The 72089-nt window shown below is 37.5% G+C and overlaps 2 protein-coding genes across 4 annotated transcripts; one reads left to right on the top strand and one right to left on the bottom strand.

Moving 5' to 3' along the window:
- Positions 1-32377: 32377 nt before the first annotated feature.
- LOC104592255 (putative sulfate transporter 3.4) lies at positions 32378-38039 on the top strand. 2 transcript variants are annotated; one of them, XM_088893508.1, is made up of 14 exons: positions 32378-32998; positions 33246-33583; positions 34067-34115; positions 34228-34435; positions 34748-34919; positions 35034-35099; positions 35248-35361; positions 35515-35631; positions 35870-35996; positions 36128-36414; positions 36517-36707; positions 36939-37024; positions 37117-37193; positions 37276-38039. In XM_088893508.1, the coding sequence occupies exons 2-14, from the start codon at positions 33254-33256 to the stop codon at positions 37417-37419; spliced, it is 1968 nt and encodes a 655-aa protein (XP_088749634.1). In that variant the 5' UTR covers positions 32378-32998; positions 33246-33253; the 3' UTR covers positions 37420-38039. The 2 variants fall into 2 exon arrangements, with proteins under 2 accessions (XP_088749634.1, XP_019052454.2); XM_019196909.2 differs by lacking the exon at positions 32378-32998 and having other exon boundaries at positions 33068-33583.
- Positions 38040-40355: 2316 nt separating this feature from the next.
- On the bottom strand, positions 40356-54896 carry LOC104592253 (uncharacterized). 2 transcript variants are annotated; one of them, XM_010251510.3, is made up of 3 exons: positions 53963-54896; positions 47361-47590; positions 40356-40829 (listed from the first exon to the last, which is right to left on the bottom strand). In XM_010251510.3, the coding sequence occupies exons 1-3, from the start codon at positions 54184-54186 to the stop codon at positions 40822-40824; spliced, it is 462 nt and encodes a 153-aa protein (XP_010249812.1). In that variant the 5' UTR covers positions 54187-54896; the 3' UTR covers positions 40356-40821. The 2 variants fall into 2 exon arrangements, with proteins under 2 accessions (XP_010249812.1, XP_010249811.1); XM_010251509.3 differs by having other exon boundaries at positions 40356-40800; positions 53963-54892.
- Positions 54897-72089: the final 17193 nt, after the last annotated feature.

Genomic DNA, 72089 nt, shown 5'->3' with positions numbered 1-72089 from the left:
GATCGATTCCTACTTTTATGATGTTGATTGATTGGCTATAAAATTTCAGTATAATGTCTTTCCACAGCATCATAGTCGAACTCGTAAAATATCTTAGTGTAGTAATGAACCGAATTTTGTTTCAGCTATGGCATATATCATCATTAATAACTTGTTATATAGAGGTCCCTTGAGATCCTTGACATGCTTGGTAAATTGGAAAGTCGATTGGTCTCTAGCGGCAGTTTTAGTCGAATGCCGCTAGAGATCAATATTTCTAGTGGCAGTTGCTAAATAGCCAATTCAAAAATTGCCACCACGTAAGTCTCGTGGCTTCGGTTGATAGAGACCACGACAGCCTCTGGTAGCACTCAAACCTCGACATTCCTCAGGACCCCGGTATTTATTGCCATTTCATCCGTTTCCTTGTACAAAGATGAACGAGTTGGGTTCACAAAGAATCCCTGAAACTCACTGTTTTCATCATCCACCTCATTTTCTTCTTCGTCTTCGTTCTCGTTTGCTTCCGGTATTGGAACAAACCTCGCACCGGCCGTTGGAGAGAGCAGTGGCTTGTCATCGTCATAAACCCTTGAATCAGACGATTTGGATTGTTGATTGTACTTGGTTTGCACATCACGACGAGTAGTGGATTCTTGCCGGTGTCCGATTATCAGTGACGCTTTCTTGATTGTCGGAGACATGCCGGAGGTGTGTCGGAGGCGGCGATGGAAGGCTCTAAGAAAAAGATGAATAGTAACTTTGCCCTTTTTTGATATTATTTTTAAAAAGTTAATTTATTTTTGAAATTTTATTAAATATATTATTTTTATTGATATTAGGGCCCAAAAATTGCCCTTAACCCCAATGATAATTACAAGGTGACAACTGGCTAATTGATATGGTTTCTAATTAGCTGTAATCAAGACTTGAGATCAAATCTTACGTACACCACAGTTGGGGGGTTTGAGGTTTGGGGGATGATAGAAATAGAGATAGAATAGAAAACAAACATTGATGCATGGGTAAGGTTCTTGTGGGTAGGGAGATCATAACTCTCATATAAATAGCCGATCATTGGATCACTAAAAGCAATACTTATCTCATCCTCATGATATAATATTTAATAAAATGAGCTATGAATAACAAAAAAAAGAAAAGAAAAAGCTTGTTTAATATGTACATTTAAACAAATTAAGCCAACTTAACTACGTACATCTCCTATATATTTCCCCTTCCTCTCATTCAATCATTCAGACCTATGCTCTGTAATCTGTGTATAGGAAAAAATCTGGCTGTCCAACTTTGACGATAGACAGCCAAAGTTTTCTCCCTTTTTCATTCCAATTTTCAATACATCGAAAAAAACTTTGGCCGTTGAGAACATTTTTTGGAATGCCATGTTATCATAGAGTGGGATAAAATAGTAATTGCTTCATATCTCTTCTTTTAATCATAAACGTAGACATGGGTGTGAATTGGTGAATATGTCTAACCTGAAAACGCTTTCAACAGCATAGGCTGTTGGCCCCCATCAGCCAAAGTTAATTCTCCCTTTGCAGAAAGAAAAAAGAAAAGAAAATCCCCTTCTGCCACGCATAGGAGGTCCTTTTTGAAAACATGGCATGACTCATGAAAAGAAAAGGCGTAACGTGAAGATAAACCCTCAACCCAACGGGTTAATTTTGGTTGTTGGGGCCCAACAACATAGGCTGTTGAGGCAGTTTTTGGGCTAGACACATTCTGGATAGTTCACCTATTCACACCCATGCTTTTGTATTTAGTAAAAATAAATTAACATGTAATTACTAATTTATCCATTCTAGAATAATGTGGTATTCCCAAAAATTCTCTCAACAGCAGAGGTTGTTGGGCCCCAACAACTAAAGTTTTTCCCAACCCAACACGCTAGTGTTTGCAATAAATTCATGGCATTACATCAAATGTTGGTGTGTTTGCATTTCATCGGAGGTTGTAAGTGACATGATGGCAGGAAATGTTTTCTCTCAAGTGTATACATTAACAAAATAACAACCCAATAAGATTTTTGATAGTCTATAGTTGTTGGGCCCCAACAGCTAAAGTTTTTCCCAACCCAAAACGCTAGTGTTTGCAATAAACTCAAGACATTACATCAAATGTTGGTATGTTCGCATTTCATCGAGGTTGTAAGTGACATGATGGCAGGAAATGTTTTCTTTCAAGTGTATATGTTAACCAAATAACAACCCAATAAGATTTTTGATATGTATAAATTTGGGGTTGAAATCCTTTTTCTTTCTTTCTTTCTTTCTTTTTCTTTAAGGTTGCATTTGGAAATAATACAAATAAGTGTGAAATGCATATATGTAGAGTATAAAATGGTCCATATAAATTATAAAGTTGGATTAGTTTTGCACTAACAAATTTACCTTCTTACCAAACAGACTTTTAACTGTAATGGATGCAACACGAATTCCAATAAAGCATATGCCTTTTTTTTGGAGAAGTGTGGATACACCCGATGCAGAATTCTGAATTCCAGCCCCCCCCCTCCCCCTATAAACCACACCCTGCCCGTGAATTTGACATCAATTCACAGTCAGGATGCATTCCCCCTTACTATGGGGCTATAAAATTCTGATATGGGCTGATTGGTCATTCTCCTTTTTTTTTTATCAAAAGCCCACTTGAATGCAAATTTAATTCTTTTTTATTGATGTACTTTCACATCTTATTATCAATGTAAATATATATTAAAAAATGTGTTTTCTGTCATTTGTCAATGCATATTTATAATGTTGCCAAAGACTGGCAAAAGTGAACCAGAGTGCAAATATACCCTGAATCGAAATTTACACTCCATTTGCATCGTTAATGCAGCTTAAGAACAAATAGGCTATCAGTCATCTCAGTTTTCAATATAATTAGAAGATACAATGGCAGTCAAAGAGTGAAGGCAAACTGGCCAAGTCATTACAGTATTATATACAAGTGCAGTCCTAGCAACTTCTATGATAAGCCATATTAAATTGCTTGCCATTTAACATGACAAATTGAGCACGAAGATAGGCGATTAAGGAGACTACTCCTGCAATCAACAATACATTATACACCACAGTGGAGTAAGAGAGTCAACCAACACAAGTTTGAATGATTTAATTATTTTGTGTGGCCTTGGAAAGCTACATGATTCAATTGAAGGTCATTTGCAAACTTCACTCGATGGGAAAAAAAAAACTTAGGTTTCTTTCTTTCTTTTCTTTTTGAGATATATAAGGAAGAGAAACCTAATGCGGAACGGCTCTACCTCAGTAGTCTATGGTACAGATAAATTTTAGGGTCCATTTGGTTCATACAGTTGGAACCAGAATTGAAATCGAAATTGAAATCCTTTAGAATTGGAATGGTTTATTTCCATAGTCTATTTGGTTCATACAAGAATCAGTAGGGGAATTGGATTCAGCTGGAATGAGATTTCATTCCTAAGGGAGGGGAAGGAAATGGCCATTCGCCCATTCCCTCAAATGGGGGAATGCTATTCCACCAGGGATGGGAATGGGATTCTGATTCCGCCCAACCAAACAGTTGGAATCCCAGATTCAAACTCATAAAAACTTGTGAGGACCACATTTGTCAGTCAGTCCGTTGCTTGATTTCCTCTTCTCCCTGTGTGTGAGTAGGCAACGTGCAGATCCAAAGATCCCTTATGTTTTTACATTTCTGAAGAAGAGAGGAATATCTCCACCACGGAGGGGAGCTTCTTGTTCATAAGCATGACATGGTACCCGATGACTGGGCTCAGGAAACTCCATACCCATGGTGGAAAAAACTTTGGCTGTTGGGGTTCTAATAGCTTATGCTGTTGAGAACATTCTTAAGAATGCCACATTACTATGAGAGTGGGGTAAAATAGTAATTGCCCATATTTCCTTTTGACCAAAAACATAGACATGGGCCTGAATTGGTAAACATATCCAGTCCAAAGGTCAACAGCCAAAGTTAATTCACCCATGGTAATGTTTTATGCACAGGAAATTCCTAAGACTGCATTTGGAAGCAATGCAAATAAGTGTGAATGCAAGCATGTAGAGTGTAAAACGGTTCATATTGTAAAGTTGGGTTAGTTTTGCACTGAAAAATTTACCTTCTTACCAAACAGACTTTTAGCTGTAATGGATGTAAACATGAATTTCAATAAAGCATATGTTTTTTTTTTTCTTTTCTTTTTATCAAAACTCACTTGAATGCAAATTTATTTATTTTTTTTATTGATGTACTTTTACATCTTATTATCAATGTAAATATGCATTAATCTGTCATTTGTCAATACATAAATGTAATGTTGCCAAACACAGGCAAAAGTGAACCAGAGTGCAAATTTACCCTAAACCGGGATTTACACTCCATTTGCATCATTTCCAAACACAGCCTAAACAACTCAGACTGGTTTTCCTAAATAATCAGAGTTTTCCTGAGCTATTGAGCCCCTAACCCTAATCCTAAACCAACCTTTGAGGTCTGAAAACAGATTTTGAATCTAAGAAACTCACATTCAATCCAATATTCAATGAATATGTAAAACACAGATTTGAATTCAATTCATTGAAGCCCGATTTGAATAAGACTTAATTAAAATATTAGTAAATTCATATAAAAGTAATATAAATGTACAAAATTAAATATAAAATAAAAATTTATACTATAGGCAGAAAAAATAAACTTATCTATACTCTAATTCATACTTATATCAAATAATTTTAATACTAAAAAATGATAATTTACATATGCATATATATTAGGGGGTCCAACTTGGTAGGTTCGGATTGGGCTTTTGTCAAAATTTGAATGGGCCCAAAACCATTAAGCCAACCGAGTTACATACTTGCACACCTGATGCATATAGTCAAATTGGATCAAGCAATATCCAATTTTTTCCGCTACCAAGAAATATCCAAATTTAATTGGGTTTATACTTTTATATTTGATTCCATCTGCTTATGACTAAATGGAATCTTAATTCAGTTTAAACAAATTGAATACAAATTCAAATTGATTAAATCTGAGCAATTTGCAGCCCTAACCTTCAATGGATTGGAGGGGCTGTTGGGCATTTAATCTAACAAACGAGTGATCAGGGGCAACCAAATCACCAAATATCTAAAAAGGCACTCCCATTCTCTGCTTCCCCAAACGTAGAGATGCAAATGGACTGGACTAAGATCCATTTGAATTCGAATCCATTCAATTTTACTAGATTCGGATGGCTCCATATAAAATGATCCGAATCGAATTCGAATTTAGATCATATATATAACCCGATTTGAATCCCCCAATCCGTTTGCATTCCTACCAATTTTTTTTTTCCACTTCTGAAACCAAACTTAGGGCATTATTAGATGGGTCGGGTCAGTAGTGGTTCTAGTAAGATCAAGTCGAGATCCGAACGTTAACAGTACTCCTTGCCAGATCTAGGCCCCACACTGGTTTGAACCTCTCCTAGAAATCTCTTATATGGTAATCAAATCCAGGTTCAGCCCAATCTAATTCGGATCCTTGCCAGCATATCCATATCCCGTTTGAATGAACCAATCAAGGCATGGAGTGGGAAAGATTTCAAATTGCACCCGCCCCATTTTATTCTCCTAGTCAAAAATTGCCATCCATCTAGTCATCTACCAATCCTGTTCAAATATCATTCAAGAGTGGCTTGCTCAGAGAGACGAAACCTATAGAAAGCGCAATCCAAAACCATAGCAATGACTTGCAAAGAGAAATCTTGATGAGTGGATCTACATGGTCTCCACCCTCCATTACCGTTTACTTCTCATAGTCATAGACGTGGAAATATGCTGGCTGACATAATTAATAAGATCTTTCGACCCATCAACCAAGTAGTACGGAACAAGAGATTGTTCATAAATGAATCAGAAACCCTTTGGGAGATTGACAGGTTTGAATTCATAGGCATAAGGTACAATTGGGGTAGGTGCCAGATGGGAATTGATGCCAATTTATGAGCGGGCATTGATGGATAGAATGGGGGATAATTGACATTTCCAAATGTTATAGATCTACAGTGGAAATCAGAATTCTACAATAAACCTATCCGTACTTCCCCGAAACCCTTTTAGGATCACTCATTAACTCTTTTGGGATAAGTGAGCTAGTGAGTGAAACCTGAAAGAGGGTTTCTGACTCGGTTTGAATTATTAGGATTGAACTTCATGAGTGACTGCTCATTTCCGAGTCCTTGTATGGCTGTAAGCTTGTTTTGAGGGGAAGGTCTCATATCCGAGTCTGAATCTGCTCCTTACAGATTGTTCCTCACAACGACCTTACAACATGTATTAGTCTCACATTGGAAACATCTCCCATACTTATATTATTATTATTCATAGGAGATGTTTCCAATATATGGTGGTATATGGCTGTGAAATTGTTGTGAGGAGTGCTCTTTGTGGGATAGATTTTAATTTCTTTAAAAAAGTATAATTACATACATACATATACACACACATATATATATATATATTACGTTTTTCAGGTTCCATGGTCTGTTTAATTTGATAGAAAAATAAGGGAGAAAGTGAGAAACAGAATCATTAAAAAAGAGAAACAGACCATGGAAGTGTCGGGCATAGATGCACATGCATCATAAAACCCTAAAATAAGAAAGAAACAAAAAGTTAAGGCAATAGGGGTGTGAAATGTGTTAAGAAAATTTCCTCAACTGTTACTCTCTTATTTTCTATCAAACCTAATATAGCAATGAGTACCTTGTATTTATGACTTAAAGAGACATCAGGGTAATGGATGTTTGTTCCCGATTTTGGTTTATTTAAGGCTCAGTTTGGGAAGAGTACAAATGCAACAGGCTTAAAAATATAAAATACAAAGCTTTTCATTGTTCAGTCCTTTCATTAGGCCTTCATGTGACTGAGAATCGGCTCAATCATATTTTGGGGTGGGTTCTCCTAACCAAGGTTTAAAATATTGATGAACGTATTGACCTGTATTGAAGTTCTCTCACCCCCGCCCCCCTTTTTCTCTTTAAAACTGGTTCAGGGGAATCTATTTAAGGCTGATATACCCTCTGAACCAGGTCATACCCGTAAGGGTGTATCGTTAAGCCACTGATATAATATGATATGCCCGATACAGGATGTATTGTATCAAAATTTTGAACATTGTTCCCTAACCTAAGTATGTCTGAATTGAGGCTTTGGCTAAACCTAATCGCCTTTAAATTATGAATGAGACTAGAAGAGACCTATGTGATAATACATAGGCTTTGGCTAAACCTATGTGGGCTAGCATTAGGAGACACCCATGTTCTATAGGTGGGTGATTACATTCCAAGGAAATTATATCGGTTGTGGATGAATTTAAATAGCCTATGTTGGATTTAAAAAATAAACTAAAAAGGAATCTAAAATTCTATAGGAATTGGGAAGCAATACAGAAGGGAGAGGGCAATTGCATTTTAAGTATACAAAATAGATATATGTTAACTAGAAGAGACCAATACGATGCATGGGCTGGTGTTAAAAGATGCTCTTATTTCATAGGTTAGTGATTAAATAGCTTTGTGTTTTTTTAGTAAAATGTGCTCCGGTGGAATGGCATTCCCCCAAATTCCCTCCCCCTCTTGAAAATGAGAATCTATTCCACTTGATTCTTATTTTAATTTTAATTCCTATCTGAACTAAATTGGTGGGAGAAACAGAGCATTTCAATTCTAATATCAACGGATTTTAATTCCAATTCCGACTGTAAACCAAACAAATTCCTAAATTCAGGTGAGATCAAGGCCCTGTATCACGCTGGGTTTGGACTCAGCTCTTAGGGCCACACATTCACACTTGGCCTAACCTGGTTCTTTTAAGCTATATTTGGTTTGAAGAAAAAAAGCAGGAAAAGAAAGGAAAAGGCACAAAAACCTTTACAAACTTTGTAAAGGTCACGCATGATATTGAGGTAATTCATCTATGCATGCTCTAAATTCTTGTGAGTTTTCAATTTTGATTTCTTGGGTATTCGGAGCTCCAAGGAAATTCCCATGGGCCATGGCAAACTGAATAACAGTCGAGCCAAGGAAGGCCTATGTTTTTTGTTATGCCTAATGCACGTGCTTCGCCAGAAGCTTGATTTGGACACATATTATAATATATTAATCATATTTACTATATAGGGTAAATAATTATTGAAACATTCCGAAGTTTGATAATTGCAATCATCTTTCCTTAACTTTCTGACATAATTGTAAGTAGACGTTTTGGTAGAATCTTCTAAAAAGAAACATGGAAATATTCAAAATACTCATACGATTAGTCTTGACAAAAAATTTTATGTTCCAAATTTTCCAATTTCTTTTTTAATTTCTTTATAACTTTAAATACTCTTTGCTTTTATTGTTCATGAAATTTGTATTTTTTTTTTTTTTTAGAAACCAACCTCAATAGTAACTTTTGAGTATTCTGAACATTTTTATGCCTTTTTTAAAAGATTATATCAGAGGGGGTTTACTTGCAATTGTATTGAAAAGTTTAAGGGAGGTGATTTCAATTACTAAATTTTAAAAGAAATTTCAGTAACGATCAAAAACTTCAGGGGAATCAGCAATTTACCCTATTGAAATTATTTAATTAAAATCAAACACGAGCCTGCCGGCCTAAAACTTTATCCAACTCGATAGAAAACAGGACAGGCCAGGCCAACCCAAGGTTACCCGGGTCCATGAACATGTCGAATTCAGACCAAGACTAGTGTTGGCATATCCAAACCAGATCAGACCTGGTGACCTTTCAGATTTCAGTTAATTGACAGTTTTCACAGTCAAAACAACCTAATCAGCCAGTTTAACCATGATCCAGTAAGAATTCCGATTTTCTATCAAGGTCAACCAGTATCGCATTATTTTTCTTTCCTTCAATCTCACTGTCCATACAATGACCAGCCTCCCTAGGTTTGGTGCTGGCTGACCATCCCAACTGTTGGCACAGGATTTATTTGGAATACAAGTGTACAAGAGTTGAAATCAGCCTCCCACAAGATAGTTTTTCATAATGTCCCACAGCACATCTCCACTGTGTATTGGAAATATCTCATGATGATGTTTCATCATTTCTAGTATTATCATTGGGAGATGTTTTCAATACAGGATGGGAATGTACTATGGGAAACTATCTTATTGGGGGCTGATTTGAACTCCCCAACACAGGTGTTTACAGATGAACACACCAGTGTTATATACATGTAGACTCCACATAGTGTAACTTTTTTATTTGGAGGGGGATTGGGATTTGTTCCTCACACCTCATACCGATTTCACAGTCATATCACAGGAATATCTCCCCACAAATAATAAATATAAATACGAAAAATGTTCCCAATGTGCAGTCAGGGCATTCTGCAAGTTCAGTGTGAGGAATGCTCCAGGAGGAAAAGATATGGACTGCAGGGTGGGGGGCTGGATCCTTATGTGGGAGCCACATCTGTGCCCCACAACGTCCCACAGCACATCCCAGCCATCGGGAGATGTTCCCAATGCACGGCGGGGATGTGCTGTGAGAAGTTGTGGGGCACAGATCTGAATTCCCTTATGTGGAGCACTGGCCTTTTGAAACTTTTCACTCATGATTGGTTATGGTCATGTAGCCAACTTCCCACTGAAAAAATTTCTTAATGCATGGCTGAGATGTGCTGTGATTCCTTTCCACTTATGTTGTGCTATATCCGGACTTCCCCATTACTAGATCATCGGCTTCTTTTTAAAACAACCAATATTGGATCCGAGTTTTGTTTTGGGCTTGATACAATTTTGAGCAAAATCCTACAAACAACGTTTCATGTATTTAACAAAATACGCATATCGGGGTCGTCGTTCATTTGAGTTGGGTTGGGAATTTGTCAAAATTTCAATAGGCCTAAATCATAACCCAAGTCCAATGTAGTTGAAATTCTTCAGTTGGGCAATCTAATTTGTAGCCTTACACAATAAACTTCAATTCTTTTTTAAGGGTAATACCATCATTTTTGGACACTTGATAGATGCTTTGGCTGGAGTACAAATACAAATAGCGAAGAACCTTGTATTTTATATTATTTTGTATGTATTTATACTGTACATATTTATATTTGTATTCTTTCCAAACTAAGCCTTTGGGATTTACCGACTTGCTAGGCCATCACCCATCACCGCAAAACATGTCTTGGATTCAATGTTATGAGACTTGCATCGGATGGAAAGGGGAAAATTTGTCGCACAGACTAGTTCTGGATGCATTGCTGGATGAAATTATGTTCCATGCAGAGAGAACCTTGTTAACAGCTCAGGATGTCAAATGTGGACAGCCAATGTTTTTTCATGGATTTTTTCCTAGTTGAAAAATGGTGGGAGTGGGACTCCTGCTAGCATTATTACACTTTTAGGGCTCGTTTGGGAGGACTTTAGCTTTGCTTGAATTGCTTTGAAGAAGCTATTAAACTAACTTTACTGAAAAGTTGATTTATTAGATGAATTAACATATATTCTGGCTTTTCAGTTTTTTCACCAAGGGGGTGTTCTTTTTTTCTTTTGAGAGGGGGAAAAATTGGTCAATTTTGGTTCCAATTGACCAAGAATCCCATGCTCATTTTTCAGATTTATGTGGAGACCAGGGAAAGTTTATTTTCTTGGGTATCATTTATACCCATCTCCTAGGTGGGTAAATAACTTTCCCACCTTGGGGGAAGTTGCTAACACTTGAATGAGACAAAAATGCACCTTTTAATAATGGATTTTTTATGGCTAAAATGACTATTATCTTATTTACGTAGGAAATAAAAGAACATAAGTAAATACATTTACCCGAGTAAGTGTTTCCCAGGAAAAAATTATCTAAGTAATTGCATTTAACCTGATAAGTGGCTTACCGAAAAGCGAACGGGGCCCAAATGTAGTTTGGTTTTTCTATAAGACCCACCTTATAAAACCAAAAACCACTGCATGAAAACCCTCCCAAGCAAGCATTTATTTTGTGATGCCACCAATCCAACGAATTGAGATCTGCTCCTCACAGACCGTGCCTCACACCAACCTCACAGGCACATACTGCCCCTGAATTGGGAACATCTCCCCATAAATAATAAATACAAGTACGGGAGATGTTCTCGATGTGTGACCAGGACATGCTTTGAAGTTGGTGTGAGGAGCAGATCTGGCCTCTAATCCAACATAACTTAGCTCGGTGGATTAGGCATTGCCCCAAGCTAGGTCTAAGCCCAAGCCCGCCCCATCCTTATAGTGCCAACGAACATGTGGGTATTGTCCAGTCCATCTTTAAAAGTTACCTCTGAGCAGTTAGGAATTGGTCGGTCTATTACTGTCATTTCCATTTCCTACCAAGGAACTTATTTGATCTGACTTGAATGCATCTCTAAAACCTGGTTTGTTTGCAACACAATTTCATTCCCACTGATACAAATAGGGGTGCAACTTGGGAGGGCTTGGGTCTTTTTGTCAAATTTGAATGGGCCTAGTATGAAGCCTGGCCCTAGAATAGCGTAAAATGTCAACTCGGCCAACCTGAGACTGAGTTGCACGCACAAAAGTATGAGAGTGCAAATTCTGATTTATTTTTTGTTTTTAACTTTTCCCTCATTTTGTTTGTTTGCATTGCAGACAAAGTAAAATAAAACCTGAAGCAAGGTAGAACCCAAGACAAAAGTGAACCAGAATTTGCATTCTTTTCATCTACATTCTCATGCATTTGTATTAGTGCAAATGAAATAGCACTGCAAACAAATGGAACAAAAAAAAGCTAATATTTGCAACTGCATTTTCCATTACCTCTTGCAGTGTGGAGGAATAAGGAAGTCCCAGGATTGGCATTGCCAATACTTGGGTGCATTGATTTCAAAACCTTTTAACTACTTTCTTTCCTCCTTGAGTAGGTTGCTACAGAGAACTAAACAAGTTGAGAAGAATATCCAAGGAATCACCACAACTAACTTCACACAGAAGCACTCTTCTAAAGTGAAGAAGGAATTAAAACCCTCAAAAGCTCCATGGAAACAAAAAGGAAGCAACGGAAGTCAGCAAAAGGGGTCAATTGTAATCATAGTGGAAAGCTCATGTGTGGTTCATACAGACTTAATGTGGCTTTACGTTATTGGCCAAATCACTTCTCAATTTGTGTGAGCGATTATAATTTTTTACTACTTAGAGTAGTAAGCACTCATCGTGTTGAAAGAATATACAAGGAATCAATGTATTCACAAACAATTTAAATCACACTATCACCATTCCTTAAAGGGTGAAGATAAAAGAGAAAGCCTTCAGGTCTTGAGAGGGAAGAAGATCAAAGAGGAACATGGTTGTCATCATAATAAAGAGCCCATTAGTGGATGTCATCAACTTGAAGAAAAAATCCCCTCCCCAAACTAGAAAACTGAATAAATAATCAAGCCTCACATGTTTAGCACTCACCACATATTAGCACTGATGACCAAATATTGCTCCCCTCCTAGATAGGTCATTGATCATTAACCGATTGAATTGAGTGATCAAAAAGTAGTAAAAAATCGACCCATTGTTCGATCAATGAATAAATTAATCAATCCAAGCAGCAGGTTTATTAAATGCAACTTGGGAATTTTGGTTCATTTGGCTTTGCAATGGAATATCATTAGTTATGTTGTATTTGGTACCATTGCTATTTCACACTTTACACGTTTCGGGTTTATAAATACAAATTTTTGAGAAATTGTTTTGTCGCATCATATAAGATAACCATTTCTGAAACGGGATGGGTTCCCCCCGAGCACACCCTCCATCCCCCTGCGAATTGGGAACGTCTCCCCATGACAAGCACTGGAGATGTTTTCAATTCATAGGGGCGATGAGCTGTGGGGATCAGGCTCTGTGGGGAGCCAGCCCATCTGAATTCAAAAAATAAATGCATTAGATTGGTTGTTGACATTTATAGTGGAAAAGTCATATTTGATACTTCATGAAGAAGCACCAACCAATATTATATTGATTGATTCAAAGCACTTATGCCAGAAAAAAGTATCCTCTCACAACCCTCAAACGTTACCAGGCAGAAGTGACAACAGTACCAAACACAACCTTGTATCCTCAAGGTGTAAAATGGGCTGAATTACTAGTGGGCCATGCTTGGTAGGGCCTATGTTCTACAGTTGCAGGCTGGGCTGGGCCTAGGGGCTCAGGCCCACAGGCTAGAATGGCCCGTGTTTTAGTTTAAAACATTTGCACTAGTTCATATTAACTTTTGTTTTATTTTTTTTTATTAACTTTAGTTAGCTAACTAATTTATTATTTTATTAATTAATTAAGTTATTATGTTTAAATAATTAATTTGTTAGTTAATACTCTATTTATGAACAAAAAAAAAATTGTGTTTGAAGCTCGTGCCCGGCCCCCCTCCCCACACTTTCGTTCCATGCCGGCACGGCCCCTCATAGTGCGGACAGCTCGTAAAAGTGGACAGTAGCATGCCGACACGGCCTACATTACACCTATATATCCTTATGTTGAGAAGATGGGTTTGTGAACAGACCAAAACACAAACAACCTACATTGACAACTTGAATGCCTTAGTGACTTAAGCATTTCGGTCGATCATTATTCAATCCAGTTGAATGATTTAACAAAAAAAAAAGTAGTAAAAAATGGATCCAATTGTTCAGATTGATTGATGTCAAAGAATAATCAATCAATCCAAGCAGGTTTATTACAATGCACCTTGGGGATTTTGGTTGAATTTGCTTTGCAATGGAGCGTCAGAGATCATACTCCTTGTGTTGGATGGGTTCATGAAGAGACCCAAACCCAAATCTACATTGTCAATTTGAAGGCCTTAGTGCCTTCAGCACTTCAGCACCAAACGTGATCCAAAGCAGTGCAGAGCTCTCACTTTGCCCTTTTGTTTCGTTTGAAGCTATAGGTCTCTTCCTACTTGGTTGGCTTGAATTCAATGGGAACAGTAGAGTGGTGATCAAAGGGGGAAAAAGGCTAAAAGCTAGGTCAACAAATTAAGCATGATTCATCCATGGAAATTACATAGCTAAGGAGACTAAAGTGCATGAGCACGTTCCTCAGCACAATGAGAGAATATTCTAGGAATAAACCCATGCACTCACCACTCTTCCAACGGGCTTCATTCCTAATATATATCTTATCTTACCTATGAAATACCAATCACGTTACTTATATTCATTGGCTAACCCACTATCTTATGACAAGAGACCATCCAATTTCCTAATAGCTTCCTCCCATCAATTTGGTGGGTCTGTGCATTATCATGGGTCCCATTGCCTTTTCTTCTTCAATTTAATTTGTACTGTTATAAAAGTATAAGAATATAATACAAATAAGTTGAATGCAAATTTTGATTCATTTTTGTTTCATGTTTTACTATAGTGCAGATTAAGTAAAATAAGCTAAACAAAAGTGTTCCGGAATTTGTAACTGCCTTACTCTCTCTCCCATGTCCCGATTCGGGGTCTCTTGTGTGTTGTTTGAATTTGACTTGGCCAATTTCAGTTATTGCGCCCACCTATGGGGACTTTTATGGGGTTGTTCGATAACATGGTTGGTTTTGATTTTGAAAACAAAATCAAGTGCCACAAAAACCATACTGTCGAATACCCTTTAATTAGTGAAATATTAATTAGGGCTTGTTTGGTTTATAGGAATAGCGGTTTAGAATGGGTCATTCTGATTCCAATTATTTGGTTAGATGAAATTAGAATCTTATTTCTGATGTATCAATTTTTGTGTTAAGTACCTCGTCATTTAGTCTATTTTCAAGTGGTCGATGACTCAGAGGCCAAAGTGAACTTTTGCTGGATGAGAAATTGGATGCTGAGCTGACCAGGTCGAGCTGGGGGCAGATTAGGTGTCGAGTTAACTGGGCCAAGCTGGGCAGGTTAGGTGCCGAACTGACTGGGCCAAGCTAGGTAGGTTAGGTGACGAGCTGACCAGAGTACCGAGCTGACCAGAGGGTCGAGCTGCCTGGTGGCGAGCTGAATTGATTGTCGAGCTTCGTAGTTCTTTAGAGACTTGCAAGGAATCAATGTCAAAGGACCCGGGGTGGCTAACCCGGCGAGGTTGCTCCGATGCTTAAGTCAATACTCTCATAGTAGACTACGAGCTAAAAATCACCCCCCCCATGTCATTGGGGTTGGTGCCTTTATATAGACATTGTTTGGCGTAGGTTTCATGCACCATATCCGAGATTTCCGAGAAGTTGTCTAAGTGGTCCGAGATTCCATGAGGCAACCGCCATGCACGTTGACCACCCTCTGGATCATTTGGCACGTGGGCCAATTTCCAAGGATCGTGGGAGTGTTAAGATATGCATGCCAAATTTGTCGCCAAGCATGTCTCGTAGGTCGCTAGGTCGGCGTTTGTGCCAGGCCGCCAGCTCGCGCCTGTGCCAAGCTGCCAGTTCGCTCCAGGGCCAGGTCGCGCCAAGGCCAGGCCGCTAGGTCGCGCTAGGGCCAAGCTGCCAGGTCGCGCCTGTGCTAGGCTGCCAGTTCGCGCCAGGGTCAGGCCACCAAGTCGCGCCTGTGCCAGGCTGCTAGTTCTCGCCAGAGTCAGGCTGCTAGTTCGCGCCAGGGCCAGGTCGCTAGGTCGCGCCAGGGCCAGGCTGCCAGGTCGTGCCTGTGCTAGGCTGCCAGTTCGCACCAGGGTCAGGCCGCCAAGTCGCGCCTGTGCCAGGCTGCCAGTTCGCGCCAGGGTCAGGCTGCTAGGGCCAGGCCGCTAGTTGGGACACCATCAACTTGGCTAAGGCAAGTTGTTGCCAAAGTGGTTCCGGGTGTCACCTAATTGTTCCGAGGTGCCTTGTGGCACAATATCATTGGACGCCCAAATCCACCCTCATCAATTTCCATTCCCGCTGGAATGACATTTCTTTATTTGAGGGAATGGTCATTCCCTTCCCCTTTTTTGGTAATAAAATCTCATTCCAGCTTATTCTAATTTCGATTCCGATTTTTATCCATTCTTATTTTGATTCAAATTCCAACTGTAAACCAACACGGACCCTTATTATTGGAGATGTAATCTTCTCCCAACAAAATAGGTTCCAACACACTTCCAAAATGATTTCACGCCACACATCTCAGACATGGGGGGTTCAAGAGTGCTGGAATGAGTTTTGTTGGGAGCATATCCTAACTCTTATTATTGTCATTTCATTCAATAAAATATTTAAGGCGGTTTGGGAAGAGGACAAATACAAATATGTGCAATGCAAAACCTTGTATATTATACTAGTGGGCAGCCGTGTGATGCACATAATTGGACTTAAAACTTATTGTTCTATGGAGCTACACAACTGGGGGGTAGGGATGACAATTTTCTCCATCCCCGCCAAGTACTCGGCCTCACCGATCAGGCGAGGATGGGATGGAGATTGCCTTAGCGGGGACAGGGTGGGGATGGAATTAATAGGAATACCTAGTTGGGGACGGGGAGTGAAATCCACACCCTACCCCAACCCGATTATATATATTAAATATATGTAGTGTATGTATATTATATTAGATATATAATATTATTTATATTATATATATATATATATCAAAATAGATTTAAAGTATTATTTTCATTTTAATTTTTCCTTTGTTTTAAATAAATAACTTTTTGAAAACAAACTTTTAATTAAAAAAATTCAAGGATTTAGGTCCCTGATGGAAAAGCCCTCTCTGTCAAGGACCGAGGATGCGGGCTAAAATTTTTTACAACAATTAATTTAAAACTCGAGGCTGAGATGGGAAGTATAATCCCTGCCCCAAACTCGCCCACTTCCATTCCTAGTTTCTACCCTAGGGGTCATCTCCTAAACCCATAACACCCCCCAAACCCATAAATATAGTTCCATTAATTATGGTAATTATAAATGTAGTATCCAATACTTATGGAAATTATTAAAATTTTCCAATTATTTATTTGAAAAATTGGAAGCTTTATAATTTAAGTTTCACTAAATATGCGTTTGGTTCCATTGGTGTTTATTGAAAAAACATCACCACATCAGCACCACATAGGCGTTGGCGTTTATTGCATATGAAGCAAAATGAAACAGCTGTTTGGTTTCACTATTTATCAAATAAACGGTAAAAAAACTGAAACACTTTGATTTTTGTGCATGGGGCATTTGGGGAAACACCAAATTCTTGTTTCCCCCAATGCCCCAACGTTTCTTCAAACAAAATGCTGATGTGTCACACTTTAATGGGTATTAATCTGAGCTAGACAATAAAAAATGTTTAAAGTGAAACCCAACCAAACAATAAAAACAGGAAACATTTGAAGCGAAAAAGTATAAATAAACGTTTAAAGTGAAAAAACACAAATAAACGATCACCCATAAACATAAACGGAACCAAACACCTTCTAAGTTAACAAAATCACTAACAAAAAGAAAAAGAAACTCTACGTGTGCACTTGCTTTAGATTTTTTTTTAATTTATTACATAATTTCTTTGATTTAACTATTTAAAATCTAGTTATGTTAAATATTTTGTTACTTAAATAATATATAAAATATTTAAATTTTAAAATATTAACTATTTGTTGAATTTAATTATCCATAAAATCGTAATTTATACTATTATTACATAATTTTATTATTAATTTTATAATATGTTAAATTATTATTAATTTCAATATTATGTTATAATCATTTTTCTACTTTGAAGAAACTTTTTAAATTTATTACATAATTTCGTTATTTTAAATATTTAAAATCTAGTTATGATAAATATTTAGTTATTTAAATATTTAAATAACCTATAAAATATTTAATATTTTTTGTTATTTGAATTTTATTTATTTAAAGCTATTACATATTATTAAATATTTGAAAAACATTTAAATTGATAATCCAAAAAAACATAATTTAAATTGTTAGTACATAATTTCGTGATATATTTTGTAAAAATATAAAATTATTTTTTGTATTTTTAATACATATTTTAAATATAATTTTGTTAGAATATTTAAATAATTCTTAAATTTTTTAATCCAAACTTTCTTTAGATAGATATAGATAAAAGTAGGGGAGAGGATAAATAAGAATTAGAGATGACTTATGATAGAACTCTATTGAATTAGAGATAATTTAGAAGATAAATAGGAATTAGAGATAATTTTGGAGAAAGTGAGGGACAGTTGGGGAATAGTTTAGGATAAATTTTAGGAGAAGAAATTATTTAGGTTATTGGGAAAGTGCATCTCATTGGTTCTTTAAAAAATGACGTAGAATTAAAAAAATCAAAAAAAAAATCTAGACTTCCTTATTTTAGTATATTTTTAGATAAATAGATTTATGACTAATAAATTTAATATTTTATATTCACAAAGGTTTATTATATATGTTAAAAAGTAATTCATTTTTGTAACTTTTTTTTTTGTTTTGTTTTAAAGATAATAAAACGGGTTTGGATGAAATCTGAATCTGGTTCAAGGCCCTTAGCTTAGATCTGATCGGATTTTGGACCAGATTCAGGGTATAATTTTCAACAAGACAACAACTGGATCGTGTATTCGTATTCAGATGAGGCTGGATCTAATCCGTATAAGTCGGAGTTTCTACCCTAAGAAGCAGCGCATCAGCAGCGGGAGAAAGGGATACGTCTCCTCGATTCACAGTAAAAGTTCCACTTCAACAGGAAGTCAAAGGAATTCATGTACCGGTCGCATGTGGGCCGGCACCCGGCACTCTCGGACTGTTTTATATATATCGTTTCGCGAGTCGCGAGAAAATGGTTTGACTCCCATATATGATATAACACGTGGAAAGTGGGATTAGTCGGTTATTATTTACCGTCGTTTGTTAATTAAAGAAAAATTGAACCGGAAATCAAACCTCAGCCACCGGCTCGGCGTTCCAGTGGTTCAATAGTTGGAATATGCAAAATGTGATTCAGAAACAAGAGAAAATTATAGAATAAGAATTTACTAAAATAAACATAAAAAACCTTTTAAGAATAAACATATTATTATTATCTATGTATTAATTCATATAGTGAAAAAAAAAACTAAAATTCATTCGTGATGGTCTGATAGTCATCAGCCAGTCATTCAGTTATAAGTCTGTATTAATGTTTTGGGCAAATTAAAGATAAAAGAAAAAAAGTAGCTTCTATGTTTGGTTTGATTGAAAATAAGAGGAATAGGAAGTTGAGGACACATTTTTAACAAAAATGTGAAATTCTTCATAAACTTTTCCTCAGTTTCTATTTCTCTCCTATTTTCTATCAAACCAAATATAACCTTAAAAAGTATTGAAAATTTGCCTATGATAGAAACAAAAAGAAAAAGAAACTCTACGGGTCTGTTTGGTTCAGAATTAGGATTAGAATTAAAATCCTTCAAAACCGAAATTGAGATGGTCTATTGTCATAATTTGTTTGGTTCAGACAAGAATCAAATTAGGAATTGAAATCAATTGGAGTAGGATTCCATTCCACCAAGAATGAAAATATTTAATTTCGCCCAATCAAACAGTGGGAATCAGGATAATTCATTCCGATTCCAGACCCTTATTCCCACAAACTAAATGAAACTTACATGTTTATGTGCAATCTAAGTATCAACCAACCAAATTAAATCTTAGAGACAATGGATACAAGGGATATCTTGATGGGTCCCAATCAAGAATCATCCTCAATTGCTCTAAGATTTCCCACTACTGTGCATTTGTGTTCCAGCTACTGCACGAAAAGGTATTAATTATCCTAGGGTTCGTTTAGTTAGAATCGAAATCCTCTGAAATTGGAATGGTCAATTCTCATTATCTGTTTGGTTCAGGTAAGATTGGGAATGGGAATTAAAATCAGTAGGAATGGAATTTCATTCCCAAAAAAGGGGCAGGGAATGGCCATTCCCTCAAATGGAGGAATGACATTACAGCAGAAATGAAAGTGGAATTTTGATTCCACCTAATCAAACAGTTAGAATCGGAATAGCCCATTTCGATTCCGATTCCAATTCTAGACCCCTATTCCTGCGAACCAAACGGGGCCTTAATCTAAATAATGGATATTATTGCTTAATAAAGAATAAAAGGGTGAAACAGGATTCATATAATTGACCCTATATAGTAAGGGATAAGGCTTAAAAAATAATGATGATGTTGCTTAAATGCAATTAATTTTGTTGAATAGAATTTGAAGGGAGTGGTGGGGTTGGATGCATATTGATGTCATACTTTCAGGTGTTGATTGGGTAATAAATATCCTTTTGATTGGAAGAAGAAGCGTGACAAGAGAATGGAATCCCTATTTTTCTTGTGTTCCACTCATTGTTAATAAGACTTAGGAAAAAAAGGTTTAAAAATTCTAAAATTGAAATTTGAGATTAAGAAAAGGGCAAGATTATTGTAATGTGTATTGATGTAGTGCGATCTAGTTGCTTCCTGCTATAGATGATTTGGCTTGTAGTCGGACGGCGGATTAGGTTGATCTGCAAAAGGAGGATCAAAGAACTCAGGGTGGCTAATCTGGCGAGGTCGCTCCAATGCTTAAGTTAGCAAACTTGTTGCGAGCTGAAAATTGCTGAGAATATTGAGAGATAGAGAGCAAAGAAATCATGCATACCTTGAGGCATCGGGGGTGGAGCCTTTATATAGTTGAGTCCTCGCGGGTTTTGCGGATTGGTTGCGGGATTTTCGTCATGATGAGATCCGTTTCCGTTTTAATTAGGGGATAACGTTGTCGAGCTGATAAGGCTTATCAATTCCGCCCAAATTGGGCGGGGAGGAGATAATGCTAGCTGTTACGCGGCGTGGTCCCGTGAAGTTCGGAATCCGTTGGAGAGATTTCCGGGGTCACCACGTAGTGGTCTGTCAGTATCCCCGAGCTTATGCCTTTAAGTTTTGAACTGGGTTGAATGCCGAAGTGCCTTGGGATCGAAGTGATCCTGTTGCGATCTGGTACTGAGGTGGTTGAATATCCGAACTCGATCTATTGTGGACTGGTCATGTCAGGCTAAGTTGTCATCTCTTGGTCAGGTTGTGTCCACGTGTCCCCTCTTTACTAGGTCGGGCCAGATCACCCTTCATCATGTATATCTCAAAAAATCAGCCAAAATCGATATAGATCACTCCAACAAGACAACCCGATCTTGAAGCTTTGCACTTTCTGTCTTTCTTTACCTAGTATATATATATATATATATATAGATGTTGCTATATTACATATTACATAATTGAATTCGGATATGCTCATCATAGGGTGTTTCTCACACCGACTGCATGGCATATTGCATTCGTGCATTTGAGAACATTTCCCTATGACTGACAAGTACATGAGATGTTCCCGATGTGTGGTTGCAATGTATTGTGCACATGGTGTGAGTTGTCTTGTATCAAGCATATTACATTGGTATTGACGTATTCAGATATACTTAGATATACTTGGATATACTAATACACAGGGACTGGGGCTCCTCGTCCCAGGTTGGACTTGTTCTAACCGGGATTAGTGTCGCGCTGGTTGAAGCTTCCTCCATGTGCTCGAGCTCGGCCAGTTCGGAGGTTGCGGTGCTGAACATGCATTATGCCATGAAATTGGCTAAGGCTTGGGCCTTAATCGCCGTCCGAGGTTCGTACCGGATGTCGTACTCACTGAGTTCAATGGCCCATTTCGTCAGTCTGCCAAACACCTTGGGCTTGAGCAGGATCTGCCTCAGAGGCTTGTTGGTGAGGACGACGACTGTGTGGGCTTGAAAGTAGAGACGAAGCTTCCGAGCTGCTATGACTAGTGCGTACACCAACTTCTCAATCTCCGGATACATTGTTTTAGCATCCTGCAAAACCTTACATAGTAGACGGGTCGTTGCACCCGATCTACCTCTTTTATTAGTACCGAGCTGACTACCTCGTCACTTGCGGAGAGGTACAACTTTAAAATATCTCCCTCTTCGGGTCGGGTCAGAACCAGGATACTAGCTAGGTATTTTTTCAGCTCGTCCAAGCCGAGCTGACACTCCGCAGTCCACTCGAAGTCCTTGCTTTTCTTTATGGCCTTAAAGAAAGGCAGGTAGTGATCTGCCGACTTAGACATGAAACGACTCAAAGCAGCTATCCTGCCATTCAGTCTCTGAACCTCCTTTAGTTTGCGAGGTGGTCTCATATCTAAGATGGCTTTAATCTTTTCTGGATTGGCTCCGATGCCACGTCAGTTGACTATGTAGCTAAAAAATTTACCCGAAGTGACGCCGAAAACACATTTGTTAGGATTTAATTTCATGTTATATTTTCATAAAATTTTGAAGACATTTTGCAAATCATTCAATAAAAAATTTGAAAATTGGGTCTTAACGACCATATCGTCTACATAACATTCAACTTTGTTGCTGATTAACGGCTCAAAAATTCTATTTACAAGTCTTTGAAAGGTTGCCCCGGCATGTTTTAGTCCGAAAGGCATAACCTTATAACAATATAGTCCAAGCTCGGTTACATAGGCCGTTTTTTCTTCGTCAGCGGGGTCCATTCTGATCTGGTTGTAGCCCGAATATGCATCCAGAAAGCTCAGAAACTCATGCCCTGAGGTCGCGTCCACTAGGTGGTCGATCTTGGGCAGCGGGAAGCAGTCCTTTGGGCAGACTCTATTTAGATCGGTATAATCGACGCACATGCGCCATTTACCGTTGGCCTTTTTTACCAAAACTGGGTTAGCTACCCAGCTCGGGTAATAGACCTCTCTGATAAAGTCTGCCGCTAGGAGCTTCCCAACCTCCTCATTGACTATCCTCCAGCGCTCCGGGGCGAGGTTGCGTTTTTTCTGTCTAATGGGCTTGACTAAGGGATCAATATTTAATTTGTGAGTTAGGATTTTAGAATCTATGCTGGGCATTTCTGCCATGGACCATGCAAATTCATCTAAATTTTTAAGTAAAAAACTTACCAGCTGAGAGCAGAGTGGTTCCTCGATCGAAGCGTCAATATGGAGGGTCTTATCTGGATTATCTGTTGAGACCGAGATGTGAACCGTCTCTTCTATCGGTGTAGCTCGCTCTGGCATACTCCGTAGGTCGATCGAGTTCGATGTCATCTGCTAGCTTGGCTTTCCCCTTGAGGGCGGCAACGTAGCATTTGCGAGATTCGAGCTTGTCGCCTCGCACCAACCCAACTCCATAGTCCATAGGGAACTTCATTACAAAGTAGTAGGTGGACATTACCGCACGTAGTGCGTGCGTAATGGGCCGACCTACTATGGCATTGTACGGGGAGGGAGTTGCAACAACTAAAAATGTATGCTCAAACCTTACAATATTGGGCCATGTGCCGACCTCTACGGGTACTGAGACTCACCCTAGTGGTCTGACCTCCTCGCCCCTGAAGCCTACGAGGGGAGTATTCGTTGGCTTTATATCGCTTGGTTGGAGCTGCAGCTTGTTGAAGGCATCTTTGAACAAAATATCCACCGAACTACCCGTGTCTACTAGGACGCGCTTGACTTCGAAATCATTTATCCTCAGCTTTATCACCAAAGCGTCATCATGAGGATATTGGATCTCCCGCGCATCATCTTCCATAAAGTAGATGGGATCTTCTAGCCTGGGTCGCTTCGGTGGGTTATGCTCTTCATCTTCTAGTTCGCGAATTGAAGCTCGACCTACTACCGAGGTGCAGCCCACGATGATGGACCCGCCAGTAATCATGTTGATTACTCCGCGGACCGGCCTTTCTTCGGGCAACTGCCGTGGTGGCTACTCACTCTGTCTACTGCTGAACTCGGGAGCATTTCTTATTTGGTCCCCCTATCGATCTGTTTGGCGATCTGCTTGGTTCCTGTCTTCTCTTTGGATAAAGTTTTTTAGATATCCGCGACGGATGAGCTCCTCGATCTCATCGCGAAGGTTCCTGCAATTCTCTATACTATGTCCATGGTCTTTGTGGAAGTGACAATAGACATTTCTGTTTCTAGTGGCGGGATCTCCCCTTCACCGCGGTGGCCACTTCACGTAGGAGGAGTCTTTGATCGCCATTAGGATTTCTCCTCGCTTCGCGTTGAGGGGCGTGTAGCTCATCCTTTCGACAGGCGGAGTTCTGGAACGCTGACCCGACTTGCGAGATTGCGAGGGAGATCAACTCCCATACTTGTTTCCTCCCTTAATCGGGGACTTACTCTTTCTTCTCTTGTTCCCGTCGTTGCCTATGTTGTCACCTTCCCTTTTTCTCTTTTCTGGATTTCCAGTCCTCTAATTCATCTCTTCCTCGGTCCCGATGATCTGATCGGCGAGCTTGAGAAATTCGGTGATGTCTTTTGGCTTGTTGGCCACCACATGCCACTTGAACTCCCTGTGGGTTATACCCTTCTTCGCTGCCGTGAGCCTCACTATTGGATCTAGATCGGGGATCTGTAGGCAGGTGTCATTGAAGCGTTTGATATAGCTTCTAATGGACTCCCCTTCTCATTGAACTATGTTGAGGAGGCTTTCTTGGGACCTCGGGCACTTCTTGCTTGTGATGAAGTGCGAGGTGAACAACTCTACGAACTGCGCCCAACTTTTGATTGTTCCTGGTGTGAGGTTCCGGTACCATGTGCGAGCTACTCCTTTGAATGTGGTGGAGAAAGCCACGCACATGCAGGACTCGTCAACCCCAGCTAGGTGCATATGAGACTGAAAGGAGTCTACATGGTCATTTCGATCAAAGGATCCATCATACTTGTCAAGAGGAGGCATTTTGAAGTCCTTCGGCATCGAGGTCGCCAGAAGCTTGAAAGAGAGAGGGGATGACTTGGAGAGGAGAGGAACTGTCTTTGCTGCTGCTGAGCTCGCCTCCTCTTTACCTTTTACTTGCTCTGGTTGGCTGGGCCTGGCAAGCTGGCTATTTTGAGCTACAGTTCGACGTGCTTTGCAACGTCTTCATTGCTGCTTCTTCGTCGGCTCCGCATTAGTGTTGCTGACCTCTGTGTGGTCGGGTACTGTTTTGGCGTGGGGTGGCTCTGGATGCTGAGGCTGACTGCCATGGATGGAAGGGCTTCGCCTTGAGTTCGCGGACAGAACCCCAAACCGGCTACCTACGAGCGAACATTCTTGATGCGAAGGCTGAGGTAAAATAGCCCTGGCGGGCTAAGTATCTTCTGATCTGCTTCCAACGTTGCCTTGTGAAGCGGGCGGAGTGACTTGTCCGTCCCTCCTACTGTGGGGTGAGACATGGCTCCCAAGAGGAAGTGGAGCCTGAGAAGTCTCGCCTCGGCGAGGAGAGCGGGTGTTCTGCAGACGAGGTTGATTTTGCGGTACTGTAGGGTGTCAGGGTGGAACCGACTGCTGATTTTGCTGCAATGGAGGGAATTGTTGCTAATGATGTTGCTGGTAGAACTAGTGGAGGACTTCCTGCTGATAATGCTGGAACTACTGAACCTATTGCATTTGGACCTGAATAGCCCGCACGCAGTGTACCAGGTCATCGAACTGGGATTGTCCGACTCCAGGGGGAACCGCAGACGATTCAGCGAAGGTCGCAACAACTATAGAAGGGAATGGCATGTTTACCTGTGTAGTCACTTGGGGCATGGGCAGCGTTGGGACCCCAACCGCAGTAAGCGGCATGGTGAACTAACCGATGCAGACGGACAGGAACTGAGGCTGCCCCCCGGAGGTGTTCATTTCAGTGTTTTGTCCGACATTGCTGGAAGATGCCATGGATTTCTGAATTGTTGATAGTGGAAAAGGCTTTTTGAAGCGTTTCCCACAGACGGCGCCAAATGATGTAGCGCGATCTAGTTGCTCCCTGCTGGAGGTGATCTCTGGCTTCCAGTTGGACGGCGGACTATGTTGATCTGCAAAAGGAGGATCAGAGAACCCGAGGTGGCTAACCCGGCGAGGTCGCTCCAATGCTTAAGTTAGCAAACTTGTTGGGAGCTGAAAATTGTTGAGAATATTGAGAGCTAGAGAGTAGAGAAATCATGTGCACCTTGAGCCATCGGGGGTGGAGCCTTTATATAGTTGAGCCCTCGCGGGTTTTGCGGATCGGTTGCGGGATCTTCGTCACGATGAGATCCGTTTCCGTTTTAATTGGGAGATAACGCTGTCAACTAATAAGGCTTATCAATTCTGCCCGAATTGGGTGGGGAGGAGATAATGCTAGCTATTACGCGGCGTGGTCCCGTGAAGTTCGGAATCCGTTGGAGAGATTTCTGGGGTCACCACGTAGTAGTCTGTCGGTATCCCCGAGTTTATGCCTTTATGTTCCGAACTGGGTTGAATGCCGAAGTGCCTTGGGATTGAAGTGATCCTGTTGCGATCTGGTACCGAGGTGATCTCGTCCCGAGGTAACCTTGTCCCGAGGTGGTTGAATATCCGAGCTCGATCTATTGCGAATTGGTCATGTCAGGCTGAGTTGTCATCTCTTGGTCAGGTCGTATCCACGTATCCCCTCTTTACTAGGTCGGGCCAAATCACCTTTCATCATCTATATCTCAAAAAATCAGCCAAAATCGATATAGATCACTCCAACAAGACAACCCGATGCGGAGTTATGGATTCTAGAAGTTTGCATAGTTGTCTAACAAAAAACACAGTAATAGTCTTATATGTAGGAATATAGGGACTATTACAATTTTAATTAAAATACAAAAGACTCTAAGAAATAACCTTGAATAATTGATTTCAATTAAGTTCAACTTTTAGTTAAAAATCTATGCTAAATTCGATAAGAATTTTTCACATTTTATTGACACCTTAAATTCCTAAAACCAAATAAAGATATCTTGAAGCTTTACACTTTCTGCCTTTCTTTACCTAGATATAGATATAGATGTTGCTATATTACAGATTACAGAATTGAATTCGGATCTGCTCATGATAGGGTGTTTCTCACACCAACTGCATGGCATATTGCATTCGTGCATTTGAGAACATTTCCTTATGACTGACAAGTATATGAGATGTTCCCGATGTATGGTTGCAATGTATTGTGTACATGGTGTGAACTGTCTTGTATCAAGCATATTGTATTGGTATCTGCTTATTCAGATATACTTAGATATACCTGGATATACTAATACGCAAATGATTTAAAAACTTTGAAGGATCTTAGACATTTTATTCATTATTATAAAATATTGTTGTATATTGATGTTTTAATCCTTGGGTGTGAAGAGCTCTGTGAGACTGAAGGAATAGGATCTAAAATCTATAAAATTGGCTTGAACCTTGAAAATAAATTAGAAGGAAAGAAATTAAAATCAAAAAGTCATCGACAAGACTAAAACATGATTCTAAGGTCTTATTCCTTTTTTTGGGAAGTTGCTTACTCATATTCTTTTATTTTATAAAGTAAATAAGACAATAATCTGTTTTATCCATAAAAAGCTATTATTAAAAGGGGCAATTGTGTCTCATTGAAATGTTGACAATTTTTCCCCACTGAAAAGATTACTTATCCATCTGAGAGATGGTGTCACTTACATGGAAGAAAAAAACATGAACTTCTTAATTAATAAAAACCAGTATCCTATTAACCAACTTTCCTCCTCCTCAAAATCAAAAAATAGAACAAAACCCTAAAAAAAAAATCCTAAGATTTAAAAACATACTCAAGCTTTAAATAGCTTTAAATGTTGTTGTAGCATGAGCAAATTCAAATGCCTGGGGTGTAAACACATAGAGCTCTTGTGCATTTGTTTCTTCATAATACTCTTCAGACCAACATATTTTATCTGTTATTATTTTTCCCTTTTGTAGTGACAACTGTATTCCGCCTATTTAATTACATTTAAACAAACGGAGCCTTCGTGAGCTTCCTCGAACGTGCTTGATGTTAAATTCATGAACTGGTATTACTAATACGTGAGAGAGAAAGTGGATTAGAGACAAAAAGAAAATTACAAATTTTGAACAAACTTCACCTTTTTGATAAAACTTATGTGCCACATGTTTGGCTAAACCCATCAATATCTCTCAGGGTTGAAGAGATCAGTTTACTTTTGCTACGTCTTTGATTTAGCGCGGGGCCAAAATCGTGAATAATCTAAGTACGACGTTAGATTATTCCTGTGGCCCCATTGCTACGTTACGTCATTTAATTCAAGGTGGGGCGTAATAAACAAACTGGGGTTATACCAAAGATTCGAGAGTCCTCCACACGGATCCCACATACATGTAGTGAGATGCTTTTAATATATGGTTGGGATATATTATGAAATATATATATATAGTAGATCTAGAGGGAAGTTCATTCAAATTTATAATTAAAAATTTTGATTTGACGGTTTTAAAACGGAACTACAAATATGTTATGATAAATGTGGTTTGGATCAAGTTTGAATTATTCGTCCAAATTCATACATGATGGATCCCAGTCTCGTAGTGAGATGTATGATATCAGATCTTATTGATAGGGTATAGGGTGTTAGAATGTATTTTATTGGAAAAATTCCAACTGGGATTGATCTGGATCGACATTATTAAACAGTTTATTTCCGTTTCACTTCTCATATCTCATGCAATATTTCCAATTTGCAATGGAAGATTTTAATTTTGCAAGCCATCCCTATCTTTTGTGATATTTTATTTGTGAATTAAAGCTGCATCCACTCTTGATCCTCCCAGTATGATATCACATCCACAGTTCTCATCATTAGGGTTAAGTGCAGATAGACATAGCTATATTTGATTCCTTAAAATTGAAAAGAAAAAGGAAAAGCATTGTCCTTCCGTACCATTAATTGTATACTTGTTGGAGCCCTGTGTGTGCAAGACATGTGGAGGGCCTTTTATACAACCTATTTGGCTGATGTATTGGGTTGAATTTTAGGGTTCGTTTGATTTGCAGTTTTTGAATCAGAATCGAAATCCTCCGGGGTTGAAATCGGAATAGCCCATTCCGATTCCGATTCTAGACCCTTATTCCTGCAAATCAAACGGGGCCTTAGTTTTATATAAAACAATGTTGGTACAAGCTATTTGGGGGTATTGGGAGTGCTAAATTATGTATGGTGTACAGTGTAAGTGTGTCAATGGATTTGGAGTCCAATCCAAAATCAATTTAGACGAATTGAACAGGCCATCAAGACATATTGAATTGGATTAAGTCAATATTTAATCTATTGATATAAGATAAGTATATAGGTGTTAATAGACCCGGTTTAAATTGAAATCAATCTAAACCAAAACAAATTTAAACAAATTGAATTAACCCAAAATAATCCAAAATATTCATTAAATTGGATTAGACCAGATCCATTTATAATAGATTCACATTAAACTGAATTGGATTGGACTAAATCCAGTAAAATTGACACCCCTAAACAGCCCGCCTTAAAATTTTATTAATCATCATCAAAGGGAAGAAAAAAGATTACAGAAGAGGACGTAACACGCCTTGTCCTGAACCCAAAGGCACAAATGGCGGATCTCCCTCGTAAACTCAACCCTAACCCTTACAATGAAAACCCAAAAGCAAAAACTACAATTAGATACAAATGGCCGCCCTCAAGCTTGAACATGCATTCTCAGAGTTGCCAACCTAGGATTTAAAGTAATGGGCCAAGATTTTTAAAAGCTTATATACAGAATATAATTATCCACCACAAGAAGTATTTAAAAATAGTGAGATTTAGAATAGAGAGAAGGTTTTCACATTAAATGTGATTCTTTTTAAGAATAAGTGGACTGAAATCCACCTCAGAAATCTGAATTGCAGCCCCCTCCTAGTAGTAGCTCTTTATAAATCACATTTCAAATCTTAACTCCACCTTAGGGGTGGATTGAACTATAAAAATCCCTTCCTTTTATGGTAAAATAGGGTGAGTTCATTGAAAGAATCAATTATTAATTTAATGTACTAATAAAGATAGAATTTAATATACTATATTCTTAAAAGGCCAAAAATCGAAAAGAATCAATAAAAATATAGCATGGTTTTTGAACCGTTGTTGGCCCGGATAGCTGGACCATTTGGCCTAGGAATCGTCTAAACAACCGATTCTGTTTTACCCCAAACCCGGTCCCTGGCCAAAAACCATTGAAAAGTCCACAACATATTGATCCGGGCAGTCAAATTACTAACCCATTCAATAGTTTTAACCATTTTTTATTTTTAATTTTTTTTTGTCAAGATGGGCCATCCGTTCGAATTGAATGATCGAACCATTGACCCAAAAACCGATGATCAAAATAATTACATTTTCGGATCGTTTTTTGAAACCATAAAATATAGTAGTAAATTTGATGATTAAATTATCAATGAAAAAATCAATCTACCAAATTTCTATGGGATGGTCAACGGATTGGATGACTACAATCTTTTTGACCAATCTGGAGTACAAGTGCCCAACCCACTGATCAAAAGCTTGCCGCCAGCATCACTAAAATGGTCTGAACTGGTTCGCCCACTTACCCAATAGCAAGTCAGAAAATGGGTGCTCTGAATTTTCATACTCTTTTTGAAAGGTCAAAAATTCTCCTTTTTTTTAATAAAGGTCTTGGGGGTCGTTTGGTGCCAGCTGAAGTGGCTGAACTTAATGACTTCGGCTTTTATCTTCCGGTGAATAAACTACTTAGGAGGTTGTTAGCTTCTTAATGGCTGAATATTATGATACCCTTTAAATATTTTATTATTTTATGGTTCTAATATGATTCCAAAAATATATTATATTTGATGTTGCGCGATCAAGCTGCTTTCTGCTAGAGGTGATTTGGCTTTCAGGCAGACGACAGACTAAGTTGATCTGTAAGAGAAGGATCAGAGAACCCGAGGTTGTTAGCCCGACGAGGTCGCTCCGATGCTTAAGTCAATAAACTGGTAGCGAGCTGAAATAGCTTAAGGATGTAGGAGAGCTAGAAAGCAGAGAAATCACGCGTCCCTTGTGCCCTCGGGGTTGGAGCCTTTAAATAGTGAAGTCCTCGCGGGTTTCGCGGAGTAGTTCCGGGATCCTCGTTACTACGAGATCCGTTTCCGCGTTAATTGGGGGAAAACGTTGCCAACTGATAAGGCTTATCTATTCCACCCAAACTGGGCGGGGAGGAAGATAAGGCTTGTCATTACGAGGCGTGATCTTGTAAGGTTCAGAATCTGATGGCGATGTTTCCGGGGTCGTCAAGTAGTGGTCTGAGTCGGTATCCCCGAACTAATGCTCTTCAGTCCCGAACTGGGGTGAACCCCGAAGTGCCTTGGGACCGAGGTGGTCATGATGCGACCTTGTACCTAGGTGACCTCGTCCCGAGGTGACCCATGCCGAGGTGGTTTGATTATCTGAGTTTGATCTGTTGCGGTCTTGGTATGTCGGACTGAGCTGCCATCTATTAGTCAGGTTGTGTCCATGTGTCCCCCTATTACTAGGTCGGGCCAAATCGCCCTTCATCGATATTAAAAAAATGTGTTTCTATCATGGTTTTTAAAAACGAACCGGTGATCAAATCGGTCAAGGGTCTGGTTATCGGTTCAAACGATCGGCCCGTTCTGACAAAAAAAATAATAAAATAATAAAATTGGAAAATGGTCAAAACCGTTCGAACGGTTTGAACTGTTCGAACAATTAACCGGTTGATTCAGTGATTTGCTTACCAAAATCAATGGTTTTGGAGGAAAAAGCGGTTTTGGAGGAAAGCGAAACTGGTCAAGTAACCAGTTCCCGGTTTTTCCAATCTAGTCCAGTTTTGAAAAGTGGTTTCTATTATAGATTAATTGGGTCCAATTCAATCTGATAAATACTTTGGACCATTTTGGCCTGATCCAATTTGTTTAAGCTGGTTTTAATTTAGATTGATTCCAATCCAATCTGACCTAATCTAATATAAATCTATTACGGATGAATCAGGTCCATTCTAATCCAATGAATACTTTAAACCATGATTTTCAAAATCGGATCAGACCAGATGGTTGGACCAGAAAATTGGGAACTGTTCAGTGATCGGTTCCGTTTTTCCCCAAAATTGAATTTTTTTTCAAAAAAAAAAAAAACATTGATTTGGTCAACAAACTGTTGACCTAGGCAGTTGGACCATTTAAACCGTTTAACGATTTTGACCTTTTTATTTTTAATTTTTTTTGTCAGAATGGGTCGACCATTCGGTTCGAACAGCCAGACCATTTGACCCGAGAACTGGACCTGACTGGTTCATTGTTTGGGTCGGTTTTAAAAACGTTACTTTAAACCATTAAATCTAGACTGGTCCAATTCAACCCAAAACCGGTCCATTGACACCCGGAAGAAAATAAAGTTGACTAATCAGATACTTTTTAAGATTTATGACCCGATTGAATCAACTCCCGACAAGAAAACCTTCCAAAATATGGACCCATTATTGTGCAACCTGATACTTCCGATAGTCAGCAATTGAACGCGTCAGAAAATCTCGTCGAGTCCACGCTAAATTGCGCCACGTCGAACATGGGTAGCGGGCCTAGCGGCCTAGCGGGCTAAGCTTCTCTGTCCACAACTCCACCCCCGCAAACTCCTCTCAGGTGCTTAATCGAATCTCAGGCTTATCACGTTCGATCGGCATCATTAAAGGCAACGTTGCCGATCCAAGAAAATTATGAAAAAATTAAAACCAGAAGCAGATCACAGATTAATCAAACACGAGACGAGCATTCAATTAAACTGGGGATCGTAAAAGAGAACGAAATGAAACAAACACCTTTCGGGCATGGATTGACTGGGATTGGATCGGCGATTGAAGTCACCGGAGGCGGCATTGGGTTTCGATATCTCAGGCTTATTGGGCTTGTCGTTTCTCTTCTTCGAGATATTCTTTGTGTCTCTGTTGCTCTGATGCAGGCCCCTGAATCTCCGACGCTTAGAAGATCCAGTCTAGTCGATCTTCTCATCTCTCTCGCTCCACGCTTGAACCAACTTCAGTATCCAAATGCAGTAAGTTTCCGGAGAGGAACCGCCGTGTCTGATCGGTCATGCTCATGCAGCGAGAAATCTGTATGTTCCGGGTGGATTCAAGAGGAAAAATTCGTTGATGAACTACTCTCGACCAGTCTCGGTTCATTGTAGAATCGCCAGGGTTTTCCAACGAGTTCAAACGCAGACGTTCCGAAGCCTCTGCATCAAGGTGGATGTCGTTTACAAATCGCTACTGTAGGGAATCACATAGTGTTTTTCTGGTCCCACCTAAATCTGGTTTTGTCGCTTTCTTTATCAATGTTAAATTCAATTTCTCCTTTCACGATAAGTTGACGACAACTGTTTTCATCTTATTCTCTCTCTCTCTCGCGCGCGCTCGCTCGCTCGCTTCTCTCGCCTATAAATTTGAACCATGTTTCGTTGTTTCTTCAACGTTTCTTGTGGTTGTTTTGCAGTTGCAGAGATGGGTCTAAACTCGAACAGAGTGGAAGCGGCATGCAATGAAACCGCCCTGAGAATCACAACAACAGACTCTTTAACATCCATGGATGTCCATAGAGTGTGTTTACCACCCAAGCAAACTGTTTTTCAAGTACTCAAACACAGGCTCTCTGAAATTTTCTTCCCAGATGACCCTCTTCACAGATTCAAAAACCAATCACCATTTACCAAACTGGTTTTGGGTCTTCAATATTTCTTCCCTATATTCCAATGGGGTCCTAACTACAATCTCAAGCTTCTGAAATCCGACATTATCTCTGGGCTCACCATTGCAAGTTTGGCAATTCCGCAGGTAAGAAAAGCATTCTCTCTTCTTTTAAGTTCCTTTTATCAATGGCCTGATATCTAATGAGAAGAAAATGCTTAAGTTTGACTCTCATACATAAACAAAAATTTCCTCAAGTTCCAATTCTTGCCTTAATAGAGTTTTTTTTTTTTTTTTTCTTAACGTTAAAGGTGTTTCTTGTCGCTTATCAATAAATAGGTCAATAGAAAGGTATTGTCTGAATTCTGCTTCTTATGTTGAAATTGAATTCTGTACTTAATCTTCTTCATATCTCTGTGTTGTTTATGCTATAAAGTAAAGAAGTTATTTTGTAATTTAATTGGGGCTTTCAGAAATAAATTTAAGAAAGAGTCATCATAAACACCTTACACTGCCACAAACAATGCCAACTTTGATCGAACTATTGCAATGTTTCAGGAGAAAACAAAGTAAAAAACAGCAATTATTCTTGGTAATCTAATATTGTTTCTTGCCTTCCTTGTAATGCAGGGAATTAGCTATGCAAAGCTTGCTAATTTGCCGCCTATAATTGGTCTTTGTGAGTTCTGTTCCACAATCAACTCTGTATTCCTGTTGTTTAATCAACTGTCTTCTCTTATGAACAATCACTCCCGGGTTCTGATTTCTTAAATTAACTTAATTGGGTTCAGATTCAAGCTTTGTGCCACCTCTGATATATGCTGTCCTTGGGAGTTCCAGACATCTTGCGGTTGGCCCAGTCTCAATAGCATCTCTGGTCATGGGCTCAATGCTTGGAGAGTCAGTCTCCAACACTGAAGAGCCAATTCTCTTTCTAAAATTGGCTTTAACTGCCACATTATTTGCTGGTATATTTCAGGCGTCTCTGGGATTACTTAGGTATGAACACTGCAAACTTCTAGCAAGAAACTCATTAATGTGTGTTTTCATTTGGTACACTTCTCAATTTCAACTTCATCTTTCCCAACTTCTCTGACCCGGTCTCTCCATCTAAATTGAAACCAAACCAAAATATAGTTTGGGTGCTTCACTTATCTAGCTTTTCCTCAAAAATAAAAATAGTAATAAGAATAACAACAAGTGAAGCAAATTTGAAAGATTAAAATTGCACAAATGAAATTAAATATAGTTCTTGGGAATACCCATTCTATTTTTCTTGTCTCGCACTTCACTGAAATGGATCATTTGCAGGTTAGGTTTCATCATTGATTTTCTCTCTAAGGCAACTCTGGTTGGATTCATGGCTGGGGCAGCAATCATCGTATCCCTACAACAGCTGAAAGGGTTGCTTGGGATTGTACACTTCACTGGCAAGATGCAAATCATTCCTGTTATGTCCTCTGTTTTTAAGCACACAAACGAGGTAAAGCAAAAGCTCTAATTGTATATAATACAATATAGAGTCCTATAATACAATCGCATTAAGAAAACAGAAATGTCTGATGAGGTGAATCTATCTTCCTACTTTTGTTTACAGTGGTCTTGGCAAACCATTATAATGGGCTTGAGCTTCTTGGCCTTTCTACTGACAACAAGGCATATTGTAAGTGTATCCTATATAATTTTTTTATTGAGTTTATTGAGTTTATTGTTTTTTTTTTTTTAATCTTTTCATCCAACTTTCACTAGTGACAGGTCCCTTTGTTTTTAACATAGCTGCTGTTTTCTTAAAATTTTTGGCTGATTTCTAGAGCACGAGGAAACCAAAGCTTTTCTGGGTTTCAGCAGCGGCTCCATTAACATCTGTTATTCTATCAACCATTATAGTCTTTGCCTTTAGAGCCCATATTCATGGCATTTCAACAGTAAGAACATACAAATTCCTTCTAGTTTTTTTTCTTTTCTTTTTTTTTCCAATAATTCCATATTATTCTTATATTGTTGCTGTTAACTATTATTGTTATTTCAGATAAATATACAATAGCTTCTGATTTTTTTGTCCCTCTGTTGCCTAACAGATAGGTCACTTGCAAAAGGGTATAAACCCACCTTCAGCAAATATGTTATATTTGCATGGCCCTTACTTAGGCCTTGCCATCAAGACAGGGATCATAACTGGGATTTTGTCTCTCACTGTGAGTTTTTAAAAATCAGCCGCACCATCTTTTTTATATTTTTTTCTTCTGTTTCTTTTTTTCTTTTTCTAATTTGGAGCTATAGTAGTATTTACCAATTTATCTATTATTATTATTATTATTATTATTATTATTATTATTATTATTATTATTATTATTATTATTATTATTATTATTATTATTATTATTATTATTATTATTATTACTATTATTCATTTTATATACATATATTTTACAGGAGGGAATTGCAGTAGGAAGAACATTTGCTTCTCTCAGAAATTATCAGGTTGATGGAAACAAAGAAATGATGGCAATTGGTTTGATGAACATGGCTGGTTCTTGCGCTTCATGCTATGTAACCACAGGTCTGATGACTCTGATCATCTACATGACTCACTCATATTCTTCCTTACCGAAACCATCCTTGAGATCTTTCTTTAATTAGCAATCACCTACAAATTCCCAGACTGAACCTTTTATTTACTGAATTGCTTAGGATCCTTCTCTCGATCTGCCGTCAACTTCAACGCCGGGGCACAGACGGCAGTCTCCAACATAGTAATGGCGGCAACCGTGCTGGTGACCCTTCTGTTCCTCATGCCACTGTTTACTTATACCCCCAACGTCATCTTGGGAGCGATCATCATAACTGCCGTGATTGGGCTAATTGACTACCGAGCTGCCTATCGGCTGTGGTGCGTCGACAAGCTCGACTTCTTTGCCTGCATGTCTGCTTTTTTTGGTGTTCTCTTCCTCTCCGTTCAGATGGGTCTTGCCATTGCTGTAAGCTTCTCTTCTTTCTTTCTTCCCTAGCTTCATGCACAGATATCATGATGGTAAGATATCCGGTGAATTGGGTCCTGACATTTTTGGCTGGAATTTCAGGTCGGAGTCTCAATGTTCAAGATTCTATTGCATGTGACGAGGCCAAACACGGTGGTTTTAGGGAACATTCCGGGGACCCAAATTTTCCAAAACCTCAGCCGTTACCAAGTTGCTTCAAGGGTTCCCTCGTTCCTCATACTTGGCATTGAATCCCCAGTCTACTTCGCAAATTCCGCTTATCTCCAAGAAAGGTTTGTATTTTGTCTTCTTGTATTTTCCAGCTAAAACCATAACAAAAAGTCTTAACTTCACCATCACAGATCACAGTCACACCTCTACCATTTGATGGGTCCATCAGAAAATCAGATATGATCATTCGTTGAGACTGATCTTGGACCCACGGGTCTTGTGGAATCCATTTGTTTGATGGGTCCTCCTACTCAGCACATGTTAATCTCAAAGAACGATCTAACTTTTTGCAGGATACTAAGATGGGTCAGAGAGGAGGAAGACAGGATTCGAGAAAGCAACGAGAGTCCCTTAAAATGCGTCGTCTTGGACATGTCCGGTACGTTATGCAAAGCATAAATGATAGATCCAGTAAGAGCTCAATCGGGATTCAATCAACTCAACAAATTTACTCTGTTTTTGTTTTTTCAGCTGTAACAGCCATAGACACCAGTGGCATTGAGGCAATACGTGAACTTCGGAAGACACTTGAGAAACGATTGATTCAGGTAAAAGGGCCAAACCTCCGGTGAATTTCCGATGATCATTTGTTGAGTTTCTAATGATACGGGCTCTGTTTTCTGTTTGTAGTTTGTGTTGGTAAATCCTGTTGGAGAAGTGATGGAAAAGCTCCACCGCTCCAGAATTTTGGAGTCGTTTAAATTGAACGGGCTCTACCTCACAGTTGGAGAAGCCATCTCGGACATCTCGTCGCTGTTCAAGGCTCAGCCGTGAGCTCATCCTTTGGATTGCTTACTGTCTCACCATAGTAACAATAAGTAAATAGCAGGAAAAACATTGTAATAAGGAACACTTGTACGTCGCTGGTGTAGCTGCGTAGGTCAAGCTCTTCTAAGAAGAGATTGTCAAAGAATTAGGGCAGTTTTTGGTATAGAAGGCAACGATTTCCCCTAAAAAAAAACTGAATCTGGTACAATTTTTCTTGTTAACCATCAACCAAATATGATATTATTGCTAATGGGAAACAGTACAGTGCATTGGATTAGCACAGCACACTGTGCACGAGAGGGAACCTTTGTATGTTAGTTGGGCATAATCACGTCCTATCACCTTGTTAGTCTCATGTCTAATGTCTAAGTTGATCGAAAACAGTGTATTCAAAGTCAACAGTTGCTTCGCACGACATCATTGGCACATCCCCCTTCGGCATATAAGCAGCGCTACCTATGGATCGAAAAAAAAGGATTTTTATACTGCGCTTCACTTCAGAATTCTGATTTGAATTACAGAAACAATTAAATATTATAAACAGCCCTACCTATAATACCAGAGCTCTGATTACGATCCAATGCCACTGACCTTGGTGAAACCAAATAAATGGCTCTTACATCACAAAAAGCTTGTCCTAACTGCGGACTTCACACTCACACGAGTTTCTTCTGCTGTCTAAAAACGGGTCAGGTATTGGAATTTGACCCTCTGATAGGGACTAGGGAATTGCAAATTCGGATCTGGACCAGAATCTATATAATCACGTGCCCTTATTGTTTATGTTTGCAGTATTTGTTTGGAACGTGTTTGTGTTAGTGTTTGCCCATCTGAGGCTGAGACAAGTCCAACCCAATTATTCATACACGAGATACTGAAGCCAATTTGGGGAGGTGGGCTAAGAAAAAATCTATAAGCATCAATGTCAAGCTTAGCCTAGCAACAAATGCAGAATCGAATTTTGGTGCCGGGATTCAGCAGCCGACCTACGAATCAAGAATCAATTATAGAAAACCAACCGAGTCAAACTATTAACCAATCGAATTTTGGAACGTGTTTGTGTTAGTATTTGCCCATCTGAGGCTGAGACAAGTCCAACCCAATTCATACACGAGATACTGAGGCCAATTTGGGGAGGTGGGCTAAGAAAAAATCTATAAGCATCAATGTCAAGCTTAGCCTAGCAACAAATGCAGAATCGAATTTTGGTGCCGGGATTCAGCAGCCGACCTACGAATCAAGAATCAATTATAGAAAACCAACCAAGTCAAACTATTAACCAGGGAAATCCTTTTCCTCCTTTGTTTTCTTAATAAATTAATCGTGACAAAGTTCTACTAGTTCTTTACCTCTACGGCTCAATTTTGTGAATCAATTCATGGTGAATCAAGAATCCGTTGGGGTAAATCAGTTTGTGGTATGCAGGCAAATTATGGAGAATCTGGCAACTTTGGTCCGCTGGAGAATTTTTCCTTTTTATTTAATTTTTTTCTGCAACTTTTTGAGTTCTCTTTCTCCTGTATGTTATTTTCTTCTTTATTTTTGCTTCCATTCCTCCCACTTTTGGTGCACATAGCCATTAAAATTCTTGCAATATAATTATGATGTCTAGTTCTTTTCTTTCCTACTCCGGTTTTGATATTAAACAAGTCATTTCTTTAGGAACCCAGTATTATATTTCCTCCACTTCCTACTCAAAAAGTCACTACTGGTTTTGGTGATTCTGCAATTTTTAATTGGTGTGCTACAATGTCAAATTTGGGCTATCATGGTGAGCACCACAATATTCAGAGCCAGAAATTTTAGTGGTATCTAAAATGGGACTGTAAATCAACATCTGACCCTGATCCCCCCCTTAATTGCAATTTCTAGGTCCTCACCCTAATTAGCTTTGATTATCTAAGCCTTGCTCCAACTTCCTTTGGTTGAGAATTTAACACCCTTTTGAAAAATAAAAGTAGAATAAAACCATGAAAATGTGCATAAACAGAGAAGCCAAGATTTTAATGTGGTTGGACAATGGTTTTTTATGTTCAGGGATGAACTTCTAGTGAAGATTCATTTTATCTCAACTGGAATTAGGACCCTAACTTCTTCTAGTTTATGAAGAATAGAGCTTTTTTTCTCTCATAAACTTCAATTCAATATAAAGGGGATTGGATTCAAGGACATTGCAATGATAATTTGTTGTCTCAACATCAGATACTGAGTGTAGGTGTCACCCTTGGAACTTGGAAGGAATTTACCTGTAGGCTTCATTAGGCTCATGTTGATTTCAACTAGGAAAGAAGAATGTTTCATTAGTAGATTCATTTCCCATGGAATCCAAATGTTGTCAACTGTCATCAGCTTCACAGAGACACCATTACTTAATTATGAATCAAGAACCGCAGCATTCAGTTAATGTCAACTGCTGCATCACTAGAAAACCACATAGATTTCCATCGACCTTCTGCCTCAATTTCTCAGAATTGCAATGACTGCTCTCAATCTTATTCTGAATTCGGCTGAAACACGAAATTCAAAGGCAATTCACTGCATTTGGATTGAATTCCCACCTTGCTTCAATGGAATAGAAGTGACTACTCACCCCACCATTTCGAACTCTAATAAAAAATCACAATTCAAAGGCTAAAATTTGCCCCTTTTTTTCTGAATTCCTCTCTTCCATGAGATGGACCATACCAAAATGAGGAATCCAGAGATAAACGTAGTGACATTCCAATTCCACCCTGATCCAAGTGCAGCCAATAAATAAATAAATAAAACTGAGGATGATATCTTCTAGTCGGTGGGAACTTGATAGGCATTATTAGCACCCATCAACGACATAAAGCAGGCCAGCTTTCATTCTTGGCGGGTTAACACATCAATCTAGCGAGCGTGTGAATATTCAATTCTCACTTCTGATCCTACGGCCAATACATAAAGAAACAAACAAATTTCTCACTTGTGAAAAGAAGCCAATTTTCACATTTGGAGTACAAGTCTTGAGTTCAATTGTGCACGAAAATGAATGTAAACCACTTACTTAAATGGCTATTGTTCTCCTCTTCAATACAAAAAATAATTAAGAAAAAACAAGCCCCTATTAAAACCAGTCACCATTATACATGAGGCATTACTCTCTAACTCAAAACTACCAACCTTTTGAGGCAGGACCAGTTTCTCCACCTTGAATCTCCCAAATGTGTCATTTTTGTTTCCTTTCACCAGCGCCAGCATAGAGTGTAGAACCTTGAGTTTTGCCAAGAGGACTCAAAAAATTCTTTTCTTAAGACACGTTATGAAATTGATATTTCATAAACCTTATCCAGAAATTTCGCCAAAGCAACAAAGAAGCGTTTATCATCCGTCCGCAACATAGTCTGCTACATATTCCCTTGCCTGTGGAGTTTCTCTAGTCAGTCAAACATCTGCATCGAAGAGCTCTCCAATTAATAATGCAGATATTGCAACCACACGGAGGAGGATCAAGTAATTGTCAACGTGGTCAATATTTTGAAAGCCACAGAGGCAATCATGCACAAGGAAACGGTCAATGTTTTAAAAACTGACCCAGATGTCAACCCAATAAGCTGCCCAGAGGGTGGGTTGGATGGTTCAACTGAATGGAACAGTTCAAAACCCAGGTCTTGTTAGCTCTCAGGATCACCAGTTTGACCACCAACACCACCAAGGGCAACAAAACTGAAAACGATGGAAGTGGCGACTCTGTGGCTTGTACTACAATGTTAGAGACAATAATCTCTAAATCCTATATGCTACAAGAAACTAAGGCCCTATTTGGTAGTACTTTTGAAAGTACTTTTTATACTTTTTAAAGTATAAAAGTACAAAGTACATGAACACATTTGTTTGATGTGCTTTTTATTTTTAATAAACACGAAATAAAAGTACAAAAAACATGAAAAGCACAAAATCAACTTTTGATATTTCGTGCTTTTTAGCCCTTTGACATACTTTATACTTTCTAAACGTTTGCACCAACCACACGTGTGATGCTTATACACCCCACCACGTGGTAGCATATATGAATGTCACGTGGAAGCATAAACATATTATTGTATTCAGTAAAACATGGCATGTCATGCATTGACTTACCTTCAAGTACCATGTGGCATCCTTATATGCTGTCACATGGCATCCACCATCCATGTGTCATTGATCTAGCATTCAGATGCCATTTGGCATCCATATATATTGTATGTGGCATATATGGATGCCACATGGCATCTGAACATAATTAATGACAATTGTATGCCATGTGACATTCATCTATGCTGCCATGTGGATATAATATTATTGACTTACATTCAAATGCCATGTGACATCCATATATGTTGCCATGTGACATCTACATGCCAATGACCTCTATATTCAAATGCTACGTGGCATCCATATATAATGTCACGTGTTATTCACATATTATTAACTTACATTCAAATGTCACGTGGCATCTATATATGATGTAATGTGACATGCACACATAAAACGTTTTGTTGTATCCAAACACCATCATTTACTTTTATTTTGAAAAAAAAAAAAGTTTTTGAAAAATTTTCATCCAAACGGTTTTTGAAATAAAAGTATAAAACCAAAAGTATACCACATACTTTGTACTTTCATGCTGTTGAAAGTACAAAATGCGAAGTACAAACAAACAGGGCCTAAAACAATTTTCACAACGTCCATTCAAAACCAAATCCCTTACAGACTGGTGATGTTGAAAAACTTGCAATGAATTTAAACAGAATGATAAAAGTGTAGACAATCGGAAATTTCTAGTTATACAATGATTAGAAGCTAAGCTAAGAAAACAAAATGAAAGGGGTTTTCTAGTTAAGACAATGCCAAGAAATGCTCTGAAAAACCAGATTGGACAATGGACGCTGGGAAGCAGACCCCAATCAGGTTCAAAGACAACAACCAGTTCTGGCAGTTTTATGGTTAAACCAGTTGCATCAGGAAAACCAGAAACAGCACTTTCCCAGTTTGATGTCCAGCCCAGTTCTCAGAACAGTGGTTCCAAGTGACTTTAAGCAATGAATATGGAAGGGTTGACAATAACTGAAAACACCAAGTCACTTCAGTAATGAATCTGAAAATATCAATACCAAGGTTCAAAGTATCAATACTCTTGACCCAAAATATTGACATATTGAGAGTTAAATTCAATTGATACTGTCACTTCTTTTTCACTTTTTTTTATTTGACAGTCAGTTACAACTTATTGTCAAGATAAATATTATTATTTAAATCAATTAAAAATATGCAACTCTCAGTATTTGGTGTATCGGTGACCATGAAAACTGATACGTGTATCATATGATATGCACCGATATGTTGCGATATTTTGAGCCATGATCAATACTAACTGAAAAAAAAAAAGACTGTTTGGAACCATGGTGCTGCTTCCCGTTTTGATTCTACACATAAGTGCATCACTGACTATTTGACTTTAAAGTGAAAAAAACATATTTGGTTGGAAGATTTAACTTAAAATGGAAACACCACGTTTTGCATTGGGTTATTTGCATGGGGGTATTGAGTTTCAAAAAGGTGTTTCTTGTATTTGGGGATATTCCCACACCAGTTGTGCTATGTGCCACCTAATGGTGCCTATGTGTTTAAAACCATAATAAACTATTGTACAGTGTGTTTTGTGTTAAAACATCTCACTTTCTCATTCCCAATTTCATGGTCTAAGTTCAAACATTTTTTTTTTTATCAATAACACTTTCATTAATTCATCAAAGAAGATTTACAAAAGGAAGACAAACACGCTTATCTTACAAGAGCAACAAAGAATCTCAAGAAAAGGAAAAAAGAAAGAGAAAATAAAGAAAACACACTAAAGTTACAGCTTGGCCCAAAAAAGTGAATCCCTTTCTGCCCCTTGTTTAGCTAAACCGTCAGTTAGGGAATTAGCTGATCTTTTAACCCAACGTATCTTAACCTCCATCTCCCGCACCAGCCACTTGAATTTCCTCCTCTCATTATTGTACTTCCATAAGTCATTGTGATCTTTAAGCAGCCACCCTATCACCACCTCTGAATCCCCTTCAATTAAGAGTTTCCTGATGTTCAACTCCTTAGCTTTTTGGACTCCTTCCATAACTACAAAGATCTCAGCTCTAAGGGAGTCACCCACTCCAATTGGGCCTGAGAGCATAGCAAAAATGACCCCATTTCCATCCCTAAAAACACCCCCAATCCCCGATTGTCCCGGATTTCCCCTGCTACACCCATCAAAGTTTAATTTCACGAATCCACTAGGTGGAGGGGTCCAAGCCACACACATTACTGACTTAGTTTGTGTGCAACCTGCAATTTCACCCCACTTCCTCAACATGTCATCCACAGTGTAATCTGTGAAAAGCTCCAAAGATTTCAGCCACTGTACCGCCCTAATATGAATGATAGCCCTCAGATCTGCTGCTCCTCTCTGAGCTTCTGAGAATATCCTGGAATTTCTTTCTTCCCAAAGTGTCCAACATACCGCAGCCCTTAGTCCTCTCCACATTGTCCTTCCCCTTTTTATCCGCCACCTGAAAAAAGAAGGGGAAAAAAGGCCTTGCAAGTCTGATGGGGGTTCCAACAACAACCAAATAGGGACAAAGCCCATTCCCAAATTGACCTCGCAAAATGGCAAGACACCAGTAGGTGAAAACCAGTCTCCCCATCCGCTTTACAAAGAACACACCACTGAGGTGACAAACAAGTATTGGGCCTCTTTTTTTGGAGTAAAGCACCAGTGTTGATTCTTTCCAGATAGACTTCCCAACAAAAACTACCAACCCTAGGAGGTATTGCTCTACACCAAACCTCATCAACAGGAAAAGGAGGGGAGGTAGGACTGGTGGACTGAATTAAGACTTTGAAGAAAGAAGCACAAGTAAAAATGCCATTGGGAGAAGGTGTCCAAATTCTAGAGTCCGCCCTAGTGGGGTCTAAGACAACGTTATCAAGAATTGCAATAAGGCTCAAAATAATGTCAAAGTCTGAGTCCCTCAAATCCCTTCTTAGACTCAAGTTCCACCCAATCCCAGAAATGGAAGAGGACGGGGTGGTAAAAGACGAGATTGGCTCATTTTTCAAATCAGAAAGAGCAAACAAAGAAGAAAACTGATCCTTTAGAGGGGCACTCCCCACCCAGGTTTGTTCCCAAAATTTTATGGAGTTACCGGAATTCAAATCATACCTGATATTAGGGGAGAAAACTGGTAGTAGGTCATGAATGGCTTTCCAAGGAGAATTGCTTGTAGTCCTACCTCTGATTCCAGCGTCCCATCCATTATGCTCCAGCCCATGAATATTTGCCACTATTCTAGCCCAAAGCTTCTCCTTCTCCAATGGGAATCTCCACAATCACTTTCCCAACAGAGTCATATTCCTTCTCCTAATATTCCCAAGCCCCAAGCCACCACAAGTCTTACTCCTACAAACTATCTCCCAGCTCACTCTACGATCCCTCTTTTCCTCTCCCGGTTCCCACAGGAAATCTCTCATTAACTTCTCCAAACTATTAGCAACCTTCACTGGGATTTTAAACACCGACAGAAAAAAGATAGGTAAATTAGCAAGCGTGGCCTTAATAAGAGTAATTCTCCCACCAAGAGAGAGGTAGTTCTTTTTCCATGACACTAGTCTTTTTTCGAACCTTTCCACCACCGGGTTCCAAAAGCTCTCCCTCATGGGATTATCCCCTAATAGTTCAAAGGCCAGCCCGAGACTTCACACCCCAATACTTCAACACTCTCCCTGATCTCTCCCTCCTCCAAATTCACCCCCACAACACAACTTTTCTCAAGGTTAACTTTCAAGTTGGATATTTGCTCAAACAGTTGTATCACCGACTTCAAATTCCTAATAAAGCTCACATTACCGCCTTCACAAAAAAGAATCGTATCGTCAGCAAACTGCAAGTGAGTAAGAGGGGTTTCCGCCCTCCCAACTCTCCAGCCTCTAATGAGCCCCCTAGAATCTGCTCTGTGAATCAATTTCCCCAAAACCTCCGCAATTATAATGAACAAGAAAGGAGAAAGGGGGTCTCCTTGTCTTATACCCCTACTGGCTGGAAAGAAGTCTACCACTGTCCCATTCACTAGCACTGAGTAATGACAATTCCAGACACAACCCATGATCCACTTACACCATCTAGCCCCGAACCCAAATTTAGTCAAAACTTTCCTCAAAAATTCCTAGTCCACCAAGTCATAAGCCTTTTCCAAGTCCAACTTACAAACCACTCCCTTCTTCTTATCCCTCTTAAAGTTCTCCACACTCTCATTAGCAATTAAAATTTGATCAGTGATTTGTCTTCCATTCACAAAAGCTCCTTGGTAGTGTGCAATGATATCTGGCAAAACCTTCTTCAGCCTCAAAGACAACACTTTTGCAATGATCTTATACAAGCTATTAACCAAGCTAATTGGCCTAAAATCCTTCAGGCGGGAAGCATCTTTCTTTTTTGGAATTAAGGCTATAAATGTGGAATTCACACCCGGATTGACAATTCCTCTCCTGTAAAACTCCTCAAATACCTGCAAAAGATCATCTTTCAAAATGTCCCAACAGTCCTGATAAAAACCCATTGTGAACCCATCCGGCCCTGGGGCTTTTGTTCTATCCATAGAAAAAACAGCCTCCTTGATCTCTTCTAAACTAAAGCTTCTCTCCAACCTTCTCCTGTTCTCCACCCCTACATCTGGCGAGTCCAAACCTTCTACCCACACCCTTCTACACACAGGCCTTCTTAGGATAGATTTGAAGTGCTCCACACAAGCCCCGGCAATCTCCTCTTGATGCACTAGCTCAACTCCATCTACTACCAATTTGGAGATCAGGTTCTTCCTTCTCCTGCCTTCTGCTAGAGAGTGGAAAAACCTAGTGTTTCTGTCCCCCTCTTGCACCCATTTACACCGAGATTTTTGCCTCCAGCTAATTTCCTCCTTGTGCAGGCAATCCTCTAACTGTCTTCTTAGATTTCTCCTGAGCTCAATGTCCTCCTCTCCAACTTCTCCCCTTTCTTCTTTAAAATCAAGGCTTTCAATTTTATCCAGCAGATCTCCCTTTCTTTTTTCTATCCTCCCAAACTCCACCAAATTCCACTCCTTGATTTTTGCTTTCAAAAATTGAAGTTTCTTATGGAATTTCATCCCCTCCCATTCCACCAATGGGTTACACTCAAACCACCACTCCCTCACTTTGTTGTTAAACCCTGGGTGGAGTAACCACATATTTTCAAATCTAAAGGGGGTAGGACCTCCACGCCTTCTTTCCTCCTTACATAACACTATGGGCCAATGATCGGAGGTCACCCTTGGAAGAGCTCTAGAAGCCAAGGTTCCCCAATGGACTTCCCAATCCAGAGAGAACATTGTGACTTAAAAAACCACAATACTAAACACCTACCTAATAAATGATCAAAATGTTTTGTCATGGCACTAGAGATGTGAAGAACATACAGGATTGCAGGATATCAGAAGAAAAGGCACGACTGCATTATGGCCTATGAGGTAGAAATCATTAATAAGCAATTATATAATTACATGGACCGTCTGAGAACATTTTAATCTCCTGGCATACTCATTTAGGAAGAAATGGCAGAAAGATGAACCATGTTTAGTTACAATAACAGCCATGCATATCAATGTTCATTATAACACACTAGAAGTAGAAGACATATAAATCAGTTGTTCTAAATTCAATGAATTCAAGCATAACCAATGAAGTTAATAGGCACATGTAAGGATCGAACTAGCAATATATGTAGCATAACAGCAACGTTCCTTTTTAGTAATCATGCAATCAGTGTTTCACAGAGCTAGGACTCATACAAAAATGCTCATGTTAGTGATAATGACAAAGGTTTTGCAGTATTACTCTTCCACCATTTAATTCAACATATAGCTCAACAATGAAAAGATAAAAGCTACACTTACTTGAACGATATCGTGTAAGAATGGGGATTTCTCGTAGTTCACGTCTTATGCACAACCACTCACCAAGCAAAGCCATCACTGCAAGACCAGTACCATTTACAACCCACCATGTAATTGAGGATGGCCACCCTCCATATGCGATGCATATAAAGAGATGGATAATGTAGACAGTGGCCGAAAAATCTAAGCACTTTTTAGCTCTCTCAATCAAATAAAATATATAAAAAGCCCTGCTCAGACAACCAAATGTTCAAGCTTAGCAATTATGTAGTCTCTAATACTAGAAAAAACACGTGAAAAATAATGACAGAAAGAGAAAAACAAATGTAAGTACCATACAACATAATGTACTGGGAAAGCAAATTCTACTTCTAAAATCCATGGTTCTAACCTTAGCAAAAAAACAATAAATGGTTTTAAGGAGGTAAATACTGCTTAACATTCATGTCAATATGGTAACTGACTTCACAAGCACAGCACTTTATGTTTTCTTTTAAGTAACAAATCTGAGCAGGATTTCATGCAACCATGACTAGAACAAGAAATTGGCATACAATTGAAGACAAAGCATTCACAATTTTTGCTAAGCACAAAACCTTTTGCTAAAAAGCAACCAGAATAAGAAAGCTGAATTTAAAAACTAGATGAGACCCACAAGCAAAACATTTGACTAAGGTCAAACCAATGAAACCTGGACATAGAATTATTCAATGCTGAAGCAATGAATGTGTCGGACAAAAAACTTACACTACTACGGAAGTTAATGAACTAAATACTAATTTATATGACTAATGGTTTACTTCATTTATTGGAGAAGTAATTTTGCTGAAGAGAAGAAAATAACACTCTGATTTAATTCTAAAATACTTGTCCAAAGAATGCACCAAATAGCTCAATTTCTTCACACCAAATCTGCTTCTCTCTGGATGACTTTTTTTGTTTTTTTAGTCAATAGCAGCAAGGGAAAATACAGAAGGCCCCAGAAAGCTTGCAAAAATGCACAGAATATGCAAATTACACTGGAAGATATGGACCCTGATGTAAATTAGAACTCAAAATCCAACCCTTAGCAAACCCTAGAAACCAAAGACCAAGAAGTAGGAAGAACCATCTTCACACTCTGGACATAGTCATGGATTCACTTGGCCTCAACCTAAAGGAAACTTAACCAAAATAACACATGAGAGGTTCAGCATTCTAAAGGACAAATATGTATACTGGCAAAGACATCATATCTGAAGGTTAGTTAATTTTTCATATAAAAGTTAATTAAAAATGTTTCACATGAAAGGAACATATAAACTGAAGAAAACATCATGAAAAAAAATAATAATAATGCAGCCAGTAGAGTGACTATCAGATGAATATGAAAGGAATAATATAGGTTCTCACAACTCTGGCAATAAGATCAAGTTGGAGATAACTTATAGTGCACCCAAGTCAAGTTGCAGATCCTCTTGTTTTCTTTTCTTCTTCAACCCCCTCTTTCCGTTCCAAAGAAGTCTGGGCCAAACCCTTTCCACCTTAGGTCAGTGCTCTTTGTTGGGAAGTTTACCATGTAAAATTAAACACTTTGGATGCATTGCAAATTAAAAGACCTAACCTTTGCTTGTCCCCTAATTGGTGTTTCCTCTGTAAAGCTAGTGGAGAGAGTTGCTTTCATTTGTTTGTCTCCTGCCCAGCGGCTGAAAGCTTATGGGAAAAGTTATTTGTACATTTTTGGATGTAGGTGGTCAGCTCCTACAGGTCAGTGGCCTTTTCAACACCTCTTTCTTCAGCTGGTCTAAGCAAAGGGGTAGATTATTGTGGGGGTATGCAAAAATTGCACTGATTTGGACCATTTGGGAAGAAAGAAATGCTAGAATTTTCAATGACAAAGAAAGAAACCTGGAGACTCTATGGGACTGCATCAAAACAAGGGCTATACATTGGATAAAAACCTTAAAGCTGTTCTATGGAGGAATTGGGAAGCGGTGGCACTCTCCTCAGACACTAAAACTAAGCCTAATCCAGAATGGCCTCCACCGGAAGAAGGATTCCTAAAAAAACAGCTAAATGTGGACAGATTGATAGTTGAGGGGGATTCCAAGTTGGTAATTGGGTGGCTAAATGATCCAGATTCTGTTATTTGGACCTACAAGGAAGCTGCAAAGAAGTTAAAATGGCTAATCTCTAATATGATTGTAAGAATTCAGTGGCAAAGAAGGTCAGCTAATGCCTAAGCAGATTCTTTAGCTAAGCAAGGGGCTTTCAGGGAATCTATCTTTTGGGCTCAATTGTAAGCTGATTTGTACCTGGGGCTGCATCTCGTGCCTCCTAAGATGCCTTTCTATACACACTTTGGTTAATTCTTAATAAAATATTTCCTTGACTATCAAAAAAATTAGATCCGACTTATTGAGCATGACAAGATTGAGTGGATGATGGAAACTGCATCTGGTCTTTGGTCTCATTCCCATTCTTTAAGAGTGGTTAGATCGTCGGCTTCCGATCTAAATACCTCATTTAGGTGGATCCAAAGAACACACAATTCCCTAGCTGATTCTTTAGCTAGAGAAGTAGCAAATGGGGAAGACTTTTACTGGGGGTCTGACCCGTGTGGAAGATGGTTGTAACATAGTTCTCTTCTCCTTAATCTTGTATTAAGTATTATAGCTTCGGCTAGCTTTTATCTCACCTTTTGTATCTCTCCCTATTCCTTTTTGTTATTAAGGCTCAGTTTGGGAAGTGTACAAATACAAATATGTGCAGTGCAAAACATTATATACAGTATTTCTAAACCTTGTATAACTCTTCCCAAATAGAGCCTAATGAATTGTCATTGATCTGTTACTGAATTAAAAAAAAAGTACATGCATACACACATTGAACATGGCAAAAAGATGAGTTTTGTTGTTCTTCCAATTTATGTATAAACTCGGTGACTTAGGTTATAAACCTAGCCAAAATGAAAGCCATCTCAATTTGTCTAAAGAGGAGGGACGGAATATGTAAATGTATGTAGGAAAATTTGTATAAAGATCCATAGAAAAGAAAAAGATAATATCAGAATGTTCCTCTGTAAACCAGATAGAATGAAGAAGAAATATGTAATACTATAGTAAGCTGAAGAAAAACAAAAGGAATGAAGTAACTGGCTTTGATTCATCAAATTTCATATATATTTTGGAAAATGCATATACAATGGATATCCAAATGGTCAAACACATAGGCCTAAATATTTATATGTAAATTGCAATATTGCAATCCCACTGTTCACTTCCCATGCATTTAAGATATATGAATACTTAGATGATAAACACATGTGCCAAAGAGCATATGTGGGTCCAACCCAAATGGCTTTTGTGGAAGGTAGGCAAATTCTTGATGGGGTGATAATTCCAAGTGAATGTGTTGATTCAAGACTGAAGAGTGGACAACAAAGTTTAGTTTGCAAGCTTGTCATTGAGAAGGCTTATGACCATGTAGAATGGGATATTCTAGATGATATCTTGGCAAGGATGGGTTTTGGGGAAAGGTGGAGAAGATGGATGTTTGCATGTATTTCCTTGGTCTCCTTTTCAGTTCTTGTTAATGGTACATCCACACCTTTTTCTCAACCCAAAGGGGCTTGAGACAGGGAGACCCATTGTCCCCTCTATTGTTTGTTTTGGTGGTAGAAGTTTTAAGTTGCTTATTATGCAAAGGAGCAGAAATTGGGATGTCTAAAGGATTTAAAGCAGGAAGAAATGGAGTCTCCATTACTCATCTTCAATTTGTTGATGACACATTGATATTTCAGGATGCCTCAACTGTGCACGTGCTGAATTTAAGAGTGATCCTCAGATTTTATGAAATGTTGGCAGGGAAAAAAAATCAACATGAAGAAGAGTGTGATGATTGGAGTGGGTGACATCCTGGAATCTCTTTTGGAAGAATGTGCAACAACTTTGGGCTGTTTGGTGGGGGAGTTCCCTTTTACTTATATGGGTCTCCTTATTGGGGCAAAAGTTTCGGTTTCTTCAACTTATTTGGGTCTCCCTATTCTGTTCTTGACAGAATAGATCAAAGAATGTTGGAAGGGAAGGTATCTCTCAGTTGGTGGAAGGATAATTCTTATAAAGAGTGTGTTGTCCAATCCAGTGTTTTAAAAACGCAAGGGGCAATTTGTGCCCGAGGCACAAGGTGCAAGGCAAGGCACGCGCCTTTTTGAAGCAAGGTGCAAAAATACAAAAAATAAAAATAAAAATATATTAAACATAAACACATTATATTAATATAAAATATAAACTTAAATTTTAAAATAAGTGTTTTAAAAGACCTATTATCTAAAATTAAAATACATAAACATAACATGAAAAGCGTATTCAAAGGAAAATTTAAAAATAAAACCAAACATACAAAACATTTTCAAGCATGTAAAACCCACAATATCTTTTTTTCCTCAAATGCATTACTTCAAATTTTCAAATAACTAATGTGATGTAAAACATATTGCAGTCATGATTCTACGAGCTGCTGTTGTACCAAGCCCCTCGAGGCAAGCCCAAACAAGTCCATAATAGGGTCTTAGATTCTTAATCCTTACATAAAAAATGATTAAAAATGATTTTATAATTTTAATTGCCTTTCAAAAGGCAATTAAAATTATAAAATCATTTTTTTTGTGTGTGTGTAAGGAATAAGGATTAAGAATCTAAAACCCTAGCAAGGGCTCGTTTGGGCTTGCCTCAAGGGCCCCCAGCCCAGCTATTAGGTTCAAAAAAGAACAAAAAGTGCAAAAAATAAAAAAAGACACATGCCTAGGATGAAGTGCAAGGTGCGCGCCTTTTGAAAGTGCTACACCTAGGGGCTAGGCGAGGCACATAGAGTGCCTAGGCACACCTTTTAAATCACTAGTCCAATCTCCTGATATATTACCTTTCACTATTAAAAGCTCTAGCTTTTGTGATAAGTTCAATTGTAAAAATGCAAAAGGAGTTCTTACAGGGAGTTAAAGGGATTGAAAAGAAATTCCACTTAGTTAAGTGGGATAAGGTCTGCATGAAAAAGAAAGATGGGGATTTGTGGATAAGAAGATTGAAGATTTTCAATAAAGCTCTTCTAGGAAAATGGTTGTGGAGATTTGGGTTGGAGAGGGAGGCTCTTTGGAGTGGGGTGGTGACTTGCAAATATGGGGTTATTGGGTTTGGGTGGCATTCTAGAGTAGTGAAGACATCCTATGGAATGTGTGTAGAAAGGGATTATGTGTTTCCAGTCGGATTATATCAACTTTGTGTTCTTCAAGGTTGGAGATGGTTCAACAATCAAATTTTGGGCAGATGATTGGTTGGGTATTGGGAAACTATGTGATCTTTGCCCTCGACCGTATAGGTTGGGTATGAAAAATAGCTATGTTGCATAGAATTTTGAGATCAATCAAGGTAGAGTAGTATGGTGCCCAAAATTTAGGAGATCTCTCTTTGACTGGGAAATTCAAGAGTATGTGGATCTACTGGAAATACTTCAGTTAGCTGAAACTCAGGTGGAAAGGAAGGATTCAAGATGGTGGAAAGAATCTAGAAATGGATTGTTCTTAGTCAAATCTTTCTACAAGGTTTTGTCAAGGTCAAATGGAGAAAGTGCAGAATTGAAAGGGATTTGGGGAAACCTTGTCCCCCCAAGAGTGGAAGCTTTTGCATGACTAGTGGCATTAGATAGCATTTTGACATTGAATCATCTTCAAAACAGAGGTTTCCACTTAGCTAGTAGATGTTAGCTTTGTGAGAATGCATAGGAGAATGTATATCATTTATTTGTTGAATGCCTTTTCTCTAAGTTTTTTTTATGAATAATGAATGATTTTATTAAAAAATTAGAAGCATAAAAGATAAACAAAGAAAGCTCCGAAACAGAGGTTTTTTTTGGCAACCATTTCCCAATTGCCTTTTCTCTAAGTTCATTTGGGGTTTCTTCTTTGGGATCTTCAAGGCTAGCCGGTAGTCTCCTAATATGGTTGAGGAGGTCTTCTCCAAGTGGCCAAGTGTAAGAGGAAATGCCAAGGCCAAGATCGCCTGGAGCTGCATTTCTTTTGCTGTTTGTTGGGAACTCTGGAAAGAAAGAAATAGGAAAATATTTTTATGAGAAGGCTCGAACAAGGGAACATATCACCCTACTATGTGGTAAAAGAATAATGGACTGGGTTTTCATTCTCCCTGAGTTTGAAGGAGTCACAAATAAAGACCTTGGTTCTGGTTTTTGGAACATTCTAGAGCTGGCTTAAAAGTTTCCCATGTGATTGGTTTTTTTTTTGTATTTCTTATTCTTCTATTGAGTGTTCCCTTTTTGTTTGCTTTGATCTCCTTTGTAACTTTGTATTCTGGTGATATATCATCACTGTCAAATGTACTACTCTCTTTTCATTAATAATTTTTCTTTTTTATTTATTACCAAAAATATGCCAAAAGAGCATAGGAAAATTAAACGGCATGCATTGTTGAAATCTGCCAGATAATAAACCATTCTAAATTCTGATATATAATGCATTCAGATAATATGAGTATATGACTAAGACTTCAGCCAATTAAAAGAATGAAAACAAAAATTAATTAAAATAGTGAACGAGAAAAGAATAAAATCCTTACCCTGCAGGTGCACTGAGTAGAAATGAGGAAATGACGCACCAACCAGTGACTGTAGAAGCAGTCAGAGTAGCATAATCAAAGAAATAGACTAGGCTCATTCTAGACACACGAGTCCCAACAAGAACGAACATGAATAGTCCAAGAGTAAGATAGTATAAACACTGCAGGCACACAATCTGGGAGACAATGAGCCAAGGATCCCATACCATCGCCCCATAGAACATGATTTTTATCTCTTTTTGAATTCCAAGATTCTTCAATTCTTCAAAGGACTCAATCCCCTCCAAGTTTCAAAACTCTCCTAATCCGCTTCTCCAATGGCAAAATTCAAATCCCATTCATCGATTGCTAGTTGAGGGGAAATTGCAATTGTTTAGAAAAATCTTGAATCATAACTTCAATTTTCTGAAAGAAATAAAGGAACTCAAGCCACCGAATTCCCCTAACTTCAGAAGACAATTCTTACAGTTTTCTCCTTCTCGCAATCAAACACCCTGAATTAAAATTTCAAGATCTAATCTTCTGAATCAACAAAACCTCTATGTTTCCAAATCAATAGTAAAACAAAAAACTAATAATTGCCCTGCCTTTTGTGATTGAACACGTAACTTCGTTCTACAACCCCAATCTCACCAAATTTCAGCACCCACTCTGATGAATTGAACAATTAGAGCCCTCGCAGTTTCAAATTCAATTAGGGTTTATCTGATCCAAATCAGATCACCGCGATTAAAAGAAGGGAAACGGTAAGAACAAGAGGGCGAAACGAGAAACTGACCGCGTAAGTCTGAAGGCGCGAACCGGCGATCTGCCACGAAGAAGTATTAAGTCTCGCCCTCACTAGATCATACTACGTACTCATGGTTTCATTCAAGTTAATGGATTAACAAGCAAACAAATACGCCATTGCTGGTACCACACCCGGAGGGAATATGGCGAATGACTGAAAGTATCCTTTGTTTTTCCTAGAATGGCGAATTACCTTGTAAACCCGGACCCGATCTGTCCTAAACCATCAGTCCATCACGGGCCGCCCAGGTTCCGGGCCTGAAACATAAGCCTGGCCCCAGGCCTGATTGGGCTTGATTCCAGACCTATGTCTCTTATATATAATATTTTTATAATAAATATTATATAATATATATTATAAGTGTCATATTATAATATCTATATATAAAATATATAATATAACATATATACGTATCTAGACATTATATATAAAATATATATTACTTGAATATATGAATTCAAATCAGTCCCCCACAACCAGGAGCCATGGCCCCCTCCTATGGCCCAAAAATCCCCCATTTTCCTTCCCCCATTTTCCCACTCTAATGGGTTGGCCCCCTTATGACCATTCATATTTGTTCCCCTCCTCCCTCTAATTCATCTTAGGCTTTGATCCCCCTTATGAAAATTTTCTAGTTCCGCCCCTGTTCACAACGTCCAATAGCACATCACTGCCGTGTATTGGGAACATCTTCCAATGATAATATCAAAAATGATGATGTTATTATCGGAAAATATTTCCAATACACGGTGGGGATGTGCTGTGGGATAGTGGGGGGGCAGTCTTGTGGGGGGCTGATTCGGTCTCTGAATATATACATGCCAGGCCGGGCTTGATGCATTAGGTCTAGACCCAGCCATGAAACTTGTGTGCCTAGGTTAGTCGGGCTGAAATGATCACCTTTAGCTCAAACTAACTGGTTTATAGTACCAAGAAAGGAAAAAATATGTACCAAAAAACTAGCTGATTTATAAACAAACTGCTTGGGTTTTTGAAAACTGACTGATTCAGGGGTTGTTCAGTAGTGTGGTTCAATAAAGCGTAGAGCATTTCAATCTATTGGGCCCCAATGAAACACACCACACTATGCCAAGACGTCTTACACTGGTGTGGACAGTGTAGATGCTTTATTGGACAAAATTTTAACGAAGTACTTTAAGCTGTGTTTGGTTGCACTGCAAATAAATTTGTATTGATATAAAATTATGGCAGTGCAAATGATTTATTCTGACCTATTTTTGTTTTAAATTTTAGCTTATTTTGTTTAATTGAAATATAAATGAAATAAATTAAAACATGAAACAGAATAAAGTAAAACCCAGAAAAAATTAAATGAGAATTTGCATTTTTTTCATTTACACTCCCATGCATTTGTATTAGTACAAATAAAATTGCATTGCAATCAAACGCAACCTTAGTAATTTATTACAATACTTTACAAAAACATTTGCATGTACTATAGCGTGAATTGATCCACTAATTTTTTTAAATAAATTACTAAAACGTGGATGATAAATTATGATATTGCTCGGTTCAATCCACGCTATGATGTAGACCGAACTGAGCTTCCCCTCAAGTGAATGCATTTTGCACCTTGGCATGGGTTGGGACAAACTATGCCATGATATTTTCAAAGTAAACCATATTACCAAACAACCCCTAAATGTGCAAGAGACGAAATACCAGAGTAAAATCCCTCTTTTTAATATTGATTGTCATTGTCATCGTCATCTAAGCCCGATCATAATTTTATAGGATTGATCAGTCGTTCGCTTTTCGATAAGTTACTTATTTGGGTAAGTGCATTTACCCATGTTCTTTTATTTTATAGGTAAATAAATCAATAACCATTTTAGCCATAAAAAAATCACTATTAAAAGGGGCATTTTTGTTCCATCCAGAGTGTTGGCAACTTTTCCCTAGATGGGTAGATGGGTAGATACCCAGAAAAATAAACTTTCTTTGGTCCCCACATAAACCTGAAAAAAAAAGGTTTCTTGGTCAATGGGATTATGAATCTCATTGACCAACTTTTTCCCCTCTAGAAATCCAAAAAATGAATGCATATCATATCCATTGTCAATTTATGGGCACTTAAATCATTCCTTACTACGTCCACCCAAATCTTTTTTGGTCTATCTCTATTTAGTAGGGGTGTTCATGGGTCGGGTTGGGTCGGTTTCATGGGATTTTCCCAACCGACCCGACCTAGTCGGGTTACCAGAGGTGGGAACCGAAACCGACCCACTGATAGGCCAAACCGACCTGGTCGGTTTGAGTCGGGTTGGGTCGGTTTCGGTTTTGCTCCTGTACAAAGCCGAATAAACTCTGAATTAGTTGAGGACTTGAGTTGAGGGGGGCGGACCAACCAAGTTAAGTTAGAAAATAGAAAATTTTAAGAGAAGACAAAAGTGGAATTAGAAGACTAGTAAGAAACTAGGAATTCTAATTGTGATTGTCTAATGAGCCTTCTAGTTCTAGTAGGAATTATAATTGTAATTGCCTAATCTAGGTAAAAAACTAAAAAAGGACACCTAATTAATTGAATTCTAATTGTAATTGCCTAATCTAGGTAAAAAACTAAAAAATGACACATAATTAATTGAATTCTAATTGTAATTGCCTAATGGGCCTTCTATTTATAGTAGAAGTCTAGAAGATTAGTAGGAATTAGGAAACTACTCAAACTAGGAAGTAGGAACTACCAAACTAGTAGAAGAAATACTAGTTCGGTTCGGGTCAAGTCGGTTTCGGTTTTCTAAACCGAAACCGCCCCGAGATATCGGTTTTTGTATGTGTCCAACCCGAAACCAACCAATACGAATGAAAACCCAGCCGACTCAGATTAGGTCGGTCCGGGTTCGGTTTGGTCAGGTTGGGCATTCTTACGAACAGCGAGGATCACTTCTTTCAATAAGTGTTGTAGATGGTCTTTTCAATATTCATTTAGCTTTTTATTCTTCTATTTTAGCTGTTTATGTTAATTTTCTGATTCTACGGGCCCACTATTCAAGATTGAAATGAAACATCTCTCTTGTAATTAATTGAAGCTCCTCCATACATCCCAACCATAATTTTATTTAAAGGCCCATTTGCTTTTTGGCAAGTTATTTTTCCATTTTTTTTATTTTTCTGGTAAATAAAATAATTATCGTTTTAACCATAAAAGGTCATTATTAAAAGGGACAATTTTGTCCCATCCAAGTGTTAACAACTTCCCCAAGGCAAAGAAGTTACTTACCTAAGGAAAATAAATTTTCCTTGGACCCCACATAAATCTGAAAAAAAAAATATGGGTATATTGATCAATGGGAATCAAAATCATGTTAACCAACTTTCCCCTTTTCAAAATCCATATCTCTCATTGATATCGCTGCATGTCACTATGTCAGGCACATGATCTTAAGGTTATGTTTGGTTTGAAGGAAAAGGTAAGGAAAGGAAAGATAACCTATACAAGTTTTATAAAGGTTTCCTTACATTTTCTTTCATTTCCCTATTTTTTTCTTCAAACAAAACGCAGCCTAAGAATTTACACTGTACTGGGCTTGGGCTCTCGGGCCAGGTCTATTCAAAGTTTAACAAATGCTCAATTCAAGCCCACCCGAGTTGCACCCCTATATTTGGGCCAAATTATATTATATTTTGTACTGAATATAAGATCGGTTTTGTTGTTTAGCTCTTCTTACAATAAACGAGTTTTGGGTTGCAAATTAATGACTCAATTAAGAAAATCTGCTTTTGTTTTTTTGACATGGCAATTGTTTTTGTTTTGAAAAATAAAACCATTCAAGTTGTCAAGCACCTTCATTATTATTTTTTTCTCTATCTTTTTATCATTTTTAAAATTATCTATACATAACAAGCAGGGACGATCTGATCAGCTTTGTTGTAGGCTTTGAAGAGGTATGAAGGGAAATACATGGATAAAAAAACAGGGGAGAAATGGGGGAAACTCCTCAAGAACAATAAAGTTTACACTTCACACAGGGACTTTTAGCTTGGTGCTACACCGTTTTGCTTCAATAACCAAGACTAAATATTTGATTTAGAAGACTAATTTGATAGCCTGGATTGTAGATTGATTTGATATATTGTTTGGACAGCCCAAATTAGTTTGAAATTTTAGTGCTAATGGGATGATTGAAACTAATTCATTGATTTCTAGGAGGCCAATTTGACAGACTAGATGTTTAGGTTGATTGGACATGGTGGTCTAGACTCTGAAATCCGGAGTCATGGTTACAAAAGAGGAGAAAGAGAGGAAAGAGGGACAAATGAGAGAGGAGAGAGAAGGAATGGGCCAGCTAAGAGCAAATGGATCCATGGTGATCCAAATGTGGGTAATGGGTTCAAGGTCCCCAAAAATGGGTATGGGGACCCCTATTTATAGGTTTTGGTCGAGTTGGATTTTAGAATTTCTAAAATTTTCTTATTAATTATTATTTTCAAGTTTGCCATTTTATTCTAGAATATTTCGAGTTTAATCATTTAAATCGCATGTTTTATTTTCATTTTAAAATATGCTTAATTAGATTAATCACATGTTGTTGACTTTCGCTAGAATGTCTAGCATTAAGCTTCTAATTAATCAATGCTAAAAGTATTGGTTTGACCCGATGTTGACATTATCATTTCTAGTATTATCATCGGGAGATGTTCCCAATACATGACAGGGATGTACTGTGGAACGTTGTGGGGGGCTGATTTGATATCCCATTAGGATGCTTTTTTTGATATTTCAATTTTTTTTGTATTGATTTGCTACATTTTTGGACAGCTTAGATTACACCAAAAGGCAAAAGCCTTAAGACTATTAGAACACACAGAGCCAAGTCATTTATGTCTAAATGGCTCTTAAGACTATTTGCAAAAGGTAGCCATTTCACAGGTTGTTCTCACTGAGCCCAGATTTTCTACTCACTCTTCACCCGTTGTGAATTGCAGTCCTACATCTCTCAATTCATAATAGAGATGTGTGGCTCCAATTCACTGTGGGTAGAGAGTGGGTAGAAAAAGTGAGTGGGAAACCCCAAGTAGTTCTCACTTTGGTAGCAGGTAGCTCTTTTCCTTTGATGACTCTTGCTTTGTTCCAAGTAGCCCTTTCTTCATGAGTTGTTCTTACTTTCGTATCAAATAGCTCTTTTCCTTACTTTTACACCAATTGTTACATAACCAATATGCCAAAAATCATAAAACCATTGAAATGTATCAAGCCAAGCTAATAGATTGCCCAAATATTTGGGTTAATTTGGTACATTAATTACATGCCTTGTACTTTTCTTTTTTTTATTTGGGTAATTTGGTGCATCATTTATTTAATAGAATCATTTAAATAAAATGGATTAATTCATGGTGTCATAAATAATAAAAATATACAAAAATATAAAAAATCACATAAACATGCATATGATATTACATATTTATCATATTAAATAAAAATAAATATAATAAATGAGAATTATTATTATTAATGATGGGAATGGTTAAAGATACAAAAAGAAAAGGAAAATAAAGAGAATAAATGCCTGACCCGTGATTCACTGACCACTGAGACAAACAGTTTATTAGTTCTAATGACTGGGTCACCATGTCATTGACCATGGTTGTGTTTATTTTATTTTATTCTATTTTTGGTAAAGGACCATGGTTGTATTTGATACTATTGTTGTTTCTACTTTAAACGTTTTAGGTTTATCAATACAAATTAATCAGAAATGTTTTCCTACATCACATATTAGAGTCGCTTCAGCTAGAATAATTAGATTTCACTCCTTTAGAGCAAAACAATATCAACTTTGATGTTAGTGATTTGTCCTATACATGCATTTTTAATGCATGCCCATGTCAACTATAAACAGTCCCAGATAACAATTGTATGCCAATCTGTGTTAATCAACCCAAAACATTTTAGGGAAAAAAACAACAATGGTACTAAATAAAATCCAAGTCAATAGCTTTTTGTAATTAACTATACGGTTTGAGGGTGAAACAAACTCAAAAATATGAATCAATTGATCCAATGGGCTGATTCAACCATAGGTTGAAAATATTGCCTTTGGCAGCTGATTCAACCATAGGTTGAACACATTACTTTGACAAAACAGTGGTGAAAGGGGTCATTTGTGATTTATTAAGGGACCTAAGTGTTTGTTACCATTTTTTCTAGGAGTGCAATTTGGGCAGGTTTAGATTTGGGTTTTGTTAAAATTTGAATAGGCCTGGCCAACAAACTTGGGCCTGATACTGTGTAAATTCTTCAAATTGAGTTTCTGACTTGCAGACCTAATTTTTTCCATTGGTATTAAAATACACAAGTTATGTTCAATCCAGTTTTTTTTTCTTTACTTCACTTTTCTTTTCTTTTCTTTTGTGTTAGGGGGTAGCTCTTTTCCAAAACCCCTATACCCTCAACTTAGGTGAAGGCCGGACTCAATCCAAGTTTCTGCTACAACCAGCTAGAGTCTTTAGCGGTGTTCGGAACCAATACCGTTTCCTGAGAGGTGTTTTCTCAGATGATGGTGCTGCATAGGTATGCCATTTTCTCGGGAAACGTTTTCTGGGTTTTCTAGTTAGTACCATTGATATTGCTGCCACAGAGACATTTTTTAGTGCCATCTCAGCATATTGCTAGCAACAGTAGAAAAAATGAAAAAAAAAAACAGCTAACCACAGATTTCAGATAGGACAATGAGGTAGCACTGTTTTTTGAAAAAACGGTATTGATGCCAAATATCTACTTTATCAGCAGACTAATCGATCAATTCTTTCTTCTCGGTTTAGAAGGAGTATAAATGTAAATTTGTAGAATGTAAAACCTTATATTTTGTATATATTTATACTATATATATTTATATTTGTACTTCTTCCAAACTGAGACTTCTCTTTTTTCGCTCTTTCCTGTACAAATAGGCTATGCACAATAGAGGGGGGGTTATTCGGTGGCCCAAAACGCCAACCTTAGTGGAGGAAAGATCCGACCCCAGGTCTCTATATTTACGCTGTGAGCCAGCTGGCTTCAATTCTTCAAAATTGTTTAAGAGACGGCCTTATCAGAAGTTTGGATCCCTTCCAGAAGGTTGAGGATTACGGACTAATCTGTAGATGCACAGGTCGAGTCGAAGCAGTAACAGTAACAAGGGGACAAGATATTTCATTGACGAGCCAATCACAAGGTTGCACATTTGCACAATTGCACTTGCTGCCGTCGGGTGTCAATTAAACTACATTTGGTCCAAACCGGTCCTGTCTAATATGAGTCCATTACAAATGGAGCAGGTCCAATCCGATAAATACTTTTGACCATTTTGAATTAGTCCAATATTCAAATTGATTTTAATTCAGGTTGGTTCCAACTCAAATTTGATCTATTGATACATGTATTAGTATCTTTTATCAATAGATCGGATATTAGATCAATCTGACCCAATCCATTATAAATATTCCATTACGAATGAATCAGGTCCATTCCAATCCAAAACTACTTTGGACCCTCAAGTCTAAACTGGTCCAATTTAATATGCTTTATTGGTTCATCCAATCTGTTCAAATTGATTCTGATTTAGACAGGTCAACCCAAAACCAGTCCATTAACACCCTTAGTTGCTGGTTCAACTGAAAAAATGCCAACTATTTTTATTATAGATAAGGCCCACCTGGCACCTACATTAAATTAATAGGAAAAACAAAAACTTCTAAGTGATTGCGGAGAATAAATTTGTACACTCAGCATTGATATTGATGAGTCTTTAGATATCTTTGGGAGGGCAAATCTAATGAACCGATAACACAGGTTGCATAAAAGACAACTTACATGGCATTAATCCTATCCCAACCACTTGTGCTATCTTACAATCTTGATAGAAACCCCACCAGTCCTATCTTACTACATAGTCTTGAATCATATGTGAATTGTCCTTTTATGAATCTCCAATAAATTGCGTGAAAATTTTGCATAATGTAGGCCAAACAAAATAATATATATTCAAACAACCTGTAAAATATTCATCCAAATTTCAATGCATTACTAAACTATTTATATTTATATTTTTTTAACATATATGCATATATAATGTTTTTATTATATTTTTTTCTACATAAGGTTCAAAATATCACAATCTATCGGTGCATATATTATAAGAAATTTATTGAGGGTCCGTTTTATTTGCAGAAATAGGGGTTTGAATCAGTTCTGATTCTAATTATTTGGTTGGGTGGAATCAGAATCCCATTTCCCCTCATATGAGGAAATGGCCATTCCCTCCCCCTCCCCTGGGAATGAGAATCCATTCCAGTCAATTCTGACTCCGATTCCAATTTCAGACTGAACCAAACAGGTGAAGAAAATAGATCATTCTGATTTCGATTCTGATTGTGAACTAAATTTAAAAAGTGAACAAAATAAGGAGTACTGATCTGATTATATGCCTATTACTCAAAAGTTGAGAATCGAGCATGTCGATACTTTGAACCTTATTTCTATAGGCAAACTATTATATAAGTTTTAATCAATCTATTTGCATTGATGAAAACTATAGATAGTAGTGCAATGATTTGGATACAAATTCTGATTTTTTTTCTTCAAAATTTACCTTATTTTGTTTGATTGCATTGCATATGAAATAAAATACCTGAAGCAGAATAAAGTAAAACTTAAAACAAAATTATACCAGAATTTGCATTCATTTTATTTATACTCCCATGCACTTGTACTGGTTCAAATAAAATTACACTGCAATCAGACACGGCCTCTGAGTCATTGCACTTGTGTATGGATCAACACTTACATTTTTTTTTTCACAGCTATTTGTTTTTTACTTAAATAAACCTAAACTTCAATTAGATGTATGAATTCTAGTGATTTCAATTCTACTTCTCCTAAAGCAAAATTGGAAATTTGCTAGCTCAGGAATGTTTAGTAAAATTAGAAATTGTGATACAAAATATGCTTCATTTCACAAGCAAATTGCTCTCAAAATGCATTAAGGTATGCTTTATTTACAAGCAAACTATTCTAAAAAGACATTATGAAGGTGATCTAATGTGCCAATACATCATTTCAAAGGTTTTTTCTCATTGATTGGTGGGACTCACATTAGGACAATTTACATGGCTTATGTCCAATCCAAAACACACACATATCTTATTGCCCACTTTGATAGAAGCCCCACCTCTTTAGTGCATGCATGATAAGAATACATTGAGATCATACCTACCACCTTCTGTACAAAAGTTACTTCCATTCACTAGTCAATCAAAATGTTGCACTCAAACATACATTGAGATCATACCTACTCATGATATTGCTGCAAATGGATCAAATCTAAATCCAAATTAGTTCAACCTTATATCAGATTTAGACTGGATTAGGGTTTGATTCAACTATTGGAAACCATTAATAAATTAAATTAATTATCACGAACAAATTGACTTAAAACTCTAAACTAAAACCTAAAATTCTTAAACATAACAACAATCAAATTAATTCTATTGATAAATAAATACATATTAATTTTGTTAGAGAATAAAAACATATTTAGGGATCTCCCCTAACAACTTAAGTTTTTAGGTTGAATTATTTCCTTGAGATGATATCAAAGTCTATTTGATCAAGTGGTCTAGTGTTTGATTATCATCGTCCCCATTATAATTGATTAAATTTGTAGTACTAGACATGATTGAGTCTGTGCTTGGCCACATTGCATTTCTGATCGACTTTCTCATGAAGAGACATGTTAGAGAATGAAAACCTATTCAGATACCTCACCTACCAACTTAAGTTTTTACCTCAAATGGTTTCTTGAGAAAGTTTATCTAAATATAAACATAAATGTAAATGTTTAAGTACTATTGAAGGGATCAGACTAGGGTAGAGTCATAATCAATGTGTGATAAAATGGAACAAATTCATAAGTGTAGGTTGATGAATTTTTGTTCAATGAGTTAACCATTGGATCCGAGACACATTTTACATCCATCCAATTTCATAACCATTTGATTGGATGATGACAGACTCAAGTTAAAGATGTTATACACAAAATAATCAAATTTGATGATTGAATGGCATATTGTGCTATTGGGTTGACTACCATATCCCTTAAATATTGTGTTATATAACTATTTTATCCGGCAATAAAAGACAAATCAGTAAGTTCAGTTCAGCTACTTCAGCCACCATAAAATAGGCGTTGAAAATAGTTAAAAAAAAGCTTAAATTTAACAATATTGTTAGTATATAATAAAGTTCTTAGGGGTAAAATACTCAACCCTAATCTCTGAGCTTCATAGATCATGCATTGATTTTTTTCCACTGCCTTTCTTTCTAAAGTAAGGTGGATAATTGAAAATAAGTTTTTTTTTTGAATGGGCTACACTGATTTCTATCTGACACCTTCAACATAAGGCTTCGTTTGGTTTGATAAAAAATAATGGAGAAACATAAAGTGGAGGAAGAATTTCACCACCTTTTGTTTATAGCAGAACAGAAAATTGAGAAAATAAGAAATTCAGATCTAGAGTCTTGTTTGGGAATAGTTTCAGGTTGCTGCTTTTGACTTTGTGAAATAAGGCCTACTCGGGAAAAAAAAAACAATTTTTGGTGAAAAAATAGGAGAGCCCAGAATGGTGAAATTTACTATTTTCTTATCAATTAAAATTAGGGGTGAGCAATTGGGTTAGTTCTACCCCAAACCAATTGGAACTGACCTTGAATTCCAATCAATTCTTGGATAGGATTTGGTTCCAAAATTCTTGGAATTGACTTCACTGAGGGCGATTCCAAGGTTTAGGGGTTCATCTTACTTGTAGGGTGTCTATGGGCTAAACTTTTCACGAATTATTCGAGTTCAGTTCATAAAAATATCAATTTGATTAGATCTAAACCGAGCTTGAACCCAATAAAACTCAATTCATGAGGCTTACAAGCCTAATTGAACTTTTACATATACATACATATAATATATATATATATATATATATATATATATATATATATATATATATATAATAAACATAAAAAAGGAAAATCTATAGTATGAAAAGAGTTTTGATTAGACTGGCAATCGGGTTGGGTGGGTCAGGTTCGGGTTGGGTCAATGTATTTTGGGTTGGGTTGTCAAATGCTAGACCCTAACCCTAAATGTTCGGTTAGGGTTGACCCATGGGTCAATTTGGGTCATCCCAAAAAATAATTGAAATTTAAAAAATAAAGAAAAATGTCAAAATTAAAAGAATTAACCTTAAAATTCCAAATATAAAATAAAAATTTAAACATTTAACAATTTAAAGAATAAATAATAAAAAGTAAAGACTACATAAAAATAAATAAAGAGTGAAAACTTCTAATAATGCATAAATAATCTCAATTAAACTTGACAATCGGACCAACGGATTGACCCATGACCCAACCCAACCCAGTTTTTTTGAAATTGGGTTGGATCGGATTTGCGGATTAGATCAACTTTTTGCCAGGTGATCAATCAAAATCAATCCATAAATTTTGACAAATAACTCAGATGTTTTTCGGATTTCATACCTTTTCCATATCATACTCGAACCCAAGCAATTTTTTATGTTGGGCAGTTTCTGATTCTCCAAATAAGGCAAATACTAGTCGGGACAAAGCGGCAAGGTTACCGGTCTTCGCGTGCTATAGCCTTACACATGATGTGTTCAGTGTTCCCCACCTAATTTGTCAGAGGTGGGGCCTTGGATGTTGAAATGATTCCAAATTTCCCAGTGCATCGCCATGAATCTGGAATATCATGTTAATCACGACCCCACTATCTATCTTCGGTACGTAGTTTGAAATCTCCTTCCCAGCGCTCGTCACTTTCTCAGAAAAGCAGTCTGTGCCTCTTTAGTCTTTAGTTTCACAGCCTCGGATTTTCTGCCACGTGTTTATTGTTTTCGGATGCACCCGAGATTTCCCCTCGCTATCAACTTTCCACGGAGATATTTATATCAGGGTAAATTGCTGAAACCTCTCAAAACTTTGTGATACAAGTTGAGGCTGATTTTTTATGGGAGGGATAAAATAATACAAATTTTGCGAACAAGAAAAATAAAGAAGATTTAAAGTTGGAGAGCTTTGCCTCCTCAAAACTTTGGAATAGTGATTTATATGATGAAGAGAAACTTTAAAAAATAAATATTTTTGTCAAAGCAGTTATATGGGTATTTTGAATATTTTTTATGCCTCTATTTAAAAAATTTTATCATAGGAGGTCGTACATGATAAATTTTTCTTCATATTAATTATTTGAATTTTAGATATATCATGTTAAGATAAAAATTGAAAATTAACAAAAGTAACAATATAATTAAAAATAAACTTAAATATTTATTATGCAAGTATGACATCATGGTTTCTTTGAAAAGTTGAAGCACTGACCCACTATTTAAATTAGAAAATAGCTTTGCTTTTGGATTAGTTTTGAATTAGGGAAAATTATAGTTAGAAATGTATACATTTAAAATTAGGTTACAAGTTGGTCCATAAACCAACAAAACTCTGACAACCGGCTCTACATTTCAAATTATAAAAACTCCCGCTATGTCATCGGAGGCTTATGTGTTTGTTGCCAACATGGGACTCTTAATCCATGTTGGACACAACAAAAAGCTTATACTGAAATTGCCCTTTAATGTTGGGTGATTGGAAAAAAAAAAGGTTTTTAATCATCTTTATCTACTCAACAACTACGTGATTTGAAAATAAATAAAAATGGTTTTTAGTTTTTGTATTTACATTCTCTATATCAATTTCTCTCATTCTCTCTCTACCTATCATTCTCCCTCAATCTCTCTCATTCTCTTTCTCGGTCGATTTCTCATTCTCCCTTAATTTTTATCATCCTCCTTCCTCCCTCAGTTTCTCTCCCACTCCCTCCTTCGTTTTTTTTTTTTTTTTTTTTTTTTTTTATCTTCTTACACACTTATATGTCATTCTCCCTTAATTTTTATCATTCTCTCTCAGTTTCTCTCCTGCTCCCTCTTGTTTTTTTTCTTAAACACTTATATGATATTAATCAAATTGTATAAAAGAACATAAGACTAATTTGGTATGGTTCAAAAATTATTACACAAATTTGATAAAAATTCACAATAAGCTCTTGGCTATGAATTTTACACTAACTGGAGAATGATAAAGATTAAGGGAAAATGAGATATTGACCAAGAGAGAGAGGGAGAGAGAGAGAGAGAGAGAGAGAGAGAGGTTTTGATTTGGGTACAAACTGAAGTTGAGAAAGAGATCGAGAGATGACTGTGAGAGTGAGAGAGAAGGAAGGGAGATCGAGAGACATAGGGAGTGGAAGAGAAACTGAAAACCTATTTTTAGTATAGGTTTTTTGTTGTGTCCAACATGGACTAAGAGCCCCATGTTGGCAACAACCACATAAGCCTCCGATGACATGGCAATGTTTTTTATATTTTGAAATATAAAACTGGTTGTCAAAGTTTTGTTGGTTTTTTGACCAACTTACAACCTAATTTTGAATGTACAACCGACTTTGACTATAATTTTCCCTTTAAATTATATATTTCATTTACATTATATAAAATATTGTTTACTTATCACACTTAATTTTTGTTTGTCTATGGTATCATTTGACTCAAAACGCTAACCCACCATATAAAAATAAAAGTTGTTTGATTTCTATATTGACATTAAATTTTGTATTACATTTTCATAATTGATAAAATTATTCCTTATGTATAAATGAATGCACAACATTTGAGATGTACCCAATATTTTATTTTTTATAAATATATAACATTATATATGTGCCCAAAATTTTTTATATCTTTCTTTTTTGTAATTCTTTGTATTTTCTATTATTAAAAATTTTATTATTTGACTATGACATCTTTTCATTTCAAGGTAGATTTTGAATTTGGCATTCCATTTTCCTTATTAATAAAAATACTTCTTACATTTCATAGTTATTTATTTTAATTTTTTTATTATTTAATTATTGCATTATTTATTAATCCATTTGACCTAAAATGGTTGAATTGCTTACCCACCACCGGAAGGGAAGAAAATGGTTTTGTTTTCAAATTACTTTTCAAAATATTTTTTTACTATTTAAATTGATATTGTGGATTTAATTATAATAATTTAATGATGAGAAAAATATATCTTAAATATAGGGTTTAATGAGAGAGAATAAGAAAATATTTTTTATTTCCAATTGTTTTAAATTTTACATTCCATTTCCACCATTAATACAAATATTCATTATTTATCATACTTATTATTGTTTAATATGTATATTAAAAATATTTCCAATTTTTTAATTTATATATTTTTTTCATTTTATCTATTGTTTAATTTTATTATTTAATTGTGACAACATGGACTAACCCATTTGACCCAAAATGATTTAATTTCATACCACCACCTAGATGAAAACACTATTTTTGCTAGGTAGATTTTAAAAGTATAAGCTTTTATATTATTGGAATTATTAATTTATTAAGTATGAATTTATTTAATAGAACTTAATGATGAGAAGAAATAAAAATGACTTAAATATATGATTCAATGAACATAAATACAAGTTAATCACTTAAATGCTGGATTTAATGAGAGAGAATTAAATGCATTGAATATCTTTAAATTACCTTTTTTTTAACTCATTTAATATCAATTACGGATTACCTTATTTATTCTTATGGGATAAATTTTATCTTTAGAAAATTTCAGAAATATTATTGAGGTAATTTATAGTATAGATATATGGATGAAAATTTTGGGAGGTGATTTCAATTATCAAACTTTACGAGAAATTCAACAATAATCAGAAAATTTTGCCAATCTATAAATAAATGCTCCGCCCTCTCCCTCGCTCTCTCGTACACACACGGCAATACGGCATCCACTTTCAAAACACCTGCCTACTTTACGTTGTCACTGGTTCTCATTTCCCGGCTGCTTGCTTTCTTCTCACTCTTTCGAACTCTCTGGATACTCGATAAAAATCATATATAAAGCAATTCGATCAGACAACTTTCGATCTTATCTGATTATCTCTCTGTCAGTCCTCATTGGCTCACACTTGGAAAAGCGAAGCCGAGACGAAGAAGATTTCGACTCCATTTGATCCCTGCTATTTCTCTCTCTAACCGATCGGCGACTGCGTCTCTGAAGATCGAAAGTTCGTTTATCTGTGGAAATTTGTTTAATTTAGTTTTATACCATTGCTTTTCCGCCTGTCGGATGAATCGTTTTTGTAAAATTTATTCGGTTTAGGTACTGTTTTTCGGAAAAGTTTGTAGATTTGGAGCTTTTATGTGGAAGCTTGAGAATCTGCATGTTTTGTCGAGATTCTAGTTTAGGGAGGTTGCAGGAATATAGGTGTTTTGTGATTCTTACCTCTTAGATTACGTTGATCGTGGAGGTTTTAAGTTTTCGTTTTTGTTTTTCAGATACAGTTTTTTATTTTCGTTTCTAGGCGAAAACTCAGGTTGTTGTTGTTGTTGAAGAAATTGCGTGTGCTCTGGTTCCTTTTTTGGTTGAAATAAGCCTGTTAATATGAAGTTCTGTGTTAGCTTGCGATCTGCTGTTTATATGTAAGGACACAATGTTCTGTAAAACTTAACATGAAGTTCGTGACAAATAGCAAATTTTTAGTATCTCGTTGATAAATAGGAGTTTAATGTGTTATGTATGCTTAAATTTGCCTCATTATACACTTGTTTTGTTGAATTCTATGATTTTCTTTTGATGATTTTGTTTGTTCTTTGCATTTTGTCGTTGTAGTGCTAGAGTTAAATCTTTGCAATAGGACCGCAAGTGTAGAAATTCAGTTTATGTATTTCTAGAGAATAAACTTCCTGATCTTTGTTTTCTGAGGGCTATGTCGGAAGAATAGCTGTACCTCTACTGAGAACCCATCCAGAGTTAAGAAATTTAAAGTGCTTTAGGAGAGTGTGATCTGGAAGAACATTGAACCTGGTATTGTTAACAACAACATACTTTTAAGTTGGAGGTTGCAGGAATTGTAGTTAGTTTTTGACTTGCGTCTTTAGGCTTGAAAATTTTATTAGTCCAGGCATTAGGTATGCCTGAAAGTTTTTTTGCTTTAATAAATAAGCTCGAACTGAGATTTGAGATCGCTAGTACTCTAGGTAGTAGACAATGATCATTTTTCCTTGTAAAGAAAGTATGCAATTGAAGTTCTTTGCTCTTACCATTAGAGAACAGTAAGGAAATTTATTTTCTCTTGAACAGATAACAGCATTTTGCACATGCAAAGCTGGAATTTTATTCTTTATTCTGCATTGTTTCTTTTCCCCCATAACCTGATAGAATGAGAGAGTGGAAGAACATTATGATCAATTGTTAGCAGTTACAGCATATAGGAGTTTCAAGTGTTATGGTAACTAAATAATTCTGCCCCATGACTTTTAACCTCCTATACACCAGAACTTTTAAGGTGAACAGTGGTGGAGCGTATAGATATGTTTCGTGCAGGTTTATATCTACCACGATCTGCAGATGGTCACTTGGTCAGGAACTCAGGATTCACAAAGTTCTTGACTCTTTTCTTGTGAGAATGATAAAGTAAATTTTATTCAAATAGAAAATAGCACATAATACAGCAGGCAATCAGGGCCCAGCCACAAGCAAATGAAACCAACCCCGAAGAACCCACTTTTTTTTTGGGAAAAGGTAAGGATAAACCCCAAAGAACACACATACAAGTCACAGATTCCAGGAATCAATGGAAAGGAGCTACCAGGTGGACTGGTGAACAAACTCCTTGGACGCAGATGCCCATGATCCAAGCTTGCCGGTGCACAATCTAATGAGTTCCTCCTCTGTCCTACATATCAAAGATCCTTTTATTTCTTTCAGCTCATAATGGCCACGCTTCAGCTGCTGGCACCATTCCCCAGATTAGCTTCCCTTTTCTGCACATATACCTTGCAACTGCCTAGCAGAAAGCAGCCCAATCATAAACTAAGGCATTACCCAGAAAAAGTTAGCCGCCCTCAAGAAATACAGCCAAAGACCTAGGGCTAGCTGACAATGGATGAGAAGGTGATCAACACTTTCTATATCCAGCCCACAAATCCCACAACATTGATCTTGAATCTGCAAGCCACTTCTCCGCAGTCTATCTCTGGTTAAGCACTTTCCAATCACAGCAGACCACAGTAAAAAGCTAACCTCATCAGTCCCCAAATCAGACTACTAGGGAACCTAGAGTTTCTTTTTTTTTTTTTGGGGGGGGGGTATCAGGTTTCTATCAATGATCCTATGGAGAAGATCCTATATTTTTCCCATTTCCAGCTCCACTCATCCTCCTGCCCTTCTCTAATTATCTG

Source organism: Nelumbo nucifera, chromosome 8 (genome assembly GCF_055504915.1).
Source record: "Nelumbo nucifera cultivar China Antique chromosome 8, China Antique-T2T, whole genome shotgun sequence".
Classification (NCBI taxonomy): domain Eukaryota; kingdom Viridiplantae; phylum Streptophyta; class Magnoliopsida; order Proteales; family Nelumbonaceae; genus Nelumbo; species Nelumbo nucifera.
The sequence above is the reverse complement of the archived record's forward strand: the minus strand, read 5'-3'. Positions and strand labels throughout refer to the sequence as shown.

Bases quoted from the DNA above. Each gene is read 5' to 3' on its own strand.
- LOC104592255 (XM_019196909.2), top strand. From the start codon at position 33,203: ATGTTTCGTTGTTTCTTCAACGTTTCTTGTGGTTGTTTTGCAGTTGCA. The intron at 34,116-34,227 runs GTGAGTTCTGTT...AATTGGGTTCAG, and splicing joins GCCGCCTATAATTGGTCTTT to ATTCAAGCTTTGTGCCACCT. The intron at 36,708-36,938 runs GTTTGTATTTTG...AACTTTTTGCAG, and splicing joins TCCGCTTATCTCCAAGAAAG to GATACTAAGATGGGTCAGAG.
- LOC104592253 (XM_010251509.3), bottom strand. From the start codon at position 54,186: ATGTTCTATGGGGCGATGGTATGGGATCCTTGGCTCATTGTCTCCCAG. The intron at 47,591-53,962 runs GTAAGGATTTTA...TTGTCTGAGCAG, and splicing joins CTACTCAGTGCACCTGCAGG to GGCTTTTTATATATTTTATT. The intron at 40,801-47,360 runs GTAAGTGTAGCT...GAAACTCCACAG, and splicing joins TCTTACACGATATCGTTCAA to GCAAGGGAATATGTAGCAGA.